Raw genomic sequence first — 72,089 nt, forward strand, 5'->3', positions numbered from 1 at the left:
GTGTATCCCTGAAGTACCCCTGACAGAGTATGGTCACTGAGGGTGTGTCTAGACTACATGCCTCCTTCGACGGAGGCATGTAGATTAGCCAGATCGGAAGAGGGAAATGAAGCCGCGATTAAAATAATCGCGGCTTCATTTAAATTTAAATGGCTGCCCCGATCTGCCGATCAGCTGTTTGTCGGCAGATCTGGGGAGTCTGGACGCGATGCGCCGACAAAGAAGCCTTTCTTCATCGGCACAGGTAAGCCTCGTGAAACCAGGTTTACCTGTGCCGATGAAGAAAGGCTTCTTTGTCGGCGCATCGCGTCCAGACTCCCCCAATCTGCCGACAAACAGCTGATCGGCAGATCGGGGCAGCCATTTAAATTTAAATGAAGCCGCGATTATTTTAATCGCGGCTTCATTTCCCTCTTCCGATCTGGCTAATCTACATGCCTCCGTCGAAGGAGGCATGTAGTCTAGACACACCCTGAATGCTGTAATTAAATGTTTAAAGTCTCTGGGCCTGACTCCCCATTCTTATGACAACTGGGAATCAGACACTAGTGCCTGAGGACATGTCCACTCATGGAATTTGCATTGGTTTAATTCAGATCACATTAAACGTTCATTTGATCAGACTCTTTCAAACCCCTTTGTGAACATTCTGAAATCTGGTTTCTGTGGATTTTGCAAATTGCCGGCAAACTGGTGCAGAGTGGGCTCACACCAGTGCTAAACGTGCCTCCATACAAAGTTTAGCGACCTTGGTTTTAATCACATCTTTAATTAAAATGGTGCCAGTTTGTGCCCTTTGTAAAACCAGCCCTTTGTATACACATGTGTAAACTGAGGGCATTACAAAGCTTAATTTTTAAAATGTATTTAGACTATGTATAATCGTCTAGCTAAGTGATGGCAGCATTCATGGCCTGATGTAGTTCTTCTAGACCAGTGTTTCTCAACCAGTGATACAAGTACCCTTAGGAGTACTCAAGAGAAGTCTGTGAGGTACATCAACACAACTGAAATTTGGAGAAAACTGAATTTTTGTTAAGTTTTACAGTGCTTTATTATTTGTGTACTTTTTACACCCAAAAATTTCATCTCCCACCTGGCTACAATCAAGTTGTTTAAACAAATGTGTTGTAACGGTAGAAAAATATGTTGTGTGTCTAAAAACTGGAGGTACTGGGGGTACTTATAATTTTTTTTAAAAAAGAGGTACTTTATAAAAAAGGTTGAGAAACGCTGTTCTAGACCACCGCTGAAGCTAGTCAGCAGACATTCATCTAGAATTATGCATTATCATCTGAGTTGCATAGCTGACCATTTTTGCTAGTAGCCATTGATTGATCTATGCTCCTAAGTGTTACCCAACTTTGTGTACACAGTCCACACACACTTAGCAGAATTGTTTAGTGCAAATATAGAAAATAACCACGTGTATAGAAAGCCTGTGCTGCAAATCAAGAGTTAAAAGAAATCTTAAGCCCAGTGTGATAGTAAAAAGAGGAAAATCTTTAAAGTAAGGTATATAGAATGGGTAGAATGCTATGGGGTACATTGGATTCCTGCTTGGAAGTGAGTCAGGCTTTATCACATATGTTATACGTCATATTTCTAGGAGTGAGATTGCTAATGTCTCAAATGAAAAGGTTACAAGTTCCATTATTTTGAAATAAATCTGTTAATCTCCCACCCTTCCCCCCACCAGAGCTGTAGCAGAAAGAAATAAACAGCTCCTTTCATTTTGTGTTTCTACCAGTCCAGATTGAAATTCAATAGCAAGAATCACTCTGCATATTCACACAACATCAAAAGGTTTTCCCTGAATGCTCCCCTGAAAATGACAAGTGCTTAGAGTATGTCGAGGGATTTCAGCTTTTGATGTATCTTGCAAATATTAAATAATGCAAAAGCCAAGTGGAAAGGGCTGTGGTAAACAGCTTATAAGAGAAGAAGAGCCTGGGTTCTCCTTTTTATTCTATAATTTTACAGGGGGAATGGAGTTCACCAGTAGTCTCAGTGTAAGGAAATCAATATTGGATCTACCAGAGTTATGCTGATTTCCGTTTAATTTCTACTTTTGATAGTGAAGAATAGCTCAACAGAATGTCATGCAGGTCATGAAACATCCCAAATGTTTAAGGGATTTATCATCTTTTTCATTCTCACAGTGGCCAGATTAATGGAATTTAAGACTGGAAGTGACATGATCATCCAGTCCAGCGTTTCTCAAAATGGGCCATGGGCCTGCTTTGAGAAAGCTGCTAATAGGCCGCTCCACTTAGTTTATCTAAAACAGGGGTGGTCAACAATTTTTAAAAGGGGGCCACTCTGGAAGGGACGGGGCATTGGGTGGAAGGGGCAAGGCCTTGGGGGAAGGGGTGGGGTCAAGAGACTATTTGTGCTCCCCCCACCTTGATTGGCCTGGGGCAGGGGAGCATGAGATGACTTCCCTCTCTAGGCACCTACCGGAAGGAGACCTCATTCACTCTCTCTTCCCCCAGGCCAATCGGGATGGAGGGGAGCACAAGAAGTCTCTTATCTCCGCCCCTTCCATGCAAGGCCCCACAATCAGGGCCTGGGGGTGGGGGAGCACGTGAAGTTTCCTCACCCCAGCAGGAGCGTGCGGCAGCTACAGAGACACACTGGCTGTTTTAAAACATCTGGCTTTTATTTCTAGCTGCCACGTGCCTTTGGCAGGGGTAGGGGGAGCTTTGCAAGCTCCCACCCCCAGGCCAATCAAGGCCTGGTAGCAGGGAGCATGTGAGATCTCTCACGTTCTGTACCCATCCTGCCAGGGATGTGCAGCGGCTAGAGAGACATGCTGGCTGCTAAAACAGCGAGGGTGTCTCTCTAGCAATCCCGCACTCTTGAAGGGGCAAGGAGACTTTGTGTGCTCCCCAGTCCTAGGCCCTGATTGGTCTGGGGGGGAGGGGAGTGGCAGGGCGACCGCGAGCTGGATCTACCAGCTTGGCGGGCTAGATTCGGCCCCCGGAGGGCACTTTGACCACCCCTGATCTAAAGGCTGCATAGCCAGAGAGCCTCTCAGCTCCCTTTGGCTCTGGTTCGCTGCACCACTTTGTTTATCTAAAGGTTCCATAGACATGGCGCTTCCCACAGATCCCCTTGGCAGGAAACGGCGAACCGAAGCCAATGGAAGGCACAAGGCTCTGTGGCAACAGAACCTTTAGATTGACAAAGTGAAATGGCCTGTTAGCAGCTTTCCTAACGCAGGGCCAGGTCCCACTTTGAGAAAATCTGACTCATCTGATGTCCGGTATAGCACAGGCCATAGGTTTCGCTCAGTGTTATGTGCAACTAACAACTCCCACTTCCTCCTCCTCTTCGTCATCAGGGTTGCAACTGTGTAGCACAGACTTCTATTGTTTGAGTTACACAAATGAGTGTGTGAGATTACATTGCCTCTCTCATTAGATATCTATTGTCTGTGGAGGAAATCAATAGGACTACTTGTGGAGGTAAGTGTTAGAGGACTTATCCTTTCTGCCGCTCACTTCCCTGGTCCTTCTCGTGTAAAGAGAGAACAGCAATACCCGAAGTCCAGAGATGCAAACAATTCGATATTGATTGGGGTTAGCTTCCAGCCAGCATGACTCCAATTCCCTTTCCCCCCACTTATTTCTTGACTGACCCCAAGTTGTTTAGTAACATTCTCAGCTATACCTTAACCAATCATTTCACTGAAATTTAACTCACCGATCCTAACATATTGAAACATTGACTGAAGGTGAAAAACCCACTACAATCTACTCACCCCACAGACTATAGCCACAGATTATACCACATGCTCATAAAGATACTGAGGCACAACCTCAACAGCTTACCATATAACAAACAGAAGAAAATCAAGGAGGATTGGACCAAAAGAAATCTGATGAGGTTCACCAAGGACAAGTGCAAAGTCCTGCACTTGTGATGGAAGAATCCCAAGCATAGTTACAGGCTGGTAGACTGAATGGCTAAGTAGCAGTTCTGCAGAAAAGGACTTGGGGATTACATTGGATGAGAAGCTGGCTATGAGTCAACAGTGTGCCCTTGTAGCCAAGAAGGATAATGGCGTATTAGGTTGCATTAGGAGGAGCATTGCCAGCAGATCAAGAGAAGTGACTATTCCCCTTTATTCGGCTCTGGTGAGGTCACATCTGGAATATTGTGTCCAGTTCTGGGTCCCGTGCTATAGAAAGGATGTAGACACATTGGAGAGGGTCCAGCGCAGGGCAACCAAAATGATTAGGGGGCTGGAGCGCATGACCTATGGGGAGAGACCTATGAGGAATTTGGGTTTGTTTAGTTTTCAGAAGCGAAGAGTGAGGGGGGATTTGATAGCAGCCTTCAACTTCCTGAAGGGAGGTTCCAAAGAGGATGGAGAAAGGCTGTTCTCAGTGGTGACAGATGGCAGAACAAGGAGCAATGGTCTCAAGTTGCAGTGGGGGAGGTCTAGGTTGGATATTAGGAAAAACTATTTCACTAGGAGGGTGGTGAAGCACTGGGATGGGTTCCCTAGGGAGGTGGTGAAATCTCCATCCCTAGAGGTGTTTAAGTCTCAGCTTGGTCAGGGGGTGGACTTGATGACCTCCTGAGGTCTCTTCCAGCTTTGTGATTCTATGATTTTATAAGGAGGAGCTCTCAACATTAGAGACTCTCATAAAAAACAAACTTCTACACACATTTCCTGTTGGCTAGACTTTACTAAAATCCAGCAAGCCACCTGCAATGATCACTTCACCTCCCTTCAGAAGAAAAAGGAAAATAAGCTGTTCAAACTCCAACACGCCTCAGAATATCTCAATCCCAGTACCTTCAACTCACCTATCCAACCACCCTCTTAGTCTGGCAGAAGTATATGTCCAGTCTCGAGGACTCTCTCTCTGCCCCACAACCTCTTCAAATATGATTCGGTTTTGTGGAGATCTGAAAGCCTATTGTTGTTGCCTCTGCCATGGTACCATTTACATTTTTTGTTAGTCTCTAAGGGTATGTCTACACTACCCTGCTAGTTCGAACTAGCGGGGGTAATGTAGTCATCCGCAGTTGCAAATGAAGCCCGGGATTTGAATTTCCCGGGCTTCATTTGCATGAAGCCGGCCGGCGCCATTTTTAAATGCCGGCTAGTTCGAACCCCATGCCGCGCGGCTAGACGCGGTACGGACTAGCTAGTTCGGATTAGGCTTCCTAATCCGAACTAGCCGGGGTTCGAACTAGCCGGCATTTAAAAATGGCGCCGGCTGGCTTCATGCAAATGAAGCCCGGGAAATTCAAATCCCAGGCTTCATTTGCAACTGCGGATGACTACATTACCCCCGCTAGTTCGGACTAGTGGGGTAGTGTAGACATACCCTAAGGTATCTACACTACAGCGCTATTTCGAATTAACTTATTTGAAATAGTTAATTCGAATTAAGCTAATTAGAAATAACACATCTACACACAAAAACTATTTCAAAATAGCGTTTTGCTATTTCTAAATAGCACGTCCACACTGAGTACACCCTGAACCGAAGTTAAGGCTGGCCGGAACCAGAGCCGGCAGGGCATCACATTAGGACCTAGTGTGTGGGGCTGCTGCCTGAGGCTAACTGAGCTCTGTGCTTAAAGGGACCCTTCCCCCACCCCGGACAGACAGTCCTCAGGGTTCCCTGTTTGCTTGTCTACCTCAATGAGGGGCAGAAAAGTAGTCCTGTCTTGGAGTGCCCTGAGTGCAAGAACTCGGGACACCACAGCACTCGGCCACATGGAGCCAGAGCTGCCCCTGGGCACACCGGTGCTTCTCGTGGGGTCGTTGCCATCAGCCCGGCTGCACTTGCTGCAGGCTGCCATCCAGGGGGTCCATCGGGGGGCTATCAGGATCCAGGAGGCCCTGAGGGAGAGCGTCCACCCCAAGGAGCCCTCAGAGCCTCCCCAGTCATCCCCTCCAGGGGCTCGTGCCTCATCCCTCCCTCGCATCCTTCCACTTACCCCTTCCTAGCCCCCCTTCCTGATGTCAAATAAAAGACACGTATGTTCAAAAATAGAAACTGGGTTTATTGAACAAAACTGGGGAGGAGGGATGAACCTCTGGGGACACTGGGAAAAGGAAGTGGGAGAGGGGAAGAGAGAGGGTGAGAGAGGGGAGGGGGAAACCTGGAAGGAGGGAGCTGGAAGGGGGAAGCAAGGGGAAGAAGGGGGAGGGAAAGCTCAGGGCTCAGGGGTGGAGGTCTCGCCGGACCAACTTGACTTTCATACTAACCTGTTCCTGGGTTTGCATGTGTCCTTTGGTGGCCAGGCTGGCAGCTATCCTGCCATAGACGGCCACATTCCGCCATCTAGTGCAGAAATCATGGACGTTGGGGGCATCCCTCCCAAACCTGAATAAGGTCCATGATCTCCACCTTGGACCAGGAAGGTACCCACATTCTCTAGCCCCTGTCAGGGTCCTGGGAACTCGCAGACTGCTCCTGGGGAGCGGTGGAGGGCTGGCTGCCAGTGGCTTGCTGGCTCATGTTTTGGGGCCACTGGGTCAGGGGTCCCGGTGGCCACTGCTGGCTCCGGGCTGGCAGACTGGGAGCTGGCACAGGCACTGTGGCCAGGGTTTACCCCTTTGATGGCTCCGGGGCTGGGGAAGAGGAGAGTAAGTTTTCCTGATTGTGCCCAAAGTGGCTGCCAGGGCTTCCTGGGAAGGGCTGAAGGCCCCCTATTTCGAATTAAGTTTCTACACAGCACTTAATTCGAAATAGGTATTTTGAATTTGGCATTACTCCTCATAGAATGAAGTTTACCAAATTCAAATTAAGGGCTCTGCTATTTCAAATTAAATTCAAAATAGCGGTTTGCATGTATAGACGCTATTGAAGTTCATTCGAAATAACTGCTGTTATTTCAAATTAACTTTGCAGTGTAGATATACCCTAAGATGCTGCAAGACTATGTGTTGTTTTTTAAGTTTTTGAGCTACAGACTAACAGGGCTACCCCTTGGAAAAAAATATTGTAACGTGATTATCTGACTAATCATATTACACCTCCTTCATTGGTTTACATTCAGTTATCTACAGCAGACAGAAACAATCAAAGAACCAGACAGAGACCATACAGATAAACAATAGAGAAATGCTTCAGAGGGGTGGGGAACCATGTGAACAAAACAATGAAAAGATGAGGATTTCCAAAGCCCAGCTAAGTGGGTCCTTGTCCTCGGCTTAAGTTTTCTTTAAATCTTCTAGGCTCTTCCTGTTATCTGGAGGTGATAGATTGAATTGCCTAAGAACCCCAAATTGCCTTTTTTCAACCTGACCGGTTTGAGATGTGTAAGGACATGACCCTACATTTCCCAGCTTAAGGCTGCCCCTATTTGGCTTAAGAAAAAGTCCCCAGACCATATGCAGAGACTGTGACTTTGATTCTTTGTGTTTGTGCCTCCATAACTAGCTATGTGATTAAAAAAAAAATACGTACATTCTTAACGCTATCGGCCTTTCCAGACAGGCCTGATTATCTATATCCTAACAGAAGGTACAACTCAACATGAGTAAAAATTGCAACATCTGACCCTAAAACTGCTTTTCAGGCAGTAGACAGAAAGCCACAGTGCAAAAATGAGCGTGATTCCACCTTAATATGGCTTCTATCTCTTCTCAAATGTGTTCATGTTAATGGTGGAAACCTCAGTTTGGGAGCTGAAAGGCAGGTTGTGACTGATCTGTCATTGCTGAACTCACCAGTAATTAAAGCTGCTGCACTGGGAAGTGGTCTGATAATGTTGCTGATGTTGTTGAGCAATCCAGAAAGGAACCGAGCACATACTCCGATAGCTATGCTGTCTTTGCAATGCTAAGATGGCCAGCATACTAGCTTTTTAAAGTAAATGGCTGTGACTGTTTCCCAGTTATTTTTCTGACTATAAATAGATTTCAAAATGTTGCACACTGATGTAGGGCAGTGAGAAATACCATTTGTATGAGTGAATCCCAATAATATTATTAAGTTGGTCTTCAAATCGCTACCAAAACACTAACTTTTTCAAGGCGTCTGATTTTCTATAAAACCTTCCCAATACTCTGTTTTATTTTTCCTTGCTGGCTAAAGCAATTGAGCTGAATACTGATGAGATAAACATTGGTAGTATTCCAGGCAGTCATTTTTGGATATTAAGTTCAGGTACCCACATTCCTTTATCTCTTTCTGGGAACTTTGCCAAAAATGTGATAGCAGTATTTGAATAAGATTTTGTTTCTCGGGGGGGAATGAGAAGGTCGTAGCTGTTTTTCCTGTGCTGTAAGGACATTACACTTAAATATGAGATGACATGCACAATATTTGCGGCAAGACTATAATAATAAAAATACCTGTACAGTCCATGTTCTGAAGGAAACAAGTAATTTACAAAGAAATATTTATTTATTCTTTTTATTTATGCACAAAATTATATATAATATAAATATAATTTTGCACTTTTTATATATCTGAAAGAAGCAACTGATCATTCGTTTCTGCAAGATAAGCCAGACATTTGCTTAATGTTATGATAATCAAAAACTGATACAAAAAACAAATGGCAAATTGGTTTACAGTATACCTACCTGTTCTGCTTCTGTGAAAAATATTAATTTCTGGGTTCACATCCACCCTCCTCAGATTGGTAGTAGATGAAAAATTATACCAGCGGATAGTTGGTAGGCTATTGAAAACATGTTGAGTGGTCTGAGTCTAATTCTTAATGGACAAATGTCCATATAACAAAGGCTATAACTGGCACCGATTGCTTCAAATTTTGTTGGGTCATCGTAGCCCCTAATTCTTCTGAGACAAATAAATAGAGTGCTGTTCATTTTCCTGGATATGGGTCTCATCCAATTACATTGACGTCAATGGGAGTCTTTCTGTTGACATAAATGGAAGTTGAATGGAGCTCTAAAACTGGGACCCTGATTTGATTTAAAGGTTGCATGGTAGCTGTTAAAAGGTCTTTCTTCTGGGTCCTCAGACAAATTTTTTCCTCCTCCCACCATTTGGTGGCTTTTTGCTTGTTGGTTAGGCATGCTCCCAGTTTCAGTTAGTAGAAATTCAGTGGTGCTATAGATTTAGAGTCAGATTGGGGTATCTTTATTTACACTCAGTAATGATTTACTCCAAAAATAACCTCATTGATTTCAGTGGGACTATTCATGGTGTAGACACCATTCAACACCAGTGAGCTGTAGACACCATGCAATTAGGATATAACTACCTCCCAACTACAAGGCGCTCAACACCCGATCTCATCAATTTCAGTGGATGCTGAGGGAGCCTTCTATTTCACAGGAAATTATCTAATTGCAAGAACTCAGAGGCAGAGCTGTGAGTCAACTTCTAAAGTTGTTTGTGTGCCCAATTCACTGCACCAAACTACTTCTCAAGATAAAGCTGCATAACCCTTGCCCAGTAGCTCACAGCTTTGTTCACATCACCACAATAAATAATTCCTAACTATTGCCTAACCCTATAATGCTTTTGCTGTGTCAAACAAAGAAGCCAAGCAGGAGAGGAGTAATTATAGCTTTGTTGTGTGCGGAATGATTTCGTTCTGCTCAGATGAAAAGCGCAATGCTCATGGATAATGGAACACATGCATCATTCATAAGAGAATATTGCTTTCATTCAGGCTCTTTAGGAATGACACTGGTGAAAGAAATAGGTTTCAGCTAGCATTGCATTCTAGCTGATCTTTGTGTATGATTCATGTACAAAATATCAGTTATACAAAAAAACTAATATAAAAATGGCAGACAATTTAAGCATTTATTTCCCAGATGGTTGCTGCAAACTTTCTCTTCTTTGGGAATAAGAGTGGTTATATAATCTGTTATATAACATGCTCCTCTGCAACTAACTCATCAAAGACTTGATCACTGAGGGCTGATAGACCAAACTGGCTCACAAGTAATGAACTCAAGGGCAACTAATAGAGAAGGGAAAAACCTGGCAAGGTTTGCAGGCATAAGATCATTTCCATCTCACACAGATGTCAACAAGAAGACTTCAATAAAGTCAGCCCCTTTATGGAAAGGGTAGGAAGAAAGATAGGTTGAGGCAAAGGATAAACCAAAGGAAAAAATGCAACTAACAAGTCTAACATATGTAACATTTAGAATGCATGTTGTCTTTTACTTTGTGTCTGTTCTTTATAGTTAGATTATAAAGTCACTGGGTGAGAAACCTTGGGTAAAATTTTCAAAAGATACAAAGTCACTTTGAAGCCCAAATTCCATTTTTCAAAGTGACTTTTGCACTTCAGTGCTTAAATCGTGCTACTAAATCATTTAGGCTATGATCCATAATGGAATTAAGGTGTTTCAATGCTGAACATTGCAGCACCTAACTTTTAGGTGTCTAGCCACTCACTGGAATATACAAACTCTGTGTTTGGTGCTCCGGTTCTCTATACAAAGCACAGATAGGCAACTAAGGCCAGGTGCACAGTAGATCTGGAAGGCTGGGTTAATTATGCAAACTCCAGCTACATAAAATACATAGCTGGATTTGGGTTACCTTAAGCCGACCTTGGTGCTGTCTTCACAGAGGGAGGCCGATGGGAGTGAATGCTTGTGTTGGCTTCCCTCACTCCTCAAGATTGCCAGGAGTACCAGCACTGACTGGAGTCACCCTCAGTGTTTAATTTAGCAAATCTTAACTAGACCCACTAAACTAAATGCCAGAAAATTGCTCTCTGGTGCAGCGAATGAAGATGTGGCCTTAGAATGAGATTCACAAAAGCCAGAACACTAGGCAGGGAGCCACCTAAGTTAGTCACAATCGAAGTCAAGAAAAGGTACGTGTTCTAGGCACTCCCCCTCAAAGGCAGTTTGCTGCCTTCGGCCTTGTCCACACTACACAATCTTGTTGACAAAAGGCAGCTTTCGTTGACACAACACTGCAACTATACACGCTGAAATGCTCCCTTAGCTGATGTAATTCCATTCTGTACTGACATAAGAAAACTTCTTGGATAAGAGTCATAGAGCTTTTTGCGATATAGAGTACTGCAGATGCAATGTAGTTATTGTGCTTAATTATATCACTTTAATTCGCCTCCAGAAGGTGTACCACAATGCCTCATCTGACCACTCTGGTTAGCAGTTTGAACTCCGCTGCCCTGAAGACACACAGGTACATGCCCCTCCCCCTTCAACGTCCTCAGAATTTTTGTAATTCCTCTTCCTGCTTGACTAGGAGGGACAGTTCACTTAGCATCTGCCCAGATGACTATGCCAGCCTTCCGCAACAGATGGACTCCTACATGGAGTACACCAGAGCTGTTGGATCTGCTGGGTCTATGGGAAGAAGAGGCCATGCAGTCATGGCTTTACCCTAGGCACAGGAACTTTTGATAGATACCTACATGCTGCTTGCCAGTGGCATGCAGGAGAAGGCTGTTGAAAGGGACATTCAGCAGTGTCATGCTGAAATCAAGGAGCTGAGGCAGATGTATGAGAAGGCAAGGGAAGTCAACTATCACTCCGGTACAGTGTGGAAGACATACTGCTTCTACAAGGAACTGAATGACATTCTTGATGATGTTCCCACCACCACTAAGATCTTTCTGGATACTCTGGAGGCAGTGGAGGCTGTGGCCAGAAGACTTAATCCCCAAGACAACGTGATGGATTAAGAAATGGGAGTCAGAGATCAATGTGAAGCATACAACAGGCATAGCGAATCAGGACCTCTTTTTGATTCCAGGGGGAGTCTAGTCAGTCTGAGCCCTCTTGCCCTGGCACACATGATGCTGGAGTGGAAAACTCTGGTAATTGCTCATTTTGCTTTGATACTGCATGGTGCATGGAGACTGAGGTCTCTTTTATTTTGTCATATGGTAGAGGCAGGAAAAGGGATAGTAATTAACAACTAAGCCTTTGCATCTACACAGTGTGGGAGAAAAGTGAATGCACACCAGGATGTACTGGGTATCCTCCACAGTGATCACGAAGGAACTTTTCAGCGGGTACTTTACAATCCTCTGTTGAAGGTTACTTGGGAAAGCTACCTTGTTTCTCCCACTATTTAGGAAACTTTGCCACATCACATGTCAATTATTTCTTCAGGGACCCAGGTGGCACACAAGGGAGCAGCACAAGGGGTAGCCTGATATCACACTCATTCACCCTTGCATCATGAGTTACCCTTAGGAGTGAACTACTGAATAAGATTACCCTAGCTAGCGGGAAAAGGTAACAATATCCAGAAGAAGCTCCCAAAGCTCTCCCTTTGCAAAACACCTAGCACCTTTGTTCACCTGCCCTTCTCCCCATGGAACCCACCGTATTTGGGACTCACTCCAACCTCGCTACAGTTAGGAAATCCTGTCGTCTCAAATCCATCAGTTCTTTCCTGCACATTACTGAGAGTCAAGGAATCATAGAGTCATAGAACACTAGAACTGGAAGGGTCCTTAGGAGGTCATCGTGTCCAGTCCCTGGCCCTCACACCATCCTCCATCACAGGAGGTGAATAATGACCCTGCCAACTTGCAGCACAGCAATTCCCAAGGTGGACTTTCCAGGTCGAAACTGATTTGTGACTGACCGATAGTCACCTGGAGTTGCCAGCTTCCACACAGCAATTGCCACTTACTTTTTGACAGTGAGGGTAGCTCTCATTCTGGTGTCTTTGCATTGCAGTGAGCTCTACACACAGTTTGAGGAAGGTGGCTTTGTGCATCTGAAAACATTCATCTTCCAAACTTTAATCCAAATGCAACTCCACCCCACAGTGCTTATTCCTTAAGCCTTATATTGACCATCAACCATGTACATTGGCTCCATGAATGCCAGCAGCCATCTTGAATTATTGGTTTCCATGGCAGATAGCAGGGCGGGCACCACTGATTCACTCTCTGTACCACAGCTCATGAAATGCTGCAGGACTAACCATACTATATTCATAATGCTCATCACCCGGAAGGCCAGCAGTCAAGGATCCATGCTTCAGGCAGAGATGGCAGGTGCACAGTTTTATAAGGGTTGCTGAAAAACAGCATGAAAAAATATCAGAAGTTTATGGGATGATGGGATGGAAAATACTGCATTATGGGATGGTGAGCATGCTCCCATGATGCACTGGGATCTGTTCCCAGAGCTTCCAAAGGCAGATGGTGAAAGAGGGTGGTGAATTATCTGGAAGGGCATTACAACTGAGGTTTAACATGGATTAGTTCTGGGTGTGGTTCTGTTCAATATCTGCATTCATGATTTACAAACTGGCATAGGCTATGTCTACACTGCAGAGCTTTTCCAGGATACTGGAGATATCCCGGAAAATCTCTGCTGTGCCCAAGGAAAGTGTCTGCTTTTCTGAAAAATTTTTGGAAAAGCAGATGCGTTTTTTTGTCATCCCTGTAAATCTCATTCTATGAGGAAGAAGGAATGTTCTGAAAGAGGATTTTCCCCCAACATTTGGCCCTGTGTGGACAGGCCTAATGTCAGAAAAGCCTCTTTTGGAAGAAAAGCAGAAAAAGATACACAATTCGCAATTTGTGTATCTTTTTATGACTTTTCCCTGGAGTGTAGACATAGCCATATAGAATCTGAATATATTGTTTGTAGAGGATACCAAAGTGGGAGGGGTTGCAAGTGCTTTGGGGGACAGGATTATCATTTAAAATGATCTGGACCAATTGGATAAATGGTCTGAGGTAAATAGGATGAAATTCAATAGGGACGTTGGGAATAATCTCCGGACACACTGAATGTTGGTGAAAACAAGCAGAGGATTTACTGGTTCACACAGCGCTGGTGAAGTGCGGACCAGGTAGTTAGCCCTGAGTACACTAACTTAACCAGAACATACATTAGATTATATAGGTAGCAGATGGACAGAGGAGAAGTGATTTGATAGGTCTAGCAGCGGAAGTGAGATATGCACATAAGCCAATGGTCAAAGACAGTAAGGGTGTGTCTAGACTACAGGGTTTTGTCGACAAAAGTGGACTTTTGTCGACAAAACTAAACCTGCGTCTACACTACCGCTGAGTTCTGTCGACATAACGTTGACAGAACTCAGCAGTTTTGTCGACGCTGGTAAACCTCATTTTACGAGGAATAACGCCTTTTGTCGACAGAGTTCTGTCGACAGAAGGCGTTATTGCATCTAAACTGTCCTTTGCGTCTACACTGCCATGTCGACAAAGCAACTTGCTTTGTCGACAGAACTGAATGTAGTCTAGACGCTCTTTGTCGACAGAAACTTTGTCGACAGTATCTGTCGACAAAACTTCTGTCGACAAAAGCCTGTAGTATAGACATACCCTTACACAGCATCTCCGCCCATTGCCAATTAAACATGTTATCACTAATACAGGTGATATCACTAATACAGGTTATTCCTAACAAGCTAAATGTGCCAACATAAACAGGATGGCAGCCCCCAGAATGAATATGTTGCTGTAAGCTTGTTAGCCGAACTTGTGATGTCTAGGCGGGACGGACAACTCCATCCCCATCCTGGCACAGTCCTTGAGATTCAAGATCATTAATCTGAGAGCACAAGAGACAGTGAAACCCGCACAACCTGGCTGATACCAGCCAGGCCTAATCAGAGTGAGAAAGGTCCCTTTGGAATGTAGTTGCCATGGGAATCAGGGTCATAGTAACTGTTGAACTGTTTTACTTCCCAAGCTTGGCCTAATACTTTCAGGTTTGAGTTTGTCAGTTCTCAGCAAGATACCATGGGCTACCTTATTTTACCCTACAATTACAAATGCAAAGTACTCCACTTAGGAAGGAACAATCAGTTGCACACATACAAAATGGGAAATGACTGCCTAGGAAGGAGCACTATGGAAGAAGATCTGGGGGTTCTAATGGACCACAAGATAATATGATTCAGCAGTGTAACACTGTTATAAAAAATCATTTGGGGCTGTATTAGCAGGAATGTTGTAACTAAGAAATAAGTCGTTCTTCCACGCGTCTCTGCTCTGATTAGGCCTCAACTGGAGTACTGTGTCTGAGAGGGGACATGATAACAGCTTTCAAGGCTCTTAAAAGGTTGTTACAAAGAAGAGGGAGAAAAATTATTCTCCCTAGCATTGGATGAAGGAGAAGAAGCAATGGACGTAAGGTGCAGTATGGGTGATTTAGATTGGACATTAGGTAAAACTTCCTGTCAGAGTGGTCAATTGTTGGAATTAATTGCCTAGGGGATAGTAGAATCTCCATCATTGGAAATTTTTAAGAGCAGGTTAGACAAACACCTATCAGAGATGGTTTCACTGGTGCTTGGTCCAGTGAGTACAGGGGACTGATCTTGATGACTTCTTCATATCCTTTCCAGACCTTTGATTCCAGGATTCTGTGACTTGTACAGTGGGATAGCTAAACCTAAGGCAACACTCTCTGTAAATCAAGAGTAATGACTGTAGATGCCCCCTGCTGTCACATGAACATTGTGTAGACATGCACAATCAATGTAATTAAAACAGCTTATGATCCCTGACCTAACGTAAATTAACTCTGTAGTGCTGACAAGGCCCAAGTCTTTTACCAGGTCTGGCTATTAAGCATTTGTGAAAAATGTTACTCTGTGTTCATGTCTACATGTATACTGTACTTAGCCAAATGGGGCCCTGAAACTTGCTGGGTCTTCTAGATATTATCACAAAGCACATATCTATAATCAACTTTGGATGGTAACAAAAATCTCTGAATTTCCTGGTGTCTCTGCTTCTGAGTGGTATAGAATACCAAAAGAATAGACTTTTGTGCTATAGAATGGACAGGAACATGAAAGCTGGTCTAAAACATAATCATTTCAAGAAAAAATTCTTACATTGCAAAATAGTTTTCATTTGATTTTGATGACTTTTTTTTTTGCTCATCATTCTGTTTTCAAAAAAATTTTGCAGTTGGTTTGTTGAGATTTCTCAATTATTTGAAATGTTTAAAAAAAATAGAAAGATCCTTATTTTGAAAATGGAAAATGATAAATGACAGACAAAGCATTGGGAGAAAATTTTCATTTTATATGTAAAATGAGTTAAAGAAATCCACCTTTAAAATAAATGGTGGGATGGAGCAAATTGGTATTTCCACCAGCTATAAACCCAAATGTTCTGAGCCAGACATTCATCTAGTGTAAATCAACACAGTCCCAAAGAACACAGTCATTCCCGCCTACCCCCTTAACAGAGCCGCACAGCTGCTTTATTGTACTAGAGAACATTCAGCGTCCTTGTATAAATGATGAAGTTACAGAACAAAAATTAGAAACCAAACATATCATGCACATACATAAAAACAATCTTGCAATAAGTCTTAAAAAGTGAACCAACATTCTTAGCTGTCCCATTAAAGGGTTTTGAATGTGGGCAGCATATAAGCTGTTATACATTTCATTTTAGAGGAAAATTAGACTTATACTCTTGACAAAGTGATGCAAGGACTCAGAAGTGGTAATGAATAGAAAAATGATTTTACAGCACAAGTAGCAGCTGCCTAAAGAGCAGAAAATGGATGTGTCCTCACAGCATCCATCTTCAGCTGAGATAGACTCGTGACCCCCAGATGCTAAACTGAATTGAAAAAATAGAGACAACCCGAGAAGTTAGGACCCCAATTACCTGGCTCAACGTCAATAGCTCATTTTAGAATGGAATCCCTGTGATGTGTATAATGGAAAATATGTACCCTTTGGCACAGCAACGAATTGAAGATCTGTTGGGAGATTTCAGCTGTTGTATATATGAAGCTGTTGGCAGCTTTTTGTTGAAATGGCTGAACCCAGAACAATTCAAAAGCAGTAGTCAAAAGTGAACTTCAGCATATGCTGGTCCCATTCTAATACTCAGCCAGGAGTTGGGCTTTCTTACTAAGTGCTTTTAGAGCTTCATCATACATCATACAGAACAGGGGGTATTAAAGAGCATTTCTAAAAGCAGATGATTCCTCCAGAGGTGGTGTTTATCTTGGGGAGTTAAGACTAGCAGTGATACCATAGGCTATAGAGGTCTTGGTGTACAATAAGAAACTGGAACTGAAATTCTGTTGGCTAGGAGAATAATGGGTCAAATCCATGCCTTACTGAATCTATTTGGAAGAGTCTGATTTAACCAAAATAATTCCATCACCGATCAGCAAAAACATCAGGTATTTGACATTACAAAGCAAGAGGAGCCAATTGTGTGATCCAATATAGCAGACCTTATGGTCAAAATGCTGCCAGCATGCGAGTCAGGGCTGATAGGATTATAACAGAGTCATCCTAAAATATCTACAAAGCATCTGCATTCTGGTGGACATGAAAAACACGTGTGATAGAAGAGAGGGAACAGAAATCATTACAGTTTCTTACCACTCAGTTATCCTATGTTCTGTATAGTGTGACTAATGGCCAAATCAGAACTATGTTTTACAAAAGAATATCAATTACCAATGTGAGAGACACCAATCCACATTGCAAAAGAAGAAGCTTAATTTCCATACGGTTCATGATAACAAGGAACTAATTTCTGCATGCTACTATAGCCTCTACCTTCTTTTACCATGTGGAATGTGAATGGCCAGTTATTCAGCCAATGGGCAAGTACTTAAATGTTTTCCCAAGAGTTTTCATTGCCATCACCTCACAATCAGAAATAGCCAGGGCATCACAAATAATAATACTACTTTCCACCATGGGTGGGGTGGGAATTTCAGATTTGCTTCTGAGAGTCATTGTAAGGGTCATGGATGATGATGGTTTAAATAACGGTGCCCTAGACAGCTACCTAAAGGAGATTCCTTTTTCTGGGTTGAAATGTTAGCTGAGGCTATGTCCACACAGGCAACTGAATGACAAAATGTTTGTCTTTCTGAGGTGTTAAAGACAATAGACACAAGTTTTGCTGTTGACAAGCATAGGTGTGAATAGCACTTGGTTGGCAAGAGTGTTCTCTGCCAACAATGGTAATGCAGCTCATGGGGGGGGGGTATTTTGTCTGCAAAAGAGCTGACAAACGGCAGCTACACTGCCAGATTTTTAGCGACACGGCGGTAGCGACAGCCATGTCACTAAAAGCTGTGTAGTGTAGACAAAGCCTGAAAAAGTAGGGAAGGGCAAATTGATAGGTACTGTAGTTGCATGATAGAAGGAGGAAGGGCCTGTCAGTAGGTGTGACAAGGTGGACCAGGCTCTAAGGTGCCCTGGTGGGGGCTTTGTGGTTCTGCTACACCCTGCCCAGAGAGACAACAGAGAAGTCTTCCAAGCAGGCTAGAGTAGCTAGAAAGGAAGTGGCCAATTAGGGGGGCAGGAAGGTCCTATGAAGAAGCTGCATGACGTGGGGCAATTTAGTTCATCTGGAAATCTCAAAATGTGCAGTCCGGGAGACTGTCTGGTAGAAAGGAAGAGCATGAGTGAGTGAGAGAGCAGCAGTACCATGGATAGCTCCGTGCGGAGAACTTACTGGTGACTGCTGGACTATCATGGGACTCTCAGAAAGCTCTGAGGCAAGGACAAGGACACTGTCTCCAGAAGGAGAAGCTGTGGGGCCACCACTCTCATCCAGAGTGGGGAACAGATTGTGGGAATGGACTCAGAGACACTACAGAAGGCACTGAGATGAGCTCCTGTGCGTACCCCGAAAGGGGTTTTGTGTTTGAACTCACACAGAGTGTGTGACTCTGCCAGAGGGCTGAGTTGTTTAAGTGGCTTCAAACAGGAGAATGTAGGCACATGTGTTCGGCCATACGAGGGCGCTCATGGGAGGTGAATGCTGCCCTGTAGGTTTGGACTCAAGAAACACAAGTTTAATTCCCTGCTCCACTGCAGACTTTCAGCAGGCTCTTCGGCAAATCAGTCAATCTGCGTGGGCCTCAAAGCATGTTCTCATAGTTTACAACTGAGCATGGCTGTATGCACATCCTTGCACTGGGCTGATGCCAAGTTGCACCATGGCAGTGGGAATGCTGGAAGGATTGCAGGAGGAGGCTGTGCCTTCTACTACTGCCCAGAATGTCTTAAAAGGATGCAGGATACAAGTTAGTGATACTATTCACATGGTGGAAGCCATTAAAAAGCTTAAGTAGAGAATGATTCGGGGTCTTAATGCACGATTGGGGCCAGTATATTATTTTGAACCAGGGTATTTTAAAATGTGCAAAAGTGCCCAATTTGCTGTGGACAGCTGCTCATTAAAATAGAGAAATAAATGCTCCTAGACCTCACAGAGTATGGATTAGTTAAGCCCAGCGAGTGTTGGATATGCTGACAGCAATCTGCCAACCTTTCACACGTTCCCTACACCTGTCATAAATGGCATCTCTTCTGGAACGCAAAGTCTCTCCTTTCTCAAGCCCTAAGTATTAATATTCTCCCCTCTCCTCGCTGGTGTATTCAATATCGAGGAATGCTAGAAGAGATTCTATTACTGATCAGCAGTAAGAAATAGATGGCAGCAGTTATTCTGGTGGCAAAGAGCTTTATCTTGAGAAAACTGAAGCCTTATGTTCCCCTCTTCTTATGAGGTAGCTGAGACTGCTTTTATTTCTTGGCATAAATGCACAAAATGACTTGAACAGAAGCAGATAGCAACATAGGGTTACTTTACATCATGCAGACTGTCGAGGGGCTGCCCCTGTTCTGGGGTGTGCCACCCAGGTCTGGAGCATACCTTAGACCTCCCGGGCTTGGCCAAAAAAGTAGAGTACCCCTCTCTTAGGGGAAATATGGCCCACTGGCCCAGTCCCAAAGTACAGGCAGTCCCCGAGTTACGCGGATCCGACTTATGTCGGATCCGCAGTTACGAACGGGGATTTTCTCGCCCCGGAGGACTGGAGCGGCGGGACGCCTGGTCCCGCTGCCCGCCTCCTCCAGGGCGAGAAAAGCTGCTCCCCATCTCCCTGGTCTGCTAGGGGAGCCAGCAGACCAGGGAGACACGGAGCAAAGCGGCGGAGGACCCGGGCCGGACCCGCGGCACTTCCAGATCAGCACCGCAGGTCCGGCCCGGGTCCTCCGCAGCTTTGCTCCGCGTCTCCCTGGTCTGCTGGGGGGGACGCAACTAGTGCCCCCCCCAGCAGACCAGGGAGACGTGGAGCAAAGCCTGGGGACTGTGGTAGAGCAGGTGGGGCACTGCCGGTTGGTCCCGCAGCACCGCTCCTTGGTGCTACTGGACCAACCCGGCAGCACCCCAGCTGCTCTGCCCCAGGAGTCCTGATTCAGCCACTGCTGATCAGTTTCAGCAGTGGCTGAATCAGGACACCTGGGGCACAGCAGCTGGGGTGCTGCTGGGTTGGTCCAGTAGCGCCGAGGAGCGGCCGCACTACTGGACCAACCCAGCAGCACCCGAGCTGCTCTGCCCCAGGCATCCCCAAGTCAGCCGCTGCTGAAACTGACCAGCGGCTGACTACAGGAAGCCCGAGGCAGAGCTGCTCTGCCCCGGGCTTCCTGGAATCAGCTGCTGATCAGTTTCAGCAGCAGCTGACTTGGGGACGCCTGGGGTTCTTAAGTTGAATCTGTATGTAAGTCAGAACTGGCATCCAGATTCAGCCGCTGTTGGAACTGATCAGTTTCAGCAGCGGCTGAATCTGGATGCCAGTTCCGACTTACGTACAGATTCAATTTAAGAACAAACCTACAGTTCCTATCTTGTACATAACTGGGGGACTGCCTGTACAATACCCCTCTCTTAGGGGAAATATGTCCCAATGGCCTAGTCCCAAAGTGCCGCTCCATCACACAGAACCACCGACCAGAGAGCAAAGGAGGACTGCCCTTGGGCCTGTGATTCAAAAGGGTCCAGGACTCCTGGCCACTACTTCTGCAACTGTCCCAACCGTGGCAATTGGAGCCTTGGGCCCTTTAAATCACTGCATGGCATGTTCCAGTTGGCACTGAGGGTTGCCTAAGGGAGAATAGCCCTAGCCCTGCCTCTTCTGCCAAAGGCTCTGCCCCTTCCAAGGGCATGGAACTGGCTCTCCCAACCTTGCCCAGCTAGTCTGTCGGCTCTCCTGCTCACATGTGAAAAATTCCGATGATTATAGCAATTCAATGCTTAACTCTGCTGGCCCCCTTATACAAATACTTGCCTTGTCCATTCAATCTTCTTCATGGTACCCAGAGTTCACATTTTTTCAAAGTTCTTTTATTCCCTTTTTCACTTTTATTTATTTCTACCCTAGCACCATTCACAATAAATCTTGAATCCATTTATTTTATCAAGGACGGTGCATTTTCTGATCCCTGAAACACTTGCCTTCCTATCACATATTTACAATGCTATATCCATAACACAGGTTCTCTTCCTCACATCCAGTGCTGAGTTAGGACTTGAAATGGGAGTGCTGAAAGACATAACAATGGCTAGTGCTAAGACACTTCTGGCCTCAGAGCTTTCAAATACTTATCTGAATTGACCCTCCAGGATGATGATGATTGTTATTTCTATTACAGTGATGCTAACAGACTCCAACCAATATTGGAATCTCATTCAGAGTTTATAAAGTCAGAAGGGACCATTGTGATCATGTAGTCTGACCTCTAGTATAACACATGAAATGTGGCTTTCCCTTACTGTGCAGGGCGCTGCTCATCCACATAGTAAAAAAGAGTTTCTGACATAAAGACCTGCTGTACACTACAAGGGAAGGTTGAATAAGATACGCAACTCCAGCTACATACATTACATAGTTGGAGTTGACCTATCGTAAATCCCCATCCACACTGCGGAAGGTTGATGGGAGCAAACGCTCCCATCGGCTTCCCTTACTTCTCATGAGGAGTAGGAGTACTGGCATTGACAGGGGAACCTTTGAGTTTGATCTAGCCAGTGTTGTACTTAAAGAACTGCATGGGATCTTTTTCAAGAGGATAAGGCATTTATTGGTAATATCTATCTATCTATAGATATAGACAGGGCTTGACGAACTGTGGCGAAAGCTGCTCACCAGCCCCACACATCGCATGCGCAAGAGCCGCATTGCGCATGCATGCGCCACGGGTAAACGGGGTGCCGGGCTGAAATTTCCTTGCCACAGGTGAGTAGATTCAATAGATGGTCGAGCTCTGGATATAGATATAGATATATATCTCCATACCGTGTCATATGCATATGATACACTATACTCATGCACTTGTGCGCGCACACACACACACACACACACACACACACACACACACACACACACACATTCTGTCTTGTTGTTGTTTAGTTACCAACGTGTTGCTCCCCTTAACTTCACTGATCAGGTGAGTTAGATGGGGGAGGGGAAGGAGCCAGGCTTATGTCGGTCTGGACCGATGCTCTGAGGTTGACAAGATGAGACCCGGGGTCCCATGTAAGACACCCCACATTTATAGGAGCTTCCCTCTCATGCAAATCTATGCACTTTAGCTGAGTCAGTTATTTCTTAATTAGATCTATGGCGCCGCCTTCTGGGTGTTATCCCAATGTTGCCACATTCAGCTTCAAAGAGTGTGTTAACAGTTAACTCCAATTCTGCTTCAAAAGAGGGTCCTTGCTTCTGACTCCCAAGGCCATCCATAAGTCTGATCCTTTCACAGTGAGCCCCCTTGACAGTGTCTTTGTGTCCTAGTCTTTGGCTCCTATTCTTCCCCTTTCCAACTGTTGCAACTGTTACTCCTCGGAGGTGCTTGCCTTCCAAGCCTTATCCATTCACACCTCATTCCTCAAGGACAGAACCACTTTCAAGTCAAAGATAAGATCACTACTACTACTTTTAGTACAAAGACATTTTCTTCACCTTGATTATTCCGAAGGACTATAATATTATTAAAAGAGTTAATACAGAGTTTCTACAATATAAAAAGATTTATACAAAATTTAAAAGACTTTAGAGACATTATAAAATGACTAATGCAAAGATTCAGATTCACCAGTCTATATTACACCCGCTAAGTTGAACTCCAGAAGATCAACCGGAGCAGTGTCAATTTGCCATGTAGTATAAACCTGCCCAAATACTTTATAATCTAAATACAGAATAAGAAGAAAAACACGAGAAAGAGGAAGACTGCAGAGACTCTAATTTTGGTTTTAAGAGCTGCTTGTTCCAGTTTACTTTGGGCCAAATCCTAATTAATGTAAAATACACCAAAACAAGGCAGATTTAAACTAAAATAAGTGTCCTTACATGTGTTTGCCTTCATCTTTAACTAAATGGGCTCAGTGTTCTGGTTTAGCTGGGTCCTCAGTCTAAATTTTCACAACTTTTGTCTGCACAGTGTCAGAGGTGTGACTGCCATTTACCACATCTAGCCTTTATCTAGCTAGTGCTGCTAAAAATAGAAGTGAAGGTATGGTGTGATAGACCGTGGTGTGAATAGGTACATGTTAAAAATCTCTCTTCCATCTTTTCTTTAACTATTCATTCATTCTACATGTTAAAAGATTAAGAGTGACCTGCCAAGAATAGCAAAAATTGGTTCTAGCAACTGAAAGTTTGAACAAAATCTGATGTGGGGCTTGAATAATATGTTTCATTAATTCAATGAGAATTCATGAAATATAGATTACACTTTGCTTATCTTTCCTCTGCCTGCAAACAGGGCTATGCAAAACTCCAGATGTAAGCCTCATTTCACGAGGCATAAAGGCTCTGCCGACGAAGGGTTCTGGGGTCGGCAGATCCCCGTCTAGACTGCCGCGCTGTGCCGACAAACAGCTGATCAGAGCAGCGCAGAGGCCATTTTGATTTAAATGAAGCGGCGATTATTTAAATTGCTGCTTCATTTCCCTTTGTCGTCCTGCCTCACCTACATGGCTCCTTGTAGTCTAGACACATCCCTCCAGTCCCACAACTTTTACTCTGTTTAACATAACAATGGTTATACATAACATGATATGTTAATTAATCACATCACAAAGTAAATGAATAATAAACTTTACCTTAAACGCTACATCGTATCTGGCCTTGCTGGCCACTTCTTTGCATTTACGTGTACAGAGCAAAACAGGGTATGGGCACAGAAAAAGAGAGGGACCCAATTTTTTTCATCTCTTTACCAGCGAAAGGTTCAATCCAAGCTCCCTGAAGGTGAGAAAGGCTGCCCACTGGTATTAATGTGTTCTTATTTAGGTCCCCAATAGGAATGTAAGTGACTAATTGACTAGTCAACTCTGCGATAAACAAAAGTTTATTGGATAGTCGACATAGTAGTTGACTAGTTGCTTCCCCCCACACACACATCTTTCTGCCTCTATTAGAAAGAGGCAGCAAGAGGGGGGAAAGGGTAGCAAGTGCTGGGGGGAGCCACTTTGCAACTGAATCCTTCTGGGGCTCTTGTACATTTCAAAGCAAAAGTGCCGCATGGAATCTGGGGCTAGTGGAAGACTCAGAGTCCCTCACTGGCCCTGAGCCCCATGCAGCACTTGAGTCTTGGAGCTCTTGTCCATTTCAAGGCAGAACACTCTGCGGCACATCCTTCTTTGAAATGTAGCACCAGCTGGGCAGGCTCTTGCTACATTTCAAAGCGGAAGCACCTTATTGACTAATCGAATAGTCGATGGAAATTCCATCGACTATTCGATTAGTTGATTCATCTAATTTTAACATCCCTAATTCCCATTAAGATACAGGTCTATGCGAGTTATTGGGTTGACACCAGCATATCATATGAAGATCATTGCCTAACAAGATGCTTAATCCCAGCTCCTCAAAGGTTTTTAAGTGCCTAATGTATTGAACTCAATGGGATTTAGGCATCTCAGTATCTTTGAGGATCTGAGCCAACATCCCTCTGTGTTCCCTGCATTAGCTCACTGTTTTTGAGCACAGCACTTTCTGTGTGGGACAAAACCTTTGCAATCCCTCACTTGCCTGCCTTCTTCCAAAAACTACCTCCTCCACTCCTTGACCTGTCTCCAAATAAAGAGATGGCTTCACAATCCAGAACAGCCATTAATTAGCATCAGTGAGGAAAGACTGACAGAGATGTAGGGCGCTGTCACTTCCCTCTTTCTAGCCTGTGCCTTCTCTCATGAGGCTGATCATATTTGATTAGCCTGGATAATGCAGAACATCTTGTTGAAAAATTAAAGTTCTGTAGCTCTTAGCACATTGCACCAACCACCAATTATCTTAATGACACAGGAGGAGGCTTTAGATTTTGCTGCTTAGCCAGCCCTACAGCCATGTAAAAATAACAGTCTCTCCTGTCGCAATGCACCTGGCACACTACACTGCTACTCATTCCCCAAAGTGCATCAGATAGACACAAACTACGAGCAGAAGGCAACATTGAACCTGGGACTATGGCCTACTGAATAGTGCAATGGGCTCTAGGACTCCAGGGAGAAGCATTATATTCCCAACCCTGCAGCTGCCCTGCTGGGTGACCTTGGTAAAGGCTCCATGCCTCAGTTTCCCCACTTGTAACAAGGTGAAGATACAACTCTACTTTTATGCTTTGAGATCCAATGATAGGTGCTTATATAAGATCTAGGTATCATTATTATTAATCCCTTCCACAGTAAGAATATCTCTACACAGCACACGTCCAGGAACTTTTCAATTCTTCTGAGAACTGAATGGGAGTTCACCACAAGAACATGGTGGGACAAGTTTATACTATTGACCATATGAAATGCTGATGTGGCTTAGAGTCCTTTCTGTATTTGTTTTCTATGTAGTAAAGTACTAAATTAGTTTGAGTTCTTCCCAACTGTCTTTTAAAATTCCTTTGTCAGCCAGTATGCCTATGAAGCCACAAACACTTAATAAGGATCAGTATTGGTTACTCTAATAACTGCAGGAGATTATAAAGACTAAAAAGGGGTTTACCAAATAGCAGAGGTAGCTCTGTCAACCCCAAATGTTCCAATATTATCAGTCAGGTTCCTACAAGAGCATCATATGGCTTGAAACAAATAATATTTAAGAAAATAATAAATGTTCATGGCAGGTTTTGTTTGCTTTCTGGGAAATGAACCTTTAGGTTATAATCAGGTCATATTTTCAAATCTTTTCTCTGCTGCCATGAGGACTCAAAACTTTTTTAAACTTTGAATAGAATGGCCTCTCACAATCACATGATTCCAGGAGCAGGAGATTTAAGATCAGCACCAAATATGGTGAGACTTGCAATACGAATGAAATAATCTAATAATCTCCAACAAACGTCCAACAAAAATCTGCAGATTTTCCTTAACAAAACCTATAAAAATTCTGACAATCTCTGCAATAGACTGTCCATGTTTGTCTGAAACACTTCATGCTGTCAACTGTGTTGATTCTGTTGGGAAAAGTTTGTATTAATTTTGTTGGCCAACCAAAGGAACTGGGCGCAGCTCTCTGTAGATAGATGGGATTTAGGGCGTGACACACTAAGGACACTCAGAACTCTGGGATCCCTTGTTAGCCTTTGCCTCAATGAGAAAGTCTTGTGGGTTCTAAATTGGATATCTGCTTCCTACCATCCCAGGCTGTAAGCCACCCAAACAATCTCCTCAGAAGCTCTTCTAGCCTTTGTGTAGGGTCAAAAGTATTTCTGTAGGGTCCATCCCCTGGCACTGGTAGTTACTGAAATAACCATGTCCTCAGTTTCCAAAGAGACAGGATACACATAGCTGACTGGTTCCACCTCAAGATCAGGTCCCTTATAACAGGATAGCACTTTAATCTATTTATGGCAAAAACTGAAAGTTTATGAACAAAGAACAGATTCAGCTGAACATTGAGTAAAAGCAATGGAACTAGAAAGGGTTACAAGGCATAATGCGCTTCTCAGACTAAGCATAGCATTGACAAGCTACACTCCTTTGTCTGAATCAAAATTCACTCCCATCCAGGAGTCTGGTTTTGTAAAAGACTTAATAATATGACACATCTGGTAGGGCTAAAGTCTTGGGGTTTGTTTTGCAGGTTGCCAAATTAGATGATAATTGACCCAGAGAGTCTTAGAGCGTGTGTCTATTGTAAATTCTGCTTACATCTCCTTCCCATGCCCCTGGGATTTCTTACTCCAGAAAATTCCTCACTGTAACCCTGAAAACCCACAACGCCAACCATTCTGTCAGCTGCTCCCCATGCCTCACAAACTCATTCCACCTAACACTGTTTTCCTGGCATTATCCGAAGAGTGTGTTGCAAGTTATCAAATGAAAGATGGTGATACACTAGTTATTAATGTCACTATGCAATGTACATAGCAACCCTGAGGAATTTTGGATATTTAATGACATTATACTGTAAAGTCTGTAAAAAGCAGAATGGATGAGCATGTATACTGTATATGCAACTATTCCTGTATCTAATGTAAAAGCATTGTGAAGCCAAATACAATGGAAGTTACATTGTTATTCCAGTTTACTTCCCTTGGAAATGTAACAAGGTGATGTAAAAGCAGTATGCTGCCACCACTCCAGAGAACCAGCAATGTGAAAGGAGAATTTTTTATCTCTGGGTACACTTCAAAAGAAGATATATCACCCCCCCTCCCCCACCAAAAAAAAATTACTGGAGTAGCTGAAAGGAAAAAACCCTCTTGATTATCCATGTCACTAAGGAAAAATCTTAGGAAAAGAGGGTGTTCATGAAAATCTGGATACTGATATGACAGAAAAATCAGCAAGCTTTGCAGGAGCATTTTGGGAGAGACAGTGTTCTCTTTTGTGTAGAAATAGGTTGTGAAAGGCATCTGCTTACTCTCTGAATACGTTACAAATTATTCTGATTCTGTTTTTGTAAATAAGTCAACAATCTGATCCACCTTTCTATAGATGGTTTGATACTTACAGTTGAAAAGTACAAATTATGGGAAAAAAGATCATATCACACCTATCTTGTGATACGGAGCATGGAAGATCTCAATATTTAAAGTCTCATCCTAAATATCCTAACCGGATAAAGCCAAACAAGTCATTCTCAGGGTTGTACCAAAACACTGTGCACAGAGGGTACATCTAGACTGCAGGCTTCTTTTGAAAGAAGCTTTTTCAGAAGAGATTTTCTGAAAAAACTTCTTTCGAAAGAGAGCATCCACACTGCCAAAGCACATCGAAAAAGTAATCTGATTTTTCAACAGAGAGCGTCCACACTGAATGGATGCTCTCTTGCATGTAAGCTGTGATTGCTATGGACAAAATGGTTACCAGGACACCTGTGCTTTTTCGTCTTCCCTCTTCTTTTGAAAAAACTCCCTCTTCCATGTCCACACATGCCTTTTTCCAAAAAAGGTCTTTTAGAAAAGGGATTCTTCCTCGTAAAATGAGGTTTACCAATGTTGGAAAAAACCCTCTTTTTTTAATTTTCTTTTGAAAGAATGAGATTGCAGTGTGGACGCAGATGAAGTTTTTTTTGAAAAATGGCCATTTTTCTGAAAAAACCGTGTAGTCTAGATGCACCCTGAGCATGGACAAAGGTTTTCTTGGGAGTCATCAACAACCAGAACAAACCCTTTGCTCTCCAACTCAGTGCCTGTGTCGGGGTGACTAGACGCCCTGCTCAACCCACCTAGAGTTCAGGCAGTGGCCCAGCGTTCTTCCCGCCTTCTTTCTCCTGAATCCCACACGTTCCCTAGTCCTTGGTCCCTTTTTATAGTTTGGTATGCAGGAAAGTCACCAGGCAATTATCGCCGCAGTGTCCTGGCCAACCTGGTCAGTTGCTCCCATGGGAGGGGAAGGGGAATCCAGGCCTGCCCTCTCCACCGGGTCCCAGCCCTGGGCCCTAAGGGGTAGGGGTTTGTAACTCCCTACCCAACTAACGGGGCCTCCCCGAAACTTGTCAGCCCATGGGCACCAGAATGGCCTTGCCCCGGGCTGCTTCCTTCCCATCCCAGCATCTGGAGTCTTCGGACCTTGAAACTCCATTCCTACCAGAGTCCTTGCCAGGCCTTCCTCCTTCTGATGGCTGGTGTCGCTCCCGAGCCGTCTTTCTCCCGGGTCCACTCCAGCTTGACCTCTCAGGCCGCTCCTCCAGGAAGTCCTCCTGAATCACGGGCCTCCCCCCCTTGCTGGCTGAGCGCTCTTTTGAACGGGCCCGCCGGCTTTTGTGTCACCTTGGCTTCACCCCCTGCCGGCGCCCTGATGTGGGCTGGCGTCACTCCCCAGAAGCATCACCCCTCCTTCCCTGCTCCCGCTTGACAGCCGGCATTGCAACTTCCCCAGCCGACCCGTCACCGATGGCTGTGTGGCACTTCCCCCGCCTTCTGCAAAGTGCTGGGAGGTTCACCACTTGTCGTGCTGTTCCCCATCATCCCCCCCCCTCCAACTCAGTGCGGGTCCCAGCAGACCTATCACGGTGCCATTTTGGGGGATCATTTCCATATTGCCATGACCATCACTCAGCACAATAAAGTAATCATGCATTTCCAGGGATAGTGTGATATCATTTCAAGCTTTGGATTTTAAAAAACCTCCATTCATTCCCCCTCCTAGCTACTAAACCACTAGTGGACTAAAATCTTGTATTGTATAAACATACCACAGTATCTTGCTTTTGTCACTGTTGAATCTTGATGGGTTTTATTTTGGAATCTAAATTCTTTCCTTCACTGATAAAGCAGGAATATGAGAACAATCCAGAGGGCATATGGTAATCCTTAGGCTGTTATTATTTCTGTGCATGTACATAGTGCATAAAATATACAAAAGAAGTATTTAATTACCTCTTACACAGTGCTTTTCATTAGTAGAAAGGAAAGCTTTTTACAAAAGAGCTTAGTATGATCTCTTTACAGACAGAGAAAATAAAGAGTTTTGCTCAAGGTCTCTCAGCTATGGAGCTGTGACTAGAATGCAGGTCTCCTGCATATTAGGGTGCTGCACTATCCAGTAGAATACACTGCCTAGCGCTGTTGTGAAAGTATTGAGAAAACTTTCAGGGATTCCTTCATCTATGGACCGCTCGGTAGCTGTTTAACAGCACCCCGTAAACTTGGGGTAAGAGATTAAGAACAGCAGAATCATCTGACGCTGAAGGCAGGTTCCTTGGGAAGGCAGAATGTGACCAGGCAAGCCAGAATTCCTCTGAAAAAGGAACAAAATGCAGGACTATGTAGCACTTTAAAGACTAACAAGATGGTTTATTAGGGGATGAGCTTTCGTGGGCCAGACCCACTTCCTCAGATCAAATAGTGGGAGAAAATAGTCACAACCATATATACCAAAGGATACAATTAAAAAAAAAGTATTGGTATTAGAGGTGATAGCTCACAGACATTTACCTAGTTCGAGCCCCATGTAGCCGCGCTGCACGGGGTTCGAAGCAGCGGGGATTTAAAAATGGCGGCTCCCCGCTTATGCAAATGAAGCCCGGGAAATTCAAATCCCGGGCTTCATTTGCAAGTGCGGTATGCCTACATTACCCCGCTAGTTCGAACTAGGAGGGTAGTGTAGACATACCCAATGACTCCATGCTCTTCTTTGAGCAATGACAGCTAATTTAGACCCCATTGTTTTATTTGTATAGTTGGGATTATGTTTTCCAATTTGCATTATGTTGCATTTACCAACATTGAATTTCATTCACCATTTTGTTGCCTAGTTGCCCAGTTTTAAGAAATCTTTTTGTAGCTCTTCACAGTCTGCTTGGGACTTAATTATCCTGAGTAGTTTTGTATCCTCTGAAAAATTTGTGGCCTCACTGTTTACCCTTTCTCCACATCATTTATGAATATGTTCAATAGGATTCGTCCCAGCACAGACCCCTGGGGAATACCTCCCTCGATTCTGAAAACTGACTATTTATTCCTACTCTTTGTTGCCTGTCTTTTAACCAGTTTTCAACCCATGAAAGGACCTTCTCTCTTATCCCATAACAGTTCACTATGCTTAAGAGCCTTTGGTGAAGGACCTTGTCAGAGACTCTCCAAAAATCTATCTCCCTTTGATCCCCCTGGCCCACATGCTTCTTGACCCCTTGAAGACTTATAGTCAAGGTTCCCTGTAAGTTCCGCACCTGCATGCTCACACAGCAGTTTTCTGAGCTTGGCTCAGAAGTTCAAAGATCTCTTGCAGGTAGGCAGTTCATCTGATTGGCGGGAGGAGGGACGGCTTACTGAGCAAGCAGCTAAAGGGAGCTAGCTGACTGCTTGAATTGAGGCGTTCCAAGAGGTAAGGGAGCTAAGGAGACAATTAGTGGCTGGAGGGGATGGGGAGTGAGTAATTAATTAATTGGCTGATGAGGAGTCAAAGGGGAGGGGAGTTTAGAGCATCCCTCTGCAGGAGGAAAGGCAGAAACTCAGCACTCCCAAGCCTCCTGAGAAGGGGGAGATAAGGGGCTGACTGCATGCACTAGGTTGGGGAAAGAGAGAATGGGTGGGTTCTGGCATATACACAGTGAGGTGGAGGCAGGGGGCAGTTTGTTTGGGGTGTATGACTAGCTGCAGTCCTCTCTGTCTGACTGGGTTGAGGTGGGGAGCAGGCTCCAAAGGAAGTCTATGTGCCAGGACATTTGCATTGTTGCATTTCAAACACAGTTTACAATAGGTGTTAATGGCTTAAGATAAGAAAGAAAAAAAAGACTCTTTTAACAGTATGTTTTTGGAGTGTTGCAGATATCTAAAACTCTGAACTTAATGATCTTTGAAAAATCAGTGTTACTAATTAATACATGCATGGTGTATTGCATTAAGGCCAGATATTTGCTATTTGGTAGAGTTCTGGTTCTTATGAGTCAGAAGTAGTAAATACTAACTTGGCTGTTAGAGAGGATGATATATGTACTCCAAGGGTAGTGTTAATTTTCTTTTTTATTTAATGTAATATTAAATACCATATGCATTGCTCTGTGTTAAATATCCCTTGATTTAAAATAAAAAATAGGACTATGTAGCACTTTAAAGACTAACAAGATAGTTTACTAGGTGATGAGCTTTCGTGGGCCAGACCCACTTCCTCAGATCAAATCGTGGAAGAAAATTGTCACAACCATATATACCAAAGGATACAATTTAAAAAAATGAACACATATGAAAAGGACAAATCAAATTTCAGAACAGAAGGAGGATGGGGGGAGGTAAATGTCTGTGAGCTAATGGTATTAGAGGTGATAACTGGGGAAGCTATCTTTGCAATGGATAAGATAATTAGTGTCTTACCCATTACAAAGATATCTTCCCCAATTATCACCTCTAATACCATTAGCTCACAGACATTTACCTCCCCCCCATCCTCCTTCTGTTCTGAAATTTGATTTGTCCTTTTCATATGTGTTCATTTTTTTTAAATTTTCCAACAAATTATGTTCAATTATGTTTCTGACAATTTTGGTATTTTATCAATTCAACCAGTTTGCCCCATACTAAAGTCAGGCTTATTGGTCTATAATTGCTGGAATCCCTTCTGGATCCCTTTTTAAAAATTGGTGTCACATTAGCTATCGTCTAATCATTTGGTACAGAATCTGATTTAAATGTTAGGTAACAGATTACAGTGAGTCATTCAACAATTTCATATTTGAGTTCCTTCAGAATTCTTGGTTGAATACCATCTAGTCCTGATGACTTATTATTGTTCAGGATTTCAATTAGTTCCAAAACCTCCTCTAATATCCCTCAATATGGAATCGTTCCTAAAATTTGTCACCTAAAAAGAATGGTTCAGGTTTGAGAATCTCCTTCACCTCTTCAGCCAAGAGGACCAATGCTGTCATGATTATGAGAGTTAGCCAGCAGCCTAGGAACTAAGGGGTTAACCTTACTTAAGTCAGGTAGATTCAGCCAATAGGAATGTAGGTAGGAATTTCAAACTAGGACAAATGAATGTTTGGGTTTCCCTCTTTTGTCCCTGGAGCAGTTTCCCTCCAACTACTGAGGGAGTGAGAAAGAATGTCTCTCTCCAAGAATAGATTCTTCACTCTTCTGTAAGTCGGGTAAAGTTTAGATAAATCCATTGGGTTTTATTGTTTTATGGTGTGGAAAATGGGATCTGATGTCTGTGCACTTTTTAAAAATGTTTTTGCTTTCCTTTGTAACTAAGTTCTAGGCCCATGGTGGAGTTTCCCCATGAGCATTACTTGTGACTTTTCTTTGTAGTCATTATGTTTGCAACAGGAACATTGTATTGATAATAACAGTTCTTTTTCATTTCTTTTTACTAATTTGGTATTGGTTAATTTTTGTGACTTGGTTTGTACTTTAGGGGTGAGATTTCCCAAGTAGTCTCTCCCTGGTTTCTTTATCATTATTTGGGTGGTGGCAGCGGAGTTTTATCCCTAAAATTTAGGTTAAGATTTGGGGGAGGAGTTTTTTTACCAAAGCTTGGAAAGATAAGGTTTTGGGGTACTTTTGCGGGCCCCCACTTCTGCATTTTTCATGCCAGAGTGGGGAGGAAGGAGCCTTGACAAATGCAAAGAATGAATTTGGTTTCTTCACATTGGCTTTATTGTTCTAGAGTGCTCCATTAGCCTCTCAATCGTTCTGTTGTCCAGCAGACTTTCTGCTTCTGATGTACTTAAATTTTTTTGTTTGCTATTACACTTTATTCTTTGGCTAGCTATTCTTCACATTCTTTTTGGGGTTTTCCTTTTTAGATTTTTACACTTCATTTTCCAGAATTCATGCCCCTTTTTATTCTTACCAGGATTTAATTTCCAATTTTTTAAAGAATTCCTTTTTGTTTCTTACTGAAACTTTTACTTTGTTGTTTAGCCATAGTGGCACTTTGCCCCATCTTATTACGTTTTTAATTTGTGACATACATTTAAACTGAGCCTCTATTGTAGTGTCTGTGCAGCTTGCAGAGATTTCACTTTTGACACTGTACCTTTAAATTTCTGTTTGACTATCCCCCTCATTTTTGTGTAGTTCCCCTTTTTGACATTAAATCCTACAATGTTTGACTGCTGTGGTGTTTTCCTTGCCAAAGGGGTGTTAAATTCAATCATATTTATTGTCACTATTACCAAGCAGTCCAGCTATTTTCACCTCTAGGACCAGAACCTGTCCGGAGTTTGTTGCTTTGGATTTAATGAAATTAATGAGCACTACCACTGGGTTCAGAATACCATGAAGACTTGGTCCAATATCTTTCACAGCAAGCACCTCTCAGTGTAAAAAGCAACGTGTCCAAATAAAGCAAGGTGCAAGAGCTTTTATTCTTTGCACAACACCAGGCTGCTTTCCAGTCATTTCTGCAGCTCCATCTATGCAGACCCTGATGCAATTAGTCCTGCTGATTTCTGCTGAAATCATAAAATCTGAGGCTATGTCTACACTACCAGGTTATTTCAAAATAAGTTATTTCAAAATAACTCCCAAAACAACTACAGGTAGGATCTCCCTAGTCCGACACCCTCAAGACCTGGCTGGTCCTGGATGAGAGATTTTGCAGGACCAGGGGAGGTTATTTTTGGATCCCTGTCACCGCCCCTCCTGGCCCAGCTGCTAGCCTCCCAGCCAGCTCCCCACCACCTACTGTACCCACTGCCCTGCCAACCTCCATGGCTCTACCAGGCAGCTCGTCATGGGGGCTTCAGGCAGCTTGGGCAGCCTCACTGCCATACACTGGGTGACCCTGCCTTCAGCTTCCTGTGGGTAGCCCTCTGTCCTGCCAACCCTGCAGCAATCCTGACTGTTGGCCCTCCACCAGAACTCTCTGGTCCTGTATCATCCATGCTGGACCATCGATGTTGCCAGTCCAGAGAATCCCGGTTTAAAGAGTTTCAACCTGTATTTCTAAATAAGCTTATTCCTCTTCACTGAAGCTATGTCTAGACTACATCCCTCTTTCAAAAGAAGGATGTAAATTATACACATCAAAATTGCAAATAAAGCCGGGATTTGAATTTCCCAGGCTTCATTTGCATAATTGTGTCCCGGCGTTTTTTTTCAAAAAATGCTATTTTGAAAGTGAAACCGCATTCTAGACACGGTTCTTTAAAAATGAAAAGCCTCATTTTTTGAGGAATACAAGATCGTTCGAAAAAGGCTTTTCTTTTTTAACAAACTGAATCTAGATGGCGGCGTCACTTTAGAAATAACGTTTTTCAAAAAAACGCCGTGATGCAATTATGCAAATGAAGCACAGGAAATTCAAATCCCGGCTTTATCTGCAATTTCGGTGTGTCTAATTTACATCCCTCTTTCGAAAGAGGGATGTACTTTAGACGTACCCAAAGAGGAGTTATTATTTCGAAATAACAAGATCATTATTTTGAAATAACAGGTTTAGTAGCATGGATGCTTGCCTTGTTATTTTGAAATCAGGGGAGTGTAGACATACCCTAAGAGTTTTAAAATGTCAGCCAGCTATGTTGACTTCTGGAGCTCTTTGCAAAACAAAAATTCTCACTTTATTTCCTTATTCTATGCATGCTGAATTTGGGCAAATAAATGGGACATTTTTTAAATGTCTGTGAATTCATCTAGTTGTGTAGCAAAATCCTTGTCACACACCCAATCAGTGCACTATGAAACTGTTTTCTGACACAGCAGTGGTCCGACACTTGACAGCATCATTTGACATCAGTATTTTTGTCTGTAATTTGTCCTTTTCCTCTCCAAATATTTCCTTTTGATTTTCAGAGGCACTTGGTAATATCAAAGTCTCAGCAATAGTATATACTATTTTTTTTTCTTTAATGATTTTCTGTGTTACTATGTTGTATGACCTTAGAAGCTTTTTACCTGCAGTAGTTATGGATTTTATTACTTCATTAGCACTAAGGTAGTCACTACCCTTGGTCTTTCACTAAAAAAAAAAAAAAGAATGTTAATTGTCTCTATAGATTTCATGCTTTGTAATGGAGGGTTTCAAATATTCAGTGGACACTACATGTGCACAAGTTACACACAAGTGATTGAGATATATCTTTACTTTCAGAATAAATAAAATTGAAATTCAATTAGCTCTCTTTCTATTTCTTAAATTTTGCAAGATTAATAATGGCTTATGTTTCCTCTTGACATCACCTCGTTGGTGTTCTTCGACCTGTATGGTGATTGAACTTGTTGAAGGAAATTGGATATCATTGCTCTGTGGGTTTTATAGTTTTGAAGATGGTTAAATTTGAAATGTATCCATATAGATATTTATAGTTTGTGGTTACAGTGATTTTCCCCTGTGCAGTATAATTTGTTGTGTTTCTGCTGAAATAGCTCTTTTAGAAAGAGGTCAACAGGGAATAAGCTATGTAACCTGAGAACGTGAGAATGTTTAGACACATTGGCTACGTCTAGACTGCATCCCTCTGTCGACAGAGGGATGCAAATCAAGCACATCGAAATTGCTAATGAAGCAGGGATTTAAATATCCCACACCTCATTAGCATAAACATGGCTGCCGCTTTTTCTTCAAAACTGCGTTAAAAAGAAAAAACCTGGCAGTCTAGATGTGGATCTGTTGAAAAAATAAAGCCTTTTTCAACAGATCCTGTATTCCTCAGAAAATGAGGTTTACAGGATCTGTTGAAAAAGGCTTTATTTTCGACAGATCCACGTCTAGACTGATGGGTTTTATTCTAAAAACCTCCATTAAAAAAAAAAGCAGCAGCCATGTTTATGCTAATGAGGTCCAGGATATTTAAATCCCTGCTTCATTAGCAATTTTGATGTGCCTAATCTACATCTCTCTGTTGACAGAGAGGTGTAGTCTAGACACACCCATTGAAGACAACAAGTGCAGGAAAATTTACATGCTCGCTGATTAAAAAAAGAACACAATGTGTCCAAACAGTGTAATGGGTTTGATTATTGTATGCTGTGTTGTTGTTTATTTTGGTGGGCCTCCTGAAACCTGTTTATGGCCCCCAGGAAGCTGTAGGTCTATACGAAATGAAGCATCAGTCTTGTTTTCAGAAGTTTTCTTTTCTAAAAGTTCAGTGTGACCGGGAGTACCAACTCTGCACGGGACCCACAAGGACAGACCAATCACTGCAGCCCAAAGAGACCACACCCCCTTTCTGTTGCTGGGCATGAGTCAGGTGGAAGAGCCAGGTAAAAGGAGGCACCCCTGCTCGTTCGGGTCTGGCTTTGGAGACGGAAGGACATGTTCTGCAAGCTCCTTCCGAGATGCCGATGATGTTCAAAGTGGCAGAGTCTGCGGACCAGGATTATGCTGTGTCTGAGTCTCTCTTTGCAGAGACTAATGGGGACACCAGACCACCGCCTGCTGCGGAGATGTCTGGGATGCAGTTTGTGGTAGGAAGTAGCCCAGGGGATGTAGTAGAAGCTGATGCCTAAACCCTTCGTGGGGAAGTCTCTGGCTTCATGGTGCCTTGGGTTGGAATCCAGTGGAACCACGAGGCATGGCTGCTGTTTGCTCCCCCTCAGAGGGCCAGAACCCCAACTATTAATGCCTGCCCTAGCCAGAAGGCATAGGGCCCATAGACTGTTTGCCCAGACCCACCTGGAGGTAAAGGGGGACACAGGCAGATCATTGTTCTGTCCTGCCCAGAAAGCCAAAACTTCACATGTCATTGTTATGTGTCCCAGCCTAGAGCTCAGGACTGCTTGTTTATGCATCCCCTCAGGGGTCCAGAGCCCACCTTACTGCAGTTATCTGATTGAATGGGGTATCCAGACAATCGGGTCCTGGGGTGTCCCAACCCCACAGTGGGCCAACGACGGTGGCGCAGTGCACCAAATTGGGCCCCCATCACTGTCAGATGATACAAAGTCTTTAATTTTTTGTTAAAAATGAAGCAATGTTTCTCTTTGTCTTTACAATTCATTAATCTGTTGCACTTAATTTCAGCTCCTTGTTTCCCCCTTATATAAATAAAACACAACACAATGGGTATGTCTAGACTACATGACTCTGTTGCCAGAACCACGTAGATTAGTTTACTAGACATACCCAAATGAAGTGGCGATTTAAATAATCGCGGCTTCATTTAAATTAAAATGGCTGCCGCGCTGAACCGATCAGCTGTTTGTCAGCTCAGAATGCTAGTCTGGACACTCCACGTTCGACATCAAAGGCATTTGTCGACCGCCCCAGTAATCCTCATCCGAAGAGGCATAATGGGCCTTTGATGTCGACTGTGAAGTGTCCGGACTAGCGCGCTGAGCTAACAAACAGCTGATCGGCTCAGTGCGGCAGCCATTTTAATTTGTCTAGTAAACTAATCTATGTGGCTCTGGCGACAGAGCTATGTAGTCTAGACATACACACCCTAACTTGTGCACAGATTGGGTATTTGCCTGCACTCAGTATACAGACAAAATAAATCAAGAAGCAAATCCTTAGGCAACTGCTGCTCCCTTGTTCCAGACAGACATAGCGTACCGCAGTAAATGTCAATACAAATAGATAAATATTACTTCATTTCCTGCAGGCCGTGTTTAATGTAACACAGCCCTTCTCTAATTCCTGCAGAAGCAGCAAGAGGGACATTTAGCTCCTCAGCAGGAATAGACAGCACAGTTTGTGGTGTGGTGGCAGAGAGGCCCACCAGAGTCATCAAGTAAGTGATGGTGGCCTGGTGTTTTGGTACAAGTGTGGGAAACCTGCCTACAAAAATGATGTGGCCCAGATGGCAGTGGGTAAGGAAATGCCGTTGGTGCCTTTGAAAAGGTGCAGGTGGGCAGGCAAGACAAAGGAGATCTCCACAGATGAACAAGACACCTGGGCTGTGTCTACACTGCACCCCTTTTCCGGAAAAGGGATGCAGATGAGACAAGTTGGAATTGCAAATGCAGTGGGCATTTACATTTTCCCCGCTGCATTTGCATGAACATGGCTGCCGCTTTTTTCTGGCTCAGGGCTTTGCCAGAAAAAAGCGCCAGTCTAGACAGGGATCTTTTGGAAAATAAAGCCTTTTCCGAAAGGTCCCTTCTTCCTGATTTTAAGAGGAATAAGGGACCTTTCGGAAAAGGCTTTATTTTCCGAAAGATCCCCGTCTAGACTGGTGCTTTTTTCCAGCAAAGCCCCGAGCCGGAAAAAAGCGGCAGCCATGTTCATGCAAATGGAGCGGGGAAAATTAAATCCCCGCTGCATTTGCAATTCTGACTGGTCTCATCTGCATCCCTTTTCCGGAAAAGGGGTGCAGTGTAGACACAGCCCTGGTGTGTGAAAAGTTATTCTCCTGAGGTAAGAATTCTCAGCTCCCTTTGTTTCAGCTAGACAGCCCTTAGTAAGAATGCTCCAGCTGGGCATCCAATGGTGAAAGTAATTTAAAACTTTTACTGGTACGGGGGCCTGGCTCTGGGCCCCTGGAAGGGGTGGAGCCTTGGGAGGAATGGGCAGGACCTCAGATGGAAGGGTGGGGTTTGGGGTAGCCTCCCTCAGCGAGCCTTTCAGTGAGACATGCTGCCTGCCACCTGAGCCTCTGGTGGCCATTTAAAGGGCCCAGTGGCCACTTTTGCCTCCCACCCCCAGCAGCACTGTACCGTCACTGTTTCTTCCCCTCCCTGGGGGTGGGAGTGGCAAAAGGGGAACCAATGTTAAAGCACTGTCATGTGCTTTAATGTTGATTGTGTATGGGCTGGTACCAGCTCCCACTTCTCACTGATATCCCTTACCAGCCTAGCCCAGCCCACTTTCACTTCTGAGGTTAATCAAGTATACTCACTGCAGGAGCCCTGGATCCTAAGTGAAATCCTCAGGGTGGAAAGTCAGTGGCTATATCCCATGGGCACAACTTTGGCCGTGCCCGGATCGTTCGGTGGTTGGGGTTGGAGGCAAATGGGGGCAAACTTCTACCCGCAGTGGAGAAAAACTACCCAGCGGAGAAACTTGAAAGCTGGAGGATGTTGTCAAAATGGCCAAAAATTTGAATTTGCAGATATCAATAGCCGCAAGAGACGAGAGCATGTGGGAGACACTGAGAGCCCCTGAAACTTGTCTGAGAACTCACTGACTTGTGTGCTCTGCAGCTAATTCTGATGTCACAGAATTAGCTCCCTTTGTGCCATAAAGGAGGCTGCTGAACATGGAACAATTTCAAACCTGAGTGCTGATTTTGGAAGAAGGGAGTGAAAATTTCATGGGATTTAAAGTGACTGGTGGATAGAGAAACAAAAAAACCAAACAAACCAAAAATGGAAGTTGGGAGGAAGAATTGGACTGATAGTACCTGATTCTGGAGGTACCAGGGCAGCGACTCCTGGCCTAGCTGGAAGAGTTGGGCTAGGAGACTGAAGCAAATGGAAAAAGTCACCAAACTCTCTGAGAGGTCCCATCTTGGTGATTTGATGGGAAGTGTGTGCAGACAGTTAGTAAATTCCCACAGGACGTCAAATTAGCTTCAGCAGGTGTGAGAAGGCAAAGTTCAAGAAGCTGGTAGGGATTGTTCCTATGCTGGAAAAAAGATTCTCAGAAGAATATTGCTCCAAAAGGGGTGTGGAAGAAATTCAGAGTTCCAAGAAGGGATCCAGGAAAGGAAACCATCTAACTGTGAATTATATAGAGATGCGCTTTGGCCATACAGCTGCTAATGTAAAACCCATTTGAACAGCAATGGAATATGTACTTGGGCAAATCAATTAATCTTTGTATGCCTCAATTCCCCACTTGTGAAAGAAGAATTATAGCACTTCCTTAACTTTCATGGGTGTGAGGAGGATAAACACATTAATGACTGTGAGGCTCTCAGATTCGGTAGCAAGAGGCCATTGAAGTGCCATTGATGGATTTGTCTGAAAATGGCAGGAAAAAGAAAGTGCAAGGTTTGGGGAGTGTGTTCCCCACACAAAAAATCCCCCTGCAATGTTTATCATCATTATTTTGATTTAAGTCCCCTGCTCTTCTTTATCTGTGATAATTCGTCAGCCTTCATTCTTTTCAAAGCATATTTTTAAATCAATTCTCACAGGCAAAAGCCTGTTTTTAAAATTCCTTTGAAATCTTTCCAACTCCCTTGTATATTACTCATCAAGTATATAAATGTACGCTATGGAAAGATCATTGCCCTGCATTATATGAATAATGAAAAATCAGCCTCAGTGTAAACATTGTTTATTTGGCAGAAAGATAAAAATATCTGGCTGCTGAGCCACAGTGAGGTGTTCTCCACAAAGTATCCTAGGTTCCCTTTTGGAAGAAGGGAGTAAAAATTTCATGGGATTTAAAGTGACTGGTGGATAGAGAAGCAACCATTTCCAGCCTTTTCTGGTTCAGCCGCTGTGGTGGTACAGCCAAAAAAATTGGTCAAACCTAGCCTGGCTACAAACACCTTGAAAATAGCTGAATGACCAGCCATTGGAGGCTTATTTTTTAAAAATATCAGGCACATTTTTATGACAGCTAATTTGGGGAGCTAATGACTGAAAGGGTATGTCTACACTACACGGTTTTTCGCAGTGTTTTTGCACAAAAACCCGTGGTGCGTCCATACCTCAAGCGCGTTTTTGCGCAAGAAAATCTACAATTGACAGAACAGAGGGCTTTTTGCAGTGTAGGTATACTTCCTTCTATGAGGATGTGATAGGGCGCCACAACCCTGCATTTTAACCCGCCCCCCCCCCCCATGCCGGCCCTGTACGGGGTGCAGCAAACCGGGGTGAGCACATATGCAGTGTGCTCGAATGCCGCCAAACAGCTGGGAGGGGGGATGCCCAGGCATGACAGGATGCTACGTCCCCACGCTTTAAAATCGCTGGCAGCAACTCTTCGGGGGGGAAGCACGCAAGCGGGTGGAGGGAATGGGACATGAGGGAAGAAGGCGGGGTCTGGTAGAAGATGGGAGAGGGAGATGTCAGCTGGGGAGGAGGCAAGAGGTCAAACCCGAGTGTGGGTGATTTAAGAAGGGAGTTGGAGAACAGACAGGGGCAGAGAGATGGGCGTGGCACAAGAGGCCAATGAGTTAGGTAAGGGGAGAGGAAGGAGTCCAGGGCAGGGCATTGGCAGATTGCCCGTGGGCTGGTGTGTTTCAGAGGGAAGCCCCGCCAGCTAGACTGGATCAAGCCAGGTCTGTGTCCTTAGGGCCTTGGGCTGGGGTCTATAAGTGAGGGTGGGCCCGGACTGCCCTCTCCCCACCACCCAAAGTGGCGTTGTCAATCTACTTCCTGGGCAGGGTGGACTGACCCCAAATTGAAACTGAGGAAAGAGACTACTGTTGTAAAGACATGATGCGGGTTGGACCACGGGACCTGCAGGTTGGGGGCCTGGGTGTAAATAAAGCCACAGGCTGGCACGAAAACATTACAGAGGAATAATTCCTTTTGCAAAAAGGTGTGTGTGGATGCTCAACAGGGGCCTTCTTGCACAAAAAGAGCCTAGCGCAAAAAGCACAGGTGCTCTGGTGGCCATTCTGTCTTCTTCTTTCGAATGTCGTGTTCAATGCTATATTTCTTCATCAACGCTGGACATCCAGGCTCTCCAGCAAGTGAACAGTGTCGCTGGTTAGATTGTGGATATCCTCCAATGAGCCAGTGAGTTTTTGTGTCACTTCTTCTGAAATAACTCTTATTCCTCCTGCAGTAAGGAAGAAGGGTTTTCTTTTGAAATTACTTTCTCTAGACAGCGTTTCTTTTTTCAAAATAGCACTATTTTGAAATAGCGCCATAACGTGAATATGCAAATGAAGCACAGGAAATTAAAATCCGCGCTTCATTTGCAATTTTGCTCAGCTGCTTTTGCATCCCTCTCTTGAAAGAGAGTGCAAGTGTAGATATACCCTTAGGCTGTTGAGCTCCCTTGTTCTTATCACTCACTGTAAGTGATCTAAGTGCCACCACATGGAACAGTGAACCACCCTAGGTGTGTGGGTTACATATGCACCCTTTCTCAATCTTGACCTTCTAATACTGCTCTAGGACTTCCTCTTCTAGTCTGAAGTGCCAAAAAATCCCATTATGCTTGGAAGTGTTTAAACATTCCATTTTGACTTACACGATGCTAAACTCTCCAGAATATTTTGTTCTGCAATATTTTTTTCTACACTTTGTTTTTTTCTGTTCAGATTCAAAGAAGAGAAACTACTTTTAAAGTGTCAAAATTTCCCATTAGACAGAAATCCCACTTTCAGACCAAACTCTGCTTATCAGTGCTTGGAGGACGGTCTGCTGGGGTGTGAATAGGCAGAGAGTCTCTTTCAGAGTGATTCCCCACTTGTGTTTCAAACTGCAGGAGCTTCAGTGCCTTCTCTGGAGAAAATGTCTGCAGAGACACACGTGTGATGCTGGAGAGAAAGCTGCGACATTCTCGTCTTTGAAGCATCAGCAGGAGCCACTCACAGAGAAACCATAATAGACTTTAATTCTGCCTTATTTATGCCCAGGCTGTCACTGACTGGTTACCAGCCTGCAAGAAAAAAGCTTTTCAGTTTTTGTAAGAGCTTCTGATTTTTCTCCTGCTGGGAGCAGCTTCATTACCAACCCAGAACTACTTCAAAGGCAGAATCACCTGCCCCTGGGGCTAAGGCTAGCACTGCAAATGCATTTTCCAGCTGACTTTGGAGGTTTGGGGCACTGGAAAATTTTATTCTTTACACACTATTTTTTAAAGCAAATGATAAATAATCTTAAACAGTTTTCACCTCCCTTGTCTGTCTTAGGAAAATCAGTCCAGAGGAGGCTGACTGTAGGCAGTGTATTCTGTTCTCTCAAACCAGTACAGATGGACTCTTACCTGTAGTTGGAAGGTGCTGGATATGTAGGTCTGCCCATGCCTACTCCTCCTAAAATATGTGGGGCTGAAGGGAATGCTATCCAATTCTGAAATGAAAGAACTCTGTAGCACAGTCCATGTGCAACTGAGGATCCTGTGAAGACCAGAGGATGGTGTGAAGTTCAGGACTTTAACAGGGTTCAAAAAAGTAGTAGATAAATTCATGGAGGATAGCTCTATCTGTGGCTATTAGCCAGGATGGGTAGGAATGTTTGTCAGAGACTAGAAATGAGTGACAGGAGAGAGATCACTTGATGATTCCCTGTTCTATTCATTCCCTCTGGGCACCTGGCATTGGCCACTGTCGGCAGACAGGATACTGAGCTAGATGGACCTTTGGTCTGACCCAGTCTGGCCGTTCTTATGTAGGTCTAATCATAGTTTTGACAGTAACGCTTCTTGTCACATTGGGCAAATTGTTTCCTTTTTTCCCCACCTGTAAAATGGAGATACAATCTTCCCTTACCTTAGTGATGTTCTGCGTGGCTTCAGCAGAGCCCAACATGAAAGGCCCTGCAAGGGGGAAAATCAGTTTGGAACGGGAGTGGAGTATTACCAAGCACAAGTGTTAACAAATCATGCATCTGGTTCCCCCCAGAATCATGTGATTGGAAATTGCTCCGTTCTGGATTTCACATGCCCAGGTGATGCTCCGGACAGTTCTAACAACACAACACCTCTGCTGTTACAATGCAGTGAGCAATGATAGAGCTTCTTATAACCTTAACCTGGGAGTTTTCCTTTGTCAGAGTCAAACAACAAAGTCATCTGTTTCCCATCGACGATTTGGTGCCTCAAAGCCCCATTGAGCCATGAAACAAATAGAAGATAAGTTTCAATTAGAGTTAGAAACATGGCTCCAATTACAGATGGACCTCAATGGGCCAGAGCACGTCAAGGACCACTGAATTTTCAGGAGATGGAAAAGGTGCAGGCTTAGCAAAGTGAGGGACAGAAAGCCATTTTCTGCTGGCAGGTCTTGTAACACAACTTTATGGATAATGATAATGATGATAATAATAATAACAATAATGTGTTACAGTAGTTACATGGAATGTTGCATCATCTTCCGGGAAAGACAGCTGGCTATTTCCTCCGAAACTATGAATCAACCATTTTCACAAATTGCTGCATCTCTTACTGCTTCCTCACAGCATCGTGTCTATGAAGAGCAAAAAGTCAGCACTACTGGATATTGTGTCCATAATATTTAACCTATGACATGAAGAGTCTGTATTCCCTTTCCCAAAAATATAGAAGAGATGCAGTAAGAACAAAGGAGAACAGATGCCTCTTTTGTTCTGGTTTTATGTTGCTCCTTTTGGAGTAAGGAAATCACAACCCTTGTAAACAATTAATCCAGACTGTAATAATACTAAGTAATACAATCCATAGCCTTTTTTAAGAAGATTTTATTTTGGTGGATCACATAAATTGCTACAGTATTGCTAGCTTTGCAATACAATAAATATGCAAATTCTGATACATAAACTAACCTTTAGAAAAACTTTAAAAAATTACATATGGTCCTGTAGCATTTTAGAGTGCATCTACACAGCAGGGATTAACTCAAAATAAGCGAGGCAAATTGAGCTACATCCATTGTGTAGCTTATTGCGAAATTGGGAGCATATACACAGCACTTATTTCGACATAGAGAATACAATGAGGATTACAGGAGTCAGAGTAAGAAGTCCTCCAGCTTGACAGTATTTCAACATTATTTCAAAATAACTGCCTGCTGTGTAGATGTGGACTAAGTTATTTCAAAATAACAGTAGTTATTTCGAAATAATGTTGCTGTGTAGACGTATTCTTAGGGTGCATCTACACAGCAAGGCTTAACTCGAGATAAACTACACAAATTGATCTACATCAATTGTGTAGCTTATTGTGAAATTGAAATGGGGAGCATCTACCCAGCGCTTATTTCGAAATAGAGCACTCGTCCTCTGACTTCCCTTACTCCTCATACCATGAGGGTTACAGGAGTCACAGTAAGAAGTTCTTCTAGCTTGACAGCATTTCAACATTATTTCGAAATAACTGCCTGCTGTGTAGACACTGAGGCTATGTCTAGACTGCAGGCTTCTTTCGAAAGAGGCTCTTTATAAAGCATCTTTAAAAAGAGCCTCTTTCGAAAGAGAGCGTCTAGACTGCACGGAGAAATTTCGAAAAAGCGGCTTGCTTTTTCGAAAGAAAGCATCCAGTGAGTCTGGATGCTCTCTTTTGAAGAAGCCCTATTTACATTGAAGAACGCCTTCTTTCGAAAGAGGAACTTTCGAAAGAAGGCGTTCTTCCTCGTGAAATGAGGTTTACCGCCATCGAAAGAAAAGCCGCGTTCTTTCGAATTAATTTCGAAAGAACGCGGCTTGAGTCTGGACGCAGGGGAAGTTTTTTCGAAAAAAGGCTACTTTTTTCGAAAAAACCCCTGAGTCTGGACACAGCCCCAGTTATTCTGAAATAACACTATTTCGAAATAATGTTGCAGTGTAGATATACCCTTAGGGTGTGTCTAAACCATGGGGTTTTTCCGAAAAAAGTGGCCTTTTTTCGAAAAAACTTCCCCTGCATCTAGATTGCTGCTGCATTCTTTCGAAAGTAAATTGAAAAAACGCAGCAGTTTTTTTGACCATGGAAACCCTCATTTTACGAGGAAGAACGCTTTTTTCCAAAGTGCTCTTTCAAAAAAAGGCGCTATGTAATGCAAACTGTGCTTTTTCAAAAGAGAGCATCCAGACTGCCTGGGTGCTCTCTTTCAAAAAAGCGGCTTGCTTTTTCGAAAGTACTGATTGTAGTCTAGATGCTCTTTTTCAAAAGAGGCTTTTTCAAAAATATCTTTTGAAAAAGCCTCTTTCGAAAGAGGCTTGCAGTCTAGACATTGCCTTAGAGACTAACAAAAAATATAGATAGTATCATGAGCTTTTGTGGGTACAATCCACTTCTTCAGATGAATGGAGCAAGGGGTACAGAGGTACAAATAAATAACAAAAAAAGGGGGGGAGGGGAAAAACCCTTGTCAATTAAAATGAGTGGGCTGTCAGTGCCCAATAATTAGCTTTTGATATCATTTTGGAGTTGAATATATAGAAGTTTCTCATGCAAGGGGGGTGGCTGATAATAAGGAAGCAGTTTAACAATTTCTCCTATTCTTTATATATTTATAAGGCCTGCAGGAAAGCATTAAGCTTATAGAGTCTCATCTCCTGCATAACATGGGTCACAGATGTCACCCAGTAGTTTCTGAAGTGGGAGGAATTATTTTTCCACAGGACTTTGGATAAAATCATAGGATAAAATTGCAGCTAAGAGCATCATGGTACTTAGCTTCATTATTTTAAGAATGTAGAAACCTGCAAATGGAATGAATATAGGAAAGAAGTCCATGGGAAGGAATTAGCCAATCTGCAATTTATTTCTTGTGCTTTGAAAGATGAGAGAGACTTTGATGGGATTTTATCTTGGTCCTGGAAACTCTCCAGCTTTGTTTACCTGCACACTTTGGTCAGCAAAACTTTTGTCAGTTTGGGGTGTGAAAAAACACCCCCCTGACAAACATTAGTTGCATCGGCATAGCTATTGCTGCTCTTTAGGGATGGTTTCATTGTGCCAGGAGGAGCGCTCTCTCCCATGGCAAAGGGCAGCTACACAGACAGACCTTACCATGGCATGGCTGGAGCAGTACAGCTGTGCCAGTCTAAGTGCCGTAGTGTGGTCATAACCTGAACTAATACCTATGCTACGGGTTTAGTCAGACATAATGTACTCTTGTCTGAAAAGGACTGTACTGTTCTCATACGTGCACAACTTCTTCCTCCCTCCATTACCTCCAAGAACAGGAATAAAAAAGATATTGGAACTAACCTCTGAAAGCTTGTAGGGGGACTACTAGACCTTGGATGATGATCTCACCCTGTATGAACAATGTGGTTACATTCAGGAACATAACACGCAAATTCAGCCAGAAGCAAGAAAGTTCTGATCCGAAGGTGCTAGCAGCCAGCAACAAGCCCTGAGCACCAGCCATGCAGAGCTGGGCTCTCTCTGGAGGAGGTCTATGGAAATGGCCTTGTCTGAAGTGCAGTCATTGATGCTGTGCTCTGTATAAGGCAGGGATGGGGAATATATGGCACAGGGCTGGCTATGGCCCCCGACTTACCTGGATCCAGCCCCCAAGATTCCTGCAACCTGCCTCTCACCCAGACTCTACAACCTAGGCCTGCATCCAAAGGGCAACTAAAATGATTAGGGGTTTGGAACGGGCCTCATATGAGGAGAGGTTAAAGCGACTGGGACTTTTCAGTTTAGAAAAGAGGAGACTGAGGGGGGATATGTTAGAGGTATATAAAATCATGAGTGGTGTGGAGAGGGCAGATAAAGAAACGTTATTTAATAGTTCCCATAACAGAAGAACTAAAGGACACCAACTGAAATTCATGGGTAGCAGGTTTAAAACTAATAAAAGAAAGTTCTTCTTCATGCAGCGTGTAGTCAACCTGTGGAACTCCTTGCCAGAGGAGGCTGTGAAGGCTAGGACTATAAGGGTATGTCTACACTACAAAGTTAATTCGAACTAACGGACGTTAGTTCGAATTAACTTTCATAGGCGCTACACTAGCGCTCCGCTAGTTCGAACTTAATTCGAACTAGCAGAGCGCTTAGTTCGAACTAGGTAAACCTCATTTTATGAGGACTAAGCCTAGTTCGAACTTGCTAGTTCAAATTAAGGGCTGTGTAGCCCCTTAATTTGAACTAGTGGGAGGCTAGCCCTCCCCAGCTTTCCCTGGTGGCCACTCTGGGCACCACCAGGGAAACTCGTACGCCCCCCTCCCGGCCCCGGAGCCCTTAAAGGGGCACAGGCTGGCTACGGTGCCCGTGCCAGGTGCAAGCCTGCCAGCACCCAGCCAGAAGACCCTGCACCTGGCACGCCATTAGCCAGCCACCCGATGCCCCCCAGCCCTCCCCCTCTTCCCGGTACCAGGCTGGCAGCTCTCGGGAGCCTGGCCAGGACCGCAAGAGGCGGGCACCCACCTGGTCTAGTGCAGACATCGTGGACCTTGTCCACGAACTCCACACTAGGCACAGGAAAGTGGCCGTCTAGGGCAGGAGAGCTGCCAGCCTGGCCACCCAGGAGCAGGTTGGCATGAAAATCAAGGTGGTCCACTGAGAACCCCGACCCTGAGCCCTGAGCTTAGAATGACCATACTGGGTCAGACCAAAGGTCTATCTAGCCCAGTAGCCTGTCTGCCAACAGCGGCCAACCCTAGGGACCCTGGAGGGGATGGACCAAAGACAGTGACCAAGCCATTTGTCTTGTGCCATCCATCTCCAGCCTTCCACAAGCTTTGAGCAGGGACACCAGTTCTACCCCCTTTCTAATACCACTCCATGGACCCAACCTCCATGACTTGATGTAACTTCTCTTTAAACTCTGTTCTAGTTCTAGCCTTCACAGCCTCCTGCAGCAAGGAGTTCCTCAGGTTGACTCTTTGCTTTGTGAAGAAGAACTTTCTGTTACTAGTTTGAAGCCTGCTACCGATTCCTTTCCTTTGGTGTCCTCTAGTCCTTCTATTATGGGAACTAATGAAGAACTTTTCTGTATGCACCCTCTCCACACCACTGTTGCTTTTAGAGACCTCTATCATATCCCCCCTCCGTCTCCTCTTCTCTAAGCTGAAAAGTCCCAGTCTCTTTAGCCTCTCTTCATATGGAACCTGTTCCAAACCCCTCCCCTCTCCCACCCTCTCTCTTCCCCTCTCCCACCTCTTTTACCCAGTCTCCCCCAGTTTTATTCAATAAAGAGAGATTCTATTTTTGAACATACGTTTTCTTTATTTTGTACATCAGGAAGGGGGGCTAGGAAAGGGTAACTGGAAGGAGGTGAGGGAGGAATGGGGTACGCACCCCCGATGGGGAGGACTGGGCTGGCTCTGCGGGCTTCTCGGGGTGGAAGTTCTCCTGCAGCCCCTCGATTGCCCCCTCCCACTGGATGGCAGCCTGCGGCAAGTGCAGCCGGTCTGATGGCCGAGTGCTGTGATGTTCCGCATGTGGGCACTCAGGGCACTCCAAGCCAGGACTGCTTGCAAGCGGGGAACCCTGAGAACTGTCTGTCCGGGGTGGGGGTCGGGTCTCTTTAAGCACAGCCCTCGGCTAGCCTGAGACAGCAGCTCCACGCTCTAAGTCCTCCTCTGATGCCCTGCCGGCACTGCTTCCGGCCATCCTTAACCTCTGTTCAGGGTCCACTCTGTGTGGACATGCGAGTTCGAATTAGCAAAACGCTAATTCGAACTAGTTTTTAAGTCTAGCTGCGCTAATTCGAATTAGCTTAGTTCGAATTAACTAATTCGAATTAAGTTAGTTCAAATTAGCGCTGTAGTGTAGACATACCCTAACAGAGTTTACTGAGAAGCTAGATAATTTCATGAAGGTTAGGTCCATAAAAGGTTATTAGCCAGGGGATAGAATTGGTGTCTCTGGCCTCTATTTGTCAGAGGCTGGAGAGGGATGGCAGGAGACAATTGTTTGATCATTGTGTTCGGTCCACCTTCTGGGGCATCTGGTGCTGGCCACTGTCGGCAGACAGGATACTGGGCTAGATGGACCTTTGGTCTGACCCAGTACGGCCATTCTTATGTTCTTATGTTCTTATCCAGGCAGTCTCTTCCCACACACTGAACCCCTTATTTTTTCACCCCACCCCAGAACCTAGTGGGGCCCACAAAGTCTTCTAGGCTTGGGTGTGCAAGGGGAATGTGGTTGGCAGCCACATCAAGGGAGATGTGTGTGCATTGTGCACCCATCATTAAGTTACAACAGAATGTCTCTCCCCTTCCCCCCACCCCCGCAGCCTACTAGCACTGCTTCCTGCCTACCTCTTTTTAGCTAGGTCCAGTAGGTGGGGGTGGAGGGCCTGTACTCCCCAGAGTGAGCGAGTCATGTGTTGGGATTTCTGTTACGTCCTATCCTGGGGTAGCATTACACATGGGAGGAGGCTGCTTTGTCTGACTAAGAAAACACATATGAGAGTGGGCGAGCGTGTTCTCTGGTTGGAGCAGAGGATTAAAAGGCAGAGAAGACGGCCATGTGCAGTTTCAATGAAGATGAATGGTTACTATGGCAGCACCCAGCCAGCAGCACTGCTCCGGAGGAGTTTCGGATCTCAGTGTTCTCACGAATGCCGGCAGGCGCGACATCTTTGTGATGTGAGTCTTCGAATGGGCACGGGGGGAGCATGGATCTCAGATCTCACCGGGAGGTCTGGCTGACACCCCTGTTAGGCGGAAGGACCCAGTGCTACCTACATCCATTTCTAACGAGCATTCTTAATGAGTCTGCTGTCGTTGCACACGATCCATGTAGTAAATGGGGAGCAAATACATGAATGCTGAACACAACTGAATGGTTATCGTCACTGAAGAAGCAGGAGACCTGTCAAGACACCACATCTGTAAATCCTGACGGCTACAATGCCGATTCCAGCTGTAGCAATTTCACTCTTCCTGGTGCCATGGGTGGAGGCGATCCCTACCTAAGCTCGAGCATATCAAGACTTGCCTTCCTGTTATCTTGATCTGGTTTGGGGCAAAGGTGGGGAAGTGAATGAGCTGGTTCATATGAAAGGATGAGATTACTTTTGGGAGGAAATTTGGGTGTGGCCTCAAAGGGTATGGCTACACTACAGTACTAATTCGAACGAACTTAATTCGAATTAGTTAATTCGAACTAAGCTAATTCGAACTAGTGCATCTAGACCTAAAAACTAATTCGAATTAGCGTTTTGCTAATTTGAACTCGCATGTCCACATTGAGTGGACCCTGAACCGAGGTTAAGGATGGCCAGAAGCAGTGCCAGCAGGGCATCAGGTTAGGACTTAGAGCATGGAGCTGCTGCCTCAGGCTAGCTTGGGGCTGTGCTTAAAGGGACCGGACCCCCACCCTGGACAGACAGTTCTCAGGGTTCCCCGCTTGCTTTTCTACCTCAGTGAGGGACAGGAAAGCAGTCCTGTCTTGGAATGCCCTGAGTGCCTGCACTCAGCACATCACAGCACTCGGCCATCAGCCCGGCTGCACTTGCCGCAGGCTGCCATCTGGGTGGGTCAATCGGGGGGCTGTCAGGATCCAGGAGACCCTGCAGGAGAGCTTCCACCCTGAGGAGCCCACAGAGCCACCCCAGTCCTCCCCATCAGCGGCTCGTAACCCATTCCTCCCTCACCTCCTTCCACTTACACCTCCCTAGCTCCCCTTCCTGATGTACAAAATAAAGGACACGTGTGTTCAAAAATAGAAACTCTCTTTATTGAACAAAACTCGGGGAGGGGGATTAACCTCTGGGGAGACTGGGAAAAGGAGGTTGAAGAGGGGAAGAGAAAGGGTGGGACAGGGGAGGGGGAAACCTGGGAGGAGGGAGCTGGAAGGGGGAAGCCAGGGGAAGAAGTAGGAGGGGAAGTATAAAACTATGGTATGCCATATCTTCAGTACTGTGTACAAATGTGGTCTCCTCACCTCAAAAGAGATGTTTTGGCCTTGGAAAGGGTTCAGAAAAGGGCAACTACAATTATTAGGGGTTTGGAACAGGTCCCATATGAAGAGAGGCTAAAGAGACTGGAACTTTTCAGCTTAGAAAAGAGGAGACTGAGGGGGCATATGATTGAGGTATATAAAATCATGAGTGGTGTGGAGAGGATGCATAAAGAAAAGTTCTTCATTAGTTCCCATAATATAAGGACTAGAGGACACCAAATGAAATGAATGGGTAGCAGGCTTCAAACTAATAAAAGAAAGTTCTTCTTCACAAAGCAAATAGTCAAGCTGTAGAACTCCTTGCCACAGGAGGCTGTGAAGGCTAGAACTATAACAGTTTAAAGAGAAGTTAGATAAAGTCATAGAGGTTGGGTCCATGGAGTGCTATTAGCCGGGGGTAGGAATGCTGTCCCTGGCCTCTGTTTGTGGAAAGCTGGAGATGGATGGCACGAGACGAATGGCTTGGTCGTTGTCTTCGGTCCATCCCCTCTGTGGTAGCTGGTGTTGACCGCTGTCGGCAGACAGGCTACTGGGCTAGATGGACCTTTGGTCTGACTCAGTTCGGCCGTTCTTATGTTCTTATATTCTAAGCTCAGGGCTCAGGGTCGGGGGTCTCACTGGACCACCTTGATTTTCATGCGAACCTGCTCCTGGGTTTGCATGTGGCCTTTGGTGGCCAGGTTGGCAGCTATCCTGCTCTAGACGGCCACTTTCCTGTGCCTAGTGCGGAGGTTGTGGACGTTGGAGGCTTCCCCCCAAACCTGGATGAGGTCCACGATCTCCGCACTAGACCAGGCAGGTGCCCACCTCTTGTGACCCCAGGCAGACTCCTGGGAGCTGCCAGCTTGGTCCTGGGAAGAGGCGGAGGGCTGGGTGGCAGCGGGTGGCTGGTTCGTGCCGTGCCAGGTGCAGAGTCTGCTGGCTGGGTGCTGGCAGGCTTGCACCTGGCACAAGCACTGTAGCCAGCCCGTGCCCCTTTAAGGGCTCCAGGGCCGGGAGGGGGGCGTATGAGTTTCCCTGGTGGTGCCCAGAGGGGCCACCAGGGCAAGCTGGGAAGAGCTAGCCTCCCACTAGTTCGAATTAAGTGGCTACACAGCCCTTAATTCGAACTAGGCGTTAGTCTTCGTAGAATGAGGTTTACGTAGTTCGAATTAAGTGCTCCACTAGTTTGAATTAAGTTCGAACTAGCGGTTTGTATGTGTAGCACCTATGAAAGTTAATTCGAACTAACGGCTGTTAGTTCGAATTAACTTTGTAGTGTAGACATACCCAACGTGACTTTATCTTTAAAAAAAGACTGAATGGTGGATGAGGCTATTTCCCGTCTTCACTGTGCTGAGATCCTAGCCATGAGAAATGGTGTCTTCATTGAACCAGATTGAGATCTCATGTTGGTGTGAGTGCTCTAAGGTGTGGGAAGAAGTTTCCAATATCCCTGAGGAATCTGGATGATCTGGAAGGCTAATGTGGCTGCTAGATGTATTTGACATGGCCATACTGGGTCAGACCAAAGGTCCATCTAGCCCAATATCCTGTCTTCCAACAGTGGCCAATGCCAGATGCCCACAGAGGGAGTGAATAGAACAGGTAGTTATCAAGTGACTTCACACCTGTCATCCATTTCCAGCCTCTGACAAACAGAGGCTAGGGACACCATCCCTACCCCTCCTGGCTAATAAGTATTGATGTACCTAACTTCCATGAATTTATCTAGTACTTTTTTGGACCCTGTTAAAGTCCTGGGGTTTACAACATCCTCTGGCAAGGAGTTCCATGAGTTGACTGTGAGCTGCATGAAAAAAAAAGTCATTTTTTTGTTTTAAACCTGCTACCTATTAATTTCACTTGGTGAAATTTAAGCAAGCTAAGAAACCAATCTTTTTCAGGGCTAGAAGATAGTATAGATTCAAGGGGAGGGAAGAAGATGTCAGAACTACTTGTTTGGAATTGTACCAAATTTGGAATCATTTCCATTTCTGCAGAGACAAGTCATTGATTTCCTACTGTGGAATAAAAGGTCTTTCTCCTCCTCAAAGCATTTACTCTTTAAGTGCCTGCCATGACTTTCATGTGAGTATCTCTGATGAGTGGGAGAAACTGCGCACAAGCATTTCTGATGGTTCTTGGTTCCATAGGAAACACTTGCTCTGGACTTTGCTGTTGTGTAGGTGAACTCCCCTATTAGAGAATCACCTGTTATTAGAATCAGTGTTAGTGAGAGTTGCCTACATGGACATTGGGATGGATTTTTCCACCAATCCAGGGAGTTTTTGAAGCTGGAGGTCATTGCCATTGGGTTGGTTAGCCTGTTCTTGTTCGAAGAGTTGATGGATCTGAGCTATATCTATAAACATCTTGGCTGTGTCTACACTGGCACCCTTTTCTGGAAATGCTTAAAACAGAACAGTTTTCCGTTATAAGTATTTCTGGAAAAAGCGCGTCTACATTGGCAGGATGCTTTTCCGGAAAAGCACTTTTTCCGGAAAAGCGTCCGTGGCCAGTGTAGATGCGCTTTTCCAGAAAAAAGCCCCGATCGTCATTTTCGCTGTCTACACTGGCCCTTTTCCGGAATAGTTTTTTCGGAAAAGGACTTTTGCCCGAACGGGAGCAGCATAGTTTTTCCAGAAAAGCACTGACAATTTTACAGTAGATCGTCATTGCTTTTCCGGAAAAGCAAGTGGCCAGTGTAGACAGCTTTCAAGTTATTCCGTAAAAGCGGCTGCTTTTCCGGAATAAGTGGCCCAGTGTAGACACAGCCCTTGTGTAGTCAGGAATGTGAAGACACAAATGTGCAGGCCACCATGAGCCCAAGAAGTTGGAGGCAATTCCTGGCCAGTGTTTATGAGCTCTCCCTCTCCGACTCATCAGGATGTTGAATCTATTAAGCAGGAGGAACATTTTCACTTGCACTCTGAGTTTGGCCCCAAAAACTCCAGACATTGTCCTGGAGTCAGGGTTGATTTAGGAGTATTGAGTCTTAGATCTAGTTGTGCTAACGTGTACATGGTCCTCTGGCCAGCTGCAAGGTATCTTCAAAGGAACGAGCTGAAGAAGGCAGTTGTCCAGGTATTGATATATGATAATCCCTAATGTTCATAGCTGAGCTGCAGGGAGAAAACTCTAAGTGCAGACTAGAGACTGAAAGGGAGCACTGATGAGGGCCCTGCCAACAGGTAAATCAAGGGAATCTCCTGTAGGACACTCAGATTGAAAGGCGGATGTATATGTCTTGTAGGTTGATAGCTGGGATCTCCGTGCTTCAGAGAATAGTGGTTGCTAGTGCGACTGGCTTGAACTTTTGCATCTTCCCATATCTGGTTAGTGCCCCTTTATCTTATATAGGACTCCACCCTCCTTTTCCTTGGAAATCAGGAAATATCTGAAATAAATCCATTATCTGTGAGGAAGTAATGGCTTCTATACAGGGCTGGACCGAGCCATTCCGGCACCCCAGGCAGATAGTTTAACTGTGCCCCGGGTTGGGGGAGGGCGCATTCACACCCCTGCCCCCACCTGGCGTGTGGGGGAGGGTGAGCGGAGCTGGCGGCAGCAGGACGCATGTATCCGTCCCGGCCCAGTCCGGTTACCGCCACTGGCGCACAGCCTGGGGCCGCCCACGGCGGGCCAAGCCTGGCCGTGCAGGGCCCTGCGGCTGCAGGGGAAAGGGTGCTGCTGGCCAACAGTACGGTGGGTTAACGTGGCCCCCACCTCAGGCGGCCGCTGCAGGGTGGCAGCTGGGAGCTGCTGCAGCCTGCGATCTGGGAGCTGGGCGTGCGGCTCCTGATGGCATCTGTAAGGGGCGCACCATGCCCCATACAGCTGCCATCAGGTGCCCCCCATAGGTTGGTGCCCCACGCAGCTGCTCGGCTAGCCCATGCCTTAATCTGGCCCTGCTTCTATAAGATGGGTGCGTAACTGTCTGGATAATCTTTCTTAGGGTATGTCTACACTACCCTCCTAGTTTGAACTAGGAACGAGGTGGGATGAGGTGTACCGGTAGTTCGGAATAGGAATCCTAGTCCGAACTACCTAGTTCGAGCCCCGTGTAGCCGCGCTGCACGGGGTTCCAACCAGCGGGGTTTTAAAAATGGCGGCTCCCCGCTTATGCAAATGAAGCCCGGGAAATTCAAATCCCGGGCTTCATTTGCAAGTGCGGTATGCCTACATTACCCTCCTAGTTCGAACTAGGAGGGTAGTGTAGACATACCCTTAGAGAGTAGTTATTAATGGTTCACAATCATGCCGGAAGGGCATAATTAGTGAGGTTCTGCACGGGTCTGTTTTGGGACCAGTTCTGTTCAATATCGTCAGCAATGATTTAGATGATGGCATAGAGAGTACAATTATTAAGTTTGCAGATGAATCCAAGCTGGGCGGGGTTGCAAGTGCTTTAGAAGATAGGGTCATAATTCAAAAGGATCTGGACAAACTGGAGAAATGGTCTGCAGTAAATAGGATGAAGTTTAATGAGGACAAATGCAAAGTACTCCTCTTAGGAAGGAATAATCCGTTTCACACATACAGAATGGGAAGTGATTGTCTAGGAAGGAGTACTGCAGAAAGGGATTTAGGGGTCAGAGTGGACCACAAGTTAAACATGAGTCAACAGTGTGACACTGTTGCAAAAAAAGGCGAACATGATTCTGAGATGCATTAACAGGAGTGTTGTGAGCAAGGCACGAGAAGTCATTCTTCCGCTCTACTCTGCGCTTATTCGGCCTCAACTGGAGTATTGCGTCCAATTCCAGGCACCACTTTTCAAGAAAGTCATGGAGAAATTGGAGACGGTCCAGAGAAGAGCAACAAATGATTAAATGTCTAGAAAACATGATCTATGAGGGAAGACTGAAAGAAATGGGTTTGTTTAGTTTAGAAAAGAGAAGACTGAGAGGGGACATGATAGCGGTTTTCAAAGAGGGAGAAAATTTGTTCTCCTTGATCTCTGATGATAGGACAAGAAGCAATGGGCTTAAATTACAGCAAGGGAGGTTTAGGTTGGACCCCAGGAAAAAATTCCTAATTGTTAGGCTGGTTAAACGGTGAAAAAAATTGCCTAGGGTGGTTGTGGAATCTCCATCACTGGTGATATTTAAGAGTAGCTTGGATAGACATCAGGGACGACCTAGACAGTGCCTGGTCCTGCCATGATGGCAGGGGACTGGACTTGATCTTTTGAGGTCCCTCCCAGTTCTAGGATTCCAGGATTCTATGATTCTGTGAAGTAGGGACCATTTCTATGGCCCCTAGGCATAACATGTGATGTATTTCCTTATGGAAAAGTCTTGCTTTCGCTGTACAATGTAGATAGCTCTTTGGGTCAATACTGTTTATACAACACTTTTAATTCATTAATCAATTTTGTCATCTATCCTGCCTCCAGTAGACAACATACAATTTTGCAAATTACCTTCTAAGCTACAAAAAAAAAAAAATCCTGTTTCTGGTAAATTTTCTTATTGCCAGGTTTTCCTTCATGCAAGAACACTCTCTGAAACTTCTGATACTGCTCAGAATAGCTCCCTTGCTTTTCTACCAGTGTTTTCAACAGCAGTATTTGTTGGCAGACAGCTCTGCATGCACAAATGATTGTACACTTGCACCTTTGCAATTTGAGAGATAACTCAGACAACTGCTGCAGCCGAGCATACATAATTCCAAGATTATGTGGAACGACTGAACTGATGTGATGATTAACTGCACACTTAGATCTGCATAACCTCAGCAGCTTGCATTGTCACAGGAAACGTCTTTAGCTGCCAAATTAAAGTATTTGTTCAGAACGGATTACACTTTCTAAGCTGCCGTCACCATTTTAAAGTTTGATGCAACCCTTCTAGTGTCTAACACACAGCCTCTTTTGCAAAGATGAATGTGAAGTGCTTCTGCCCACTTGTGTAGTTATAAGCGATTTTTTCCAGATGCGCTATAGAGCAAACATAGCGTGTCAAGTAAGATTTTAAAGTGATTTGTAGCTCCATCATCTTTCATAACATCCCTGACTGCAAGCTCTAGCCAATAAGCACAACGTTGCCATGCTATAATATTCGGAAACATGTCTTGCAGCCAGCTCACGGCACCAGCATTTCATCCAAATATCACTGAAGCTCCATCAGAGGCAACTGTTACCAAGCACTTGGTGAGAAAATTTTCAGTTACATTTACCATTTTAAGTGCAGATAATAAATTGTTCACTATTCCTGCAGCAGAGAGATCAAAACAAAAACATTCACAGGAGCCTTCATGACATCTAACTACATCTCCATATACACAAAGAGAGCACTTTTTGTTTAATACCATAGTTTTATCAAGTAAGCAACTCACTTTAGGAGCAAGTGCTATAATTTAGTAAAACAACTTTTTCTTCTTTCGAGAGGAAATGTGATTTTAAATGTTCCAGCATTCCACATTGGAATACAAAATCTGCCCCATTTCCAATCCATTCAACTGCTAGCAGTCAATTTCTTATTCAAAGTGCCTGTTGTGCTTTGCTTCTTAGGATATGGCTACATAGCAGCGTTATTTCGGAATAACTGACACTATTCTGACATAACAAAGAACGTGTCTATGCTACAAGCTTTTATTTCAAAATAATGTCAAACTGGAGGACTTCTTACTCTAACTCATGGTAACCCTCATTTCACAAGGAGTACAGGAAGTCAAAGGAAGAGTGTTCTTCCTTCGACTTCCTGCTGTGTAAACAGCACCAACAGCCGAATTAAGCTATTTTGACTTCAACTACGCAATTGACGTAGCTGAAGTCACATAGCTTATTCCAACTTTAGCCTTGCTGTGTAGACGTACCCTTAATGACCAATATGGAAGATTCGGACAGCTGACAATATTTGAGCAGACTGGGCATTTGCAGATATTCATACTAATGTGTCATTCTTTGCCTGATCCAAAATATCAGAAGCTATGACATGTACATTGGTTTGTGCATATTCTACCTTTTTTCCAGGATACTTTTTGTTGCTTGATTTGATTGGGATAATAGGACCTGACATTAGCTTTTGTCTATTCTTTTGACAACTTCATAGCAGATTCTTCGGGATGCTGGTTACTATCTTGCCAAACACACTACAACTAGGATTTGATCAATTTATGACTAACTAAAGGTACTGGTTTTAGATTTTTTTTTTCACATTTCCATCCTGCAGGAAGTAAATCTTTATGAGCCGCCTCGTGCTGAGCTATTTTGCCGTCTTTCTTACTAGTGCTCTGTGATTCAGAATCACGGTCATCAAAAGAATTTTCACACAACTTTCATCTGAAATTTTGTGAACTTGATTTTCTACTGTAAATCTGCCACGAACATATGTAACAGAAGTACTTGGTAAACATTCTAGTTCTTTTCTATGAGTTCCATCATGCATCTTTCTGTCCGTTTTATTTTTCTTATTAGCCGGCTCATGCTCACTTGCACCTGATGAGAAAAATACAACCATATCTTCTTTGGGCATTGTGACATTATCACAAACATTAATTATGCTTATTGCTTTGACAAAAAACTGATGGCTGCTGGGTGGAGTGTTGATGCTACTGCATCGCACAAGCAGCATGGCAGGGGTATTCCTCTAGCAGCTGAGTGATGTGTGAGTGGTGGAGTGTTGCACTGCCCCTGCTTGAAACTCTTACACTTGCAGTATGGATACAATTGTGTTGAGAACTTTACGAAGTATTTCAGAGCAAAAGATAGAGGGTTTTTTTTTTACTTTCATAACTGACAAGGCCAGCCCAGAGGGACTGGGGCTATGAACTGCCAAGCCTAAAGGCTCAGCTGCTGTAAGCCCCAGCACAAATTAAACACTTCAGTATGTCTTAAAATGTCCTTCCTGTAAGCAGTTTTCATCAGACAAAGCTCTACCATCTCCCTGTAAATGTGATCCTTGCCTTACAAACCTGCTTGCTATGCAACCGCAGCATTGCGATGTTCCATACTGTTTTTGGAAAAACAATTTGTCTCTTCTCGGGAGGGGGGAAGGGGGTTCCAGTCGGAAGAGACTGGGGCTTTGAAAGTGCTAAAATTATTAGGAAATGAAAAGGGTTGCAAATGAAACAGAATACTGCCCCCATGGATTTAAAATACCTCTGATAAAGCTCTCCATTGAAAGGTTTCATTCAAAAAGAAGGAGTAGGGCATATTACTTCTGATGTTTGTGCTGCCGCTCTGAATCTGGAAATTTGTCATTGCAATTCTGAAAACAGAATGAACATTGTTTGATACATGTGTGCAAAACTCCTGTTATCAAAGAAGACCTTTTAGTTGGTCTTGTTAGATGCTAACAGCAACATTATCCTCCATCATTGCTATTCTCTATCCTCCATCACTGCTATTCTTCTGCCCAGACACATGGTGGGAAAAGTAGGTTGTCTCTTTCATCATTACTTTTGTCCTGGATTTCAAAACCACCTCTCTTTTCCTTTGCTGTCCCCTGAGGGAGCAAGTTTATATCCATATTTTCACTTTGATTATTATTTTCTGAGAAAAATGATTCAGTATCTTTGGAAGATGATTGTGAAGCAGTACTAGCATATGTAGCCTCTAGGTTTGCTTGCCTATACATATATCTATTTTCTTATGGTTTAATTACTTGTTTATTATAGTAGGTGTCATACCTATTAGTACTGACCAGCACCTGGTGACTAAGGGGTTAACCCTGTAGCTAGCCAGGTATCAGGTGGTCATCCAATAACAATGCAGGTAGGAATTTCAAACTGGAAAAGAGGAGTTTTTATCTCTCTATTCTTTGTCTAAGAGGCAGAGCGGTTTCTTCCAAGACTGAGGAAAGACGCTTCTCTCTCCAGAAACGGACTTCTTACAATGTGTAAGTAGGAAAAAGTTTAGCTAGTCTATCAGGATTTGTTGTTTTCCTGGTTTGGGGATTTGGAAATAATGTCTGAGCTGTTAATTGTGTTTTCTCTCTTTTGTAACTAAGCTTTTAGCTCAGGGGCTTCCCCTGCGTATCTAGATCAGTTGGTGGCTCTTCCCATCCACCCACTTTACTATGCTTGCAACTGTAGTTTGGTTCTGATAATGAACGATTGTTTCTTTTTCTAATTAACTGGTATTGGTTGATTTTTTATGTCCTAGAAGCTCTGTCTGTGTGTGTCTGCATGCCTGATTGAGGGGTCAGCTACCCCAGACTGCAGCTTGTTTTTCTCTTTTTTAATTTCAAGCTCTTTTGGGGAAAAGTGCTTGGGGTAGCCCTGGGGTTGGTTTCAAGTGTCCATCCCTGTTTGTGTATTCAAAAGCACTTCATGGTGGAAGCAGATCCCTCAAAATCTGGGTATTCTGATTTTTGGGGGAAAGTTTTGTATCAGAGCCTGTAGAGGCAAACTTTTGGAGTGCTCTTGTGGGCCCTCACTTCTGCATTCATTGTGCCAGAGTGGGGAACAGCTTTGACACTAGGTTGATAGGTTTATATTAAAGTAATTTGGCTGTAATGCAAAGGCCAAATCCTGTATGTTGAGCTAAGGCAAAGTTAGTATTTTTGTCTGGGACCTTTGTCCAGATAGCAAAACCAGTATGCATATATTGGAATCCTTCACATAAATAAATAGTGATAAGATAAAGCATTGTTTCGTGGCATAGGGGGGTTCCAAGAATACTCTCGAACTTAACAAGTACACTACCAGGAAAACAAAAATTCCCAGGAAGCACTGGAGAGTAATTAGTTTGAATTACTCTGGGGAGTAGTTATTTCAAAATAGCAGCACCAGAGCATCCACACAACCATTATTCTGAAATAACTATTTCACAGTTAGCATTACTTCTGATGAAAAGCAGGAGTACAGATTTCGAATTAAGCGGCCCGTTATTTTGAAATCACAGGTTTGGTAGTGTGGATGCTCCACTTACAAATTCAACCTTAGGGGGGTTATTGGGAAATAAAGTCCTAGTGTAGACCAGAGCTATGTGTGACAGGGTCAGGCCAGAGGGGTACAGCAGAGTGCTGGATTAAATAAGTCCTTGTTCCCAGAATAAACCAGCAAGGGCTAACCCAGAACCAGCCGGAATCTGCTAGAATCAATCGGAGTAATCAGGCCAGCTAAAACACCTAGAACCAATTAGGGGGCTTTCCCATTCAAAGGAGCAAGGTGAATCAGAACAGCTGGGGAACCAATTCAAAACCAGCTGAGACTGGTTTCAAAAGGCTCAGGGTGTGTGGAAGGAGCTGTGGCAAGGAAGCGTGGTGGAGAGTCTGGGAGAAGAAAATACAAATGAATACCAGGAGGAAGAAGCTAAGGTGGGGAAGTGGCCCAGGGATCTGTAGATGTCACACAGTTGTTACTACAGGTTGAAACTCTCTTGACTGAAACTTAAGTAGTCCCGAATGAGGGATTTTGCAGGACCAGAGAGCCCACGTGGTGAGCCAGCAGTAAGGATCCCTGCGGGGCCGGCAAGGCAGTGGGTTGCCCGCAGGGAGCTGACAGTGGGGCCATCCAGCATGGCACGCATGGCTGCTCATGAAGCTGTGGTGCCTGGTGCTGCCCAGGGAGCCCCAGCGTGTGGTGTGCATGGCTGCCTGGAGTCCCAGCACTGGGCTGCCTGATGGAGCCACAGCAGCAATGGCTTCCCAACAGGTCAGTGGGGCCAGCAGGAGGTGGGGAGCCAGCAGGGAGGCCAGCAGCTGGGCCAGTGGCAGGCGTCCAAAAATGATCTCCCCTGGTCCAGCAAAATCCCTCATCCGGGACCAGTCGGTCCCAAGGGTGTCAGACCAGGAAGGTCCAACCTGTAGAAACATTAGACAGCTGCTATTACAGGGCGCCATGCCTGGAACCTGGAGTTTCCCCCACCATCCACTCCCCATTTCAGGGCTAGGAAAAGACTGGCTTTGGTACAAGGGTTTGACCTGCTCTGTACCATTTGGAGAGACCACTGAGACAATTAAAGTTTGGTTTCCCCTCTTTTCTCCATGCTGGCCAATGATAAGTTCAACGAACTTCAAGCCGGTGTCTACATTGAGGACTGCTGTGGACCTCTGAAGCAAGTAAATCCGCCTGAAAGAGCAGGACCCACTAAGATTAAGAAGGAGCTTTGTTACATATGATTCGATGAGACATCCTCCCTGATAGGTGCTCCTGTGGCTTTTCCCCCGGCACTTTCATAGCTTAGCCCACATGCAATAGGCAGGGAGCCCGAGTTCCTTAAATAACTCAGGACATGTCTTCTCACAGCATATTCCAAACCCAGGCTTAAATATAGCTCTTGTGCTGTGTACGGAGGAGGTCAGATTAGACCCACGTGCGGACAGCTCAGTTCAGTAGCCACCAGAAGACTGAGAGGTGGGACATTCTTTAAAGTAGGGATTGGTGTTTCCTCGGCAACAGCGACAAAACACTCCACCATTAATTTGGCTCCACTAGAAATGTGGACACCTGTGAAAAGATGTTTTGATGATGGCACAATGGTAGCCATGGAGGCCTGGCACGTTAGCTGCCGTTGCATGGGTGGGAAAAGTGAATGGTCTGTAGGAATGACTCACTAGCTATGCAGAGGAGAGATGAATTCCAGTATCAGTGCATAAGGCAATTAAATCCAGCAGCCTCCGCCTCTGTTGAGCACAAAATACAATTTTGACTGTTTAATTCATTACCAAAAAGATCACAGAGAGAATTAAGGTTACTTTATGAATAACTTGATCCTGAATACTGCGTTAATTTAATCTTGCAGGTTACCCTTTATTTTCCTTGTATATGCATTTCACTTCGGTTTTTATTTTAAAAAGCATTTAAGTCTAATTGACAGAAGGAATTAGAATTCCTGTGTTGCCAATACCAGTCATCAGTCACGTGAATATTTGATTACCTACTTAAGGTATCGGTGCTAGTACAGAATATTTGACTGTCTTCTCTCAAAATTGCCATTCAGTTTAAATATGTTGTACATTCACATGTACATTGTGGCAATGTCTACTCTGTTTTCTGTTTGAAGTCTGTGTTGCAGATTAAATCACTAATCTTCAATGACTACAGTATTTAAAATGTTGATTTTAGTATACTGTGCTAAACAACAATTATTCACATTTTTCAGTATTAGCAAAATAGCATGAATGGCTTTTTACAGTGGTGAGACTTCTAGGAAAAGTAATGCCATGTATACTCATGAAAATTCTGATCACATTCCTTTGGTAACATTGCTCTGGTAGAAGACACAGGAATCATGATGCTGTGTCTCCTCTTTTCTGAAAATGCAATTGAACCAAAGCTGAGTGATATATTTCATATGGAGCCAAGTCTTAAATGTATGCAGAAGAAAAGAAGGGACAGCAGTTGTGTGGAGATGGTGATATTTGGGGAGAAAAAGGAATGGAAAGGCAGGTGTTCTAAGATGATGCAGAGTTACAGCTGTACTGTGAGCCCTAGGCGGGAATATTTTTTCTCCCCCCAACACATACTGATACTGAATAGGGGTCCTCCTTGAGCGGTTTGGGGCCCTAAGCAATTGCTTAGTCTGCCTGTGCCTAGCACCAGTTCTGACATTGAGCTCACTAATGTAGCAATATAGAAAACATAAATTGTGTGTTTGGATGAAGTAGTAAAAGGTAATCTTAGGTGAAATGACTTTTTTTTTCTTTGCATTTTATTGCTTTTGTGGCTGAGGCAGGCATGTTGTCTGTATAGCAACCATCCTGTCAATATGGTTTTTATTATGGATGATTTTTTTTCATAGCTTGCAATCATGTCCTATGTATGGAGTACATGCACTGTGATTTAAAACACTTTCTACATATGATGCTCTTGATTGAAGTGGTTCCCAAACTTTTTATAAAGTAACCAATCAATCCCATTTTGTCCTTTTTTGTGATCCACCATGACACACTCTCTCTCATATAGATAAAGAAAGTATTTCCTATTTTTAAATTCTGTAACTGGGCAACGGAAATATTGATTTTGTATAAACTTCATAAAACATTACTGTATCTAGTATACAACCGGGAGATAGAACATGCAGTTCAATCAAAATCAGCCACTAATTCAAAAAAGAGAGAAAGAGCAAGAGAGAGAAAAGAGAAAATATATTACATGCTTGCCACACTGCTAGCACTGTACATTATTAATAAGCAGGCTGTTCTTTAGTTCTTTAGCTGCTTTGCACAAGCTTTTCAATTCTTGGGGTGGTTTTGGAGAGGCTGAGGTAATTTCAACAAGAAGTTTGTTTCATTGAATGTATAAAAAACACATAATAAGAGAACCACCCTTCCCCCTAAAAAAAAGGGGGGGCCACCATGGCTTAACAACGAAGTAAAAGAAGCCATGAGAGATAAAAAAGCACTGTTTAAAAAATGGAGGTTAAATCCTAATGAGGGAAATAGAACGGAGCATAACTTCTATCAAATGAAGTGTAAAAATATAATTAGGAAGCCCAAAAAGGAATTTGAAGAACAGCTAACCAAAAACTCAAAACATAATAGCAATTCTTTAAAGTACATCAGAATTGGGAAGGCTGCTAAACAACCAGTGGGGCCATTGGATGATCAAGGTGCTAAAGGAGCACTCAGGGACAATAAGGTCATTGCAGAGAAACTAAACAAATTCTTTACATTGATCTTCATGGCTGAGGATGTGAGGGAGCTTCCCAAACCTGAGCCATTCTCTTTAGGTAGCAAATCTGAGGAACTGTCCCAGATTGAGGTGTCATTAGAGGAGGTTTTGGTAAACAAATTGGTAAACTAAACAGTAACAGGTCACTAAGACCAGACGGCATTCACCCAAGAGTTCTCAGCTCACATGTAAAATTGTAGAACTATTAACTGTGGTTGGTAACCTATCCTTTAACTCATCTTCTGTACCAAATGACTGGAAGATAGCTAATGTGATGCCAATTTTTAAAAAGGACTCTAGAGGTGATTATGACAATTACAGACTGGTCTAACTACAGTCCTGAGCAAATTGGTTGAAACTCTAGTAAAGAACAGAATTGCTAGACATATAGATGAACATAATTTGTTGGGGAAAAGTCAACATGGTTTCTCTAAAGGGAAATCATGCCTCACTAATTTACTAGAATTCTTAGAGAGGGTCAACAAGCATGTAGGAAATAAGATCCAGTGGATATAGTGTACTTAGATTACAGAAAGTCTTTGACAAGGTTCCTCACCAAAGGCTTTTAAGGAAAGTAAGTTGTCCTGGGATAAGAGGGAAGGTCCACTCATGGACTAATAATTGGTTAAAACAGTGTTTCCCAATTTTATTTGGCCACGGAACCCCCAGGACTGCCTTAAAAAAAAAGGCCCCAACTGTGTTTCATTGAACAACAAAAAAAATGTTGCCGTGATTTCTGCCGTGGCTCTGTCTCTTTAAGAGGGGGCGGGGTAGTGCTGGCTCTTCGCCGAACCCTTGCTTTCACTTCTGCGGAGCACCAACTGGGAAACACTGGGTTAAAAGATAGGAAGCAAAGGGTAGGAATAAATGGTCAGTTCTCCAAATGGAGAGAAGTAACTAGTGTTGTCCCACAGGAGTTCACACTGGGACCTGTCCTACTCAACATATTCATAAGTGATCTGGAGAAAGCGGTGAACAGTTAGGTGGCAAAATTTGCAGATGACACAAAAACTGTTCAAGATAGTTAAATCCAAAGCAGATTGTGAAGAACTTCAAAGGATCTCCCCAAACTGGGTGACTAGGCAAGAAAATGGCAAATGAATTATAATGTTGATAAATGCAAAGTAATGCCAGAGGATGTTGTGCTGACTAGGACTATAACAGGGTTCAAAAAACCAGTAGATTCATGGAGAATAGGTCCATTGATTGCTATTAGCCAGAATGGGCAGGAATGGTATGCCTAGTCTCTGTTTGTCAGATGCTGGGAATGGGTATCAGGGGATGGATCACCTGTTCATTCCCTCTTAGGCACCTGGCATTGGTCATGGTCAAAAGACAGGAAACTGGGAGAGATGGACCTTTGGTCTGATCCTGTATGGCTGTTCTTATGTGTATATATATATTTGGTCTTCTTTGCTGTCAGCACAAAAAACTGGTCATTTATTACTTTTTCAGACAACATAGGGTATGCACATCTATTCCCCAACCAGAAAATTTCCAATAACTGGGAAGGAAATCTCACCTTTTGAGAGCTGTTCAATCAACTCATCATCCTTCTGTTGCTGTCGAGGGAATACTCTTTGCTTGTTTTTGTTTACTGTGAATGGGTCCCAAATCCAGTCCTTGCAATCAGATTCCAATTCAGGGAAGTAACATGAACATTTCTAGTGAAGCAGGTTTGTTTGATGATATGAAACAGAATGTGGTCAGTGCTGTTGAGGTGTTCTAAAAGAAGTGGAAACAGGTCTGCAATCCATTCTCAATTGACAGTTTCAAACATAAAATGTCCTCTGAAAAACTTTTATTTCATCTTGCAAACAAGAGAATTTGTATTATTACCCCGCAAATATAAATTAGCTGCACTTGCTTTTGTAAAGATATTCACAAGGTAAGCAAACCAGGCCATTCAAGCACCATTCCTGAAGCAAGCTAGTAACGCAGAGTTAATTCCTGACAGAAACTGCACTCGTTCATTCCTGAATTCCAAGACCTATTTCAAAGCTGTATCATGAGACAGCCAATGCACTGCAGAATGAAGAATCACAGCATTGTTCCTCGCACTCCTCTCAGAACACAAAATAGCAAATAAACATGGTTTGCTGATTTAATGGGACTGTTAAGAATGTCATGTAATTTTGCATCCATTTGTTTTGTTCACAGTCAATAATGCAGCGCAGTGCTATAGCATACAGTGTAACCTTTCTGTCAGCTAGTGTTTGACATCTAGGTATTTCTTTTAAGGGTACAAAACAGAACAGGCTCAAGACCCCACCGAGTAATATCAGAAAATTAAACACCACCCCCAGGCATGTCAAAGGGGCAATACTTCTCCACTGACAAGCACAGTCTGTATATAACAAAAGAAAATGTTTTTTAAAAGGGAGCAAACACCCACACCACAGAGCACTTGGCAATGTCCTTCACTTTCTCAGCTTGTGGTGTGAAAGTCTGGCAAAAAAACATCCTATGAGCATGACACACCCCTTTCCCACCACTGAACGCTTCGAAGGTGTCTGTCCTTGGTCAGGGAAGACCCAGAGTTCAAAGGGAAGTTTGCTAAGAGCTGAAATCTAAGTACTGGAGTAAGTGGTGGAACTTAAGAATGCAGCCATAAGCAGCAAGCAACAGCAGCAGTAACAGTGGTAAAAGTGATTATGAGCTGCAGGCTGTAGCTAGTGGAGGCAGAGAAAACAGCAGCAGCAGTGGAAAGGTGGGAGATGAACCCCTCTGAAGCTAAGTCTATTCTGCAGCCTTCTTCCGCAATAGTTTATGCAAATGAAGCACGGAGTAGAATACTGCTGCACTTCATTTGCATAATTAATTGGAAGCTGTTATTGAGCAAGAGGCTTTAAAAGTGAGAGAGGACGGCTCTTGCACAAGAGGGGGGGTTTGCGCAAAAAGGAGCCGTCGACACAGCTCCTTTTTGTGCAAAAGCCTCTTGCGCAAAAACGGCTGCTAATTAATTATGCAAATGAAGCACGGCAATATTCTACTCCATGCTTCATTTGTATAAGCTTTTGCAGAAGAAGGCTGCAGTATAGACGTAGCCTGAATGTGTAACACCAGCAGACCCCTGTTGTCTGAGAGTGAAATCAAACCTGTAAGCTCTGGAGCTAAGTGCACAAACCTCTGTGGTGTAAGCTAAAAGCCAGGTGCCCTCAGCTAAGACTGTAGAGCAGACTCATTATTCTCTCTGTATGTGGTCTCAGTGCCATTAGGTGGGTAAGTGCACCACATCCAGAAGGTATGTGGGTTACAAACGGACTTCTCAACTCAGGGTTTTCACTCACCATTAGCCTTAATTCTGTCACTGGTGAGTATTTTGATAACACAAGGTACATAAATTCTTCAGTATTACACTGTAATGCAGGCAGTCCCCGGGTTATGTACAAGATGGGGACTGTAGGTTTGTTCTTAAGTTGAATCTGTATGTAAGTCGGAACTGGCGTCAGCCGCTGCAGAAACTGATCAGTTTCAACCGCGGCTGAATCTGGACGCCAGTTCTGACTTACATACAGATTCAACTTAAGAAACCCAGGCGTCCCCAAGTCAGCTGCTGCTGAAACAGATAAGCGGCTGATTCCAGGAAGCCTGGGGCAGAGCAACTCTGCCTCGGGCTTCCTGTAGTCAGCCGCTGGTCAGTTTCAGCAGCGGCTGACTTGGGGACGCCTGGGGCAGAGCAGCTGGGGTGCTGCTGGGTTGGTCCAGTAGCGCCACCGCTCCTCGGCGCTACTGGACCAACCCAGCAGCACCCCAGCTGCTCTGCCCCAGGCGTCCTGATTCAGCCGCTGCTGAAACTGAGCAGCAGCGGCTGAATCAGGACGCCTGGGGCAGAGCAGCTGGGGTGCTGCCGGGTTGATCCGGAGCGGCGCTGCGGGACCAACCCGGCAGCCCCCAGCTGCTCTACCCCAGGGGTAGGCAAGAAAAGCCTGGTCTGCTGGGGGGGGGGCACTAGCTGCACCCCCCCCCCCAGCAGACCAGGGAGACGGGGGTGGCGGGACCGCCCAAGTCCTCCACAGCTTTGCTCCGTCTCCCTGGTCTGCTGACCTGGGAGACGCGGATCAAAGCCGCAGAGCACGCGGGCAGCGGGACAGTCCAGGCGCGCTGCGGCTGTCCCACTGCGGGCGTGCTCCGAGGCTTTGCTCCCCATTTCCCTGGTCTGCTGGTCAGGAGACGGGGAGCAAAGCCGCGGAGCACGCCCACAGGGGGACAGCTCAAGCGCGCCCGGGCTGTCCCGCTGCAGGCGTGCTCCAAGGCTTTGCTCCCCGTCTCCCTGCAGACCAGGGAGACGGGGAGCAGCTTTTCTCGCCTCGGAGGACGGGAGCGGCGGACTGCGGCGCATCTGGGCGTCCCGCCGCTCCCGTCCTCCGGGGCGAGAAAAGCCCCATAAGTCGGATCCGCGTAACTCGGGGACTGCCTGTACTGAGAGAGGTTTTTCAGTTTTCGGGTGACTTCCTGACTTTATACATGTCAATAGCTGCTGGAAGTCGATGTTGCCTCCAATCGTGTGAGGAGATTTTTTGTTGTTTCACTATCTTGAATGTTACAAGGTCACTGTTGAAGCTTTAAATAAGCAGACTTTGTTGTGGTGTTTATTCTCAATGTTTATATAAAAAGAAATTCACCAATTTATAAATGTGGATGTCTTATTCAAATGGTGCTGCAATTCCATGACCTTCAAGGGTTCATTTACAGAACTTTGAAGATACTGTCCTTTTGGATTTTCAGTGGGCGCACAAATCCAAAACCAATTTTTAAATAATTCTCCTCACATCTCCTGAGGCATTTTCCCACTTGGTTCTCTGGTAATGTTTGTTTCAATGAATTTTTACTCAAAACATATATCTATGCCTATGGATTCTATAAATAATCCATTTTAAAAATAACTAATTACTGTCAAACCCTGGCCATCTCTGTTTTATGATGGAGGCCAAACTTGAGTGAGTCATGTCAGGAACTGTCCAAGCCAAACTTGAATGAGTCCTGTCACAAACTGTAATGCTCAAATCCCTACACCAGTTTAGGTTTAAAAAAATAATCCGATACATGGCAAACCTTTGAGAACCTTCTCAGGACCCGTTGCTGGATCAGGCCTCCCTGAAACACAGCTCTTGCACAACACAATTGTATGGGCTACCATCTGCATTTGCATAAGGGCTGTGTTATTCTGAAATGTAACCACTCTCGGAGAGGCCATTAGACACCTTCATCTCAGCCACAGCAGGATGAAAAGATCACTGATCCTGTAGACTTATGTCATTTTCCACTTCCACACATCCAACTCTTGTAACAGGAAGGCATTAGGCCTTTGCCTCTATTGTTCCTTGCTACCAGGCAAGGTCAGCTGAGATCCAAACCATGGCTCCATAAGTGTACCAGCTTTCAGTTCCCTGTGCTTGGAAGCTCTAATGGAGATCTTGTTAAGACCAATCCCAAACAGAGGCATCCCAAGGCGGGCTGCGGCAGCTGGCACCCCCGCCTACACAGCCCTCAATGGCGTGACATCATCATTGGGTGCACCAGGCATCCCTTTGAAGGCGGCGCCCTAAGCGACAGCGGAGTTGGCCTATATTCACGGGCCTCCCCTGATTCCAAAGGGACATCTTCCTTTCAAGATGAACCACCCAGCTCAATCTCTGCGGTAGCATCCCAGTGTTTCAGACGAGTCCTTCTGGGTATGTCTACACTACAACTAATTCGAACTAAGCTAATTCAAACTAACGGATCCAGACTAAAAAACTAGCGTTTTGCTAATTCGAACTAGCATGTCCACATTAAGTGGACCCTGAACCGGGCTTAAGGATGGCCAGAAGCAGTGCCGGCAGGGCATCAGAGGAGAACTTAGAGCGTGGAGATGCTGCCTCAGGCTAGCTGAGGGCTGTACTTAAAGGGTCCCAACCCCCACCCCGGACAGACAGTTCTCAGGGGTGCCCCGCTTGCAAAGCAGTCCTGGCTTGGAGTGCCCGGAGTACCCACACGGGGCACATCACACCACTCGGCCATCAGCCCGGCTGCACTTGCCGAAGGCTGCCATCTGGGGAGAGGGGACAATTGGGGGGCTGCAGGAGAGCTTCCACCCCCAGAAGCCCGCAGAGCCATCCCAGTCCTCCCCATCGGGGGCTCGTGCCCCATTCCTCCCTCACCTCCTTCCACTTACTCTTCACTAGCCCCTCTTCTTGATGTACAAAATAAAGATAACATGTCTTCCAAAATGGAATCTGTGTGGTCAAAAATCGAATCTGTCTTTATTGAACAAAACTGGGGGAGACTGGGAAAAGGAGGTGGGAGAGGGGAAGAGAGAGGGTGGGAGAGGGGAGGGCAACTACAATGATCAGGGGTTGGGAACAGGTCCCATATGAAGAGAGGCTAAAGAGACTGGGACTTTTCAGCTTAGAAAAGAGGAGACGGAGGGGGGACAGGATAGAGGTCTGTAAAAGCATGAGTGGTGTGGAGAGGGTGCATACAGAAAAGTTCTTCATTAGTTCCCATAAAGAAGGACTAGAGGACACCAAAGGAAAGGAATGGGTAGCAGGCTTCAAACTAGTAACAGAAAGTTGTTCTTCACAAAGCAAAGAGTCAAC

At 44.5% G+C, this 72,089-nt stretch overlaps 1 long non-coding RNA gene across 1 annotated transcript; it reads right to left on the bottom strand.

The window, feature by feature from the left end:
- Window positions 1–43,427: 43,427 nt before the first annotated feature.
- On the bottom strand, window positions 43,428–60,161 carry LOC112545377 (uncharacterized). Its single transcript, XR_012901137.1, has 3 exons — window positions 60,050–60,161; window positions 43,910–43,956; window positions 43,428–43,537 (listed from the first exon to the last, which is right to left on the bottom strand). It is a non-coding gene; the product is annotated as an uncharacterized LOC112545377 (long non-coding RNA).
- Window positions 60,162–72,089: the final 11,928 nt, after the last annotated feature.

Source organism: Pelodiscus sinensis, chromosome 2 (assembly GCF_049634645.1).
Source record: "Pelodiscus sinensis isolate JC-2024 chromosome 2, ASM4963464v1, whole genome shotgun sequence".
Classification (NCBI taxonomy): domain Eukaryota; kingdom Metazoa; phylum Chordata; order Testudines; family Trionychidae; genus Pelodiscus; species Pelodiscus sinensis.